Below are 56,064 nucleotides of genomic sequence, written 5' to 3'. Positions count from 1 at the left end.
TAGACCGCCTTACTCCTATCGAATAATCGTAGCGTTAGCGTAGAAACGCATTGCTTCTTTAGCTACTTAAACGCTTCGTCTTCCTTCGTACTCTAGTTCTATTTCTTGTTTTTCTTTATAAGCTCCGTAAGAGGTACCGCTGTCTTAGAGTAGCCCTCGATGAATTTTCTATTATAGTTAGCTAATCCTAGGAATGATTGTACGTCTTTAACGTATATAGGCGTTAGCTATTCCTATATTAACTTGGTTTTTTCTAGATCGATCCTAATTCCTATAGTGCTAATAATAAATCCTAGGAATTTGACTTCCTTCTTATAGAATTCGCATTTCTTAGGTGCAGTCTTAAATCCTACTTAAGTAAATCGTTTAAAGACGTCCTACACTATTCGTATATAGTCCGCGAGAGCTCCCTTAGTATAGACTAAGATATCGTCTATATATACGATAACGTATACGTCTAGAAGGTCTCGGAGGACTTCGTTTATAAGGTCTTAATATAACGCTAGGGCATTTGTAAGTCCTATAGGCATAACTAAGAATTCGTAAAGCCTATATCTTATTCGGAATACTATTATCTATTCGTATCTAGCTGCTATACGTATTGCGTAAAACGTATCGCGTAGGTCAATCTTCGTATACTAGTCTAATCTAGTTAATCGGTCTTGCATTTCTTCGATATTCGGTAGTAGGTACCGATTCTTAATTGTAATGTCGTTAAGTCGTCTAAAATCGACTACTAGCCGTCCTTCGTCTAATCCGGCTTTCGGAACGAATATTACTAGTAAGGCTGCCGAGGATATCGACTTCCGTATCTAGCCTTTTTCTAATTTCTCTTTTAGCTACTTGTCTAGGGTTTTGAGCTCTTTCTTAGATATTACGTATAAGGGTCCCTATAGAGGCTCTTTCCTAGGCTGTAAGTGTATCTTATAATCCTATAGTTAGTGTTTAGGTAAGGCTGCCTTGCCTCTCTCCTCTTTAAAGAGTCGTTTCTACTTACTATACTCTTTAGGAATGTCTAGGTCCGAGATTCTAGTTTTATTCTTCGATAGCGTATAACTTCTATCCTTCCCGTAATTATTATTATAACCCTCCTAACCTAACGGTAGTATCGATCCGGGTTGAATACAGTTCTCCGTAATTCCTATCGACGCAAACGTCTTACGAGTCGCCCTACGTTTGTCAATCTTATCTGCCTACGAACGCTGCCGCTATATAGGTTAAATGCCGATTATATAGTCGCATTCCTTAAATGTAAGTACTCCTTTTCTCTAGTCTACGACTAGGTTATACTTTCTTAACTAAGGTATACCTAATACAATGTTATAACTAGCTATATTAGTAACATCTAAGACAATCTCCTCGTAGTGCTATTAGATAGCTAGTAGTAACGGTATCGTTTCTCGTTCTATACTAGGTAGCGGTAACCTATCTACTACTATAAGTTTATACGCTCCTTCTCTTCTGCTTCGGGTTGCGATCCCTCGGCTTTTAACGAATAATTCGGAGGTAAAGTTCCCGCTCGCTCCGGAATCTATTAATATACTCGTCGGGTACCTATTAACGATAACTTTTGTACGGAAGACTGCTATTAATGCTTAAGCGCTTTCGGTATTAAGGAACTCTCTTAGAACGCTCTAATCTAGAGAGTTGGTCCGTTTCCCGACTAATTAGTAGCCTAACGTTGTTCTAACTAGTTACGGATCCGTAGTCCTACCGTTCGTGCTTCTTCGGTATATAATTTTTCCTCGAGGGTATCGTTATATATATCCCGTCCCTACGCTACTATAGCCTTTCGGTATTGCTAATTTAATCGCTAGACCGTCTAACGTATATCTTAAGTAATAATCGTCCTTTCGTCGGGTAGGACGTATCCGTAGGGCGTAATTATACTTCCTATCGGTACTCGCTCCGTAATAAAGTTATAGTACGTATAGTCTATAGGTATCCGGGGGTGATTCTAGAATTTTACCCGTAAGCTTATCTAGAAATAATCAAATTAGATAGGATCGACCTTCCGTTGTCTATTAACCTTTAGAAACATTTCCTCGTATTTGCGTACTAGATATAAGGCGATTGTTCGCGCTGCTATAGGTGTATCTATTATAAACGTAAGGATCGTATCGTCGTTAATCCCGAATTCGTCTTTACTTTCTTTATTCGTAGTTTCTTCCTCGGTATCTAGACTTCCTTCTAAATCTTCTTACTATTCCTCCTCTTACTAAGGGGACTCCGGTACTTCTAGGATAGCTCCTAACTCCTCCCCGGGAGGGAATAAAGCTTCCGGATCTCGGTTTTCTTTATCGTCGGTATCTAAGCAAGATTTATTAATCGTTTCTTCTTCTAATTAGGATTTCGTATCTTCTCGTACGAGTCGCCTAATCTAAGGGAAGAATCCTACTTCTACTTTAGCAGAATAATGAATTTAGTATTAGTCGTTGTAATAGAATCTCTAGTAAAGGGTTCTATATACGGGTTCTTATCGTCGTGCTATTATATAGATTTGTCGTAGCTCTTTCTTTACGACCTCTACGTAGGTCCTCGGCGCGTTATTAATAGAGTATAGCTCTACTACTATTCGGTAGCCTTCTCTACCCGAGTCCTTTCGTTGTATTATATTAAACTGTTCGCGTCGCACTATATTCTTGCCGCGGCAGTTCCGTACTATATAGCCTTCCTTGCTATACGTATAGCAAGTCAATCTTCCTACTTTCTTAGGCGAACTCTTACCTTTTCTTCCTTTAATTGCTCGACCCTTCTAGGTAGCGTCTAGCTCTATTAGTTACGCACCGTAGTAGTTGTTCCCCTTTAGTTTATCGTAGGTACTATAGTTTCGTCTATTATCGTATCTAGGAGTATAACTAGCTTTTCTAGAAGTCTTAGAATCGTAACGTCGTTCTAAAGCTCGTTCGTAGAGCCTATCGTCGAGATCGATCGTAACCTTAACTAATATTCCTATATTATCTATTTTTCTACCGTCGCGTATAAGCTTATCTTTAACGTTATCCTTAAGACCTCGCCGATATATTGTTATAAGAGCTTCGTCGTCCTAATCCGTAAGTTAGGCGTATTCCTAAAATTTAGTAGCGTAATCGGTATATAACCCCTTCTAAGTTAAGTGTTAGATAACCCTAACTGCGGTAGCAACTTCGTTAGAAGATCTAAAGACCTTCTTTATCGCACGCTTAAGATTTTCGTAGCTTGCGAAGATTCTATCCGAATTGTCGGTCCCGTTGCTATCTAGATAGGTCCTAAGAAATAGTTTAACCTAATGCTAAGCCCTACCTCGTATAAACGTCGTTGCGAAGACTAGCTTTAAGTTATCTTAAACCTAGTTAAATATAAAATATATATCTATCTAGCTAACCTAGGTATCGAACTTGTCTCGGTCGCCGTAATAAAAGTCTAGCTTTCCGATCTTAAGAGAATCGTTTCCGGCATAGGTTCCTAGTACATTGCTAGCACTAGAGGTAGTACGTCGAGTACTGCCTGTCTCGCTAGGGGCGGGAGTTCCCCTTCCGACTTGTAATAAGGCACTTATCCTAAGGGCGTTTAAAGTGTTACGGTTACTCGCGATAGATCGTTAAGTGACTTCTTATTACGTATAAGCCGAGGCTTCTTTAGAGAGGCTAATACAAGCGGGAGGCAGAGACAGAATAATTGGTACAAAGGTAATTCTAATTAGTAAGTAGGTAACATAAGTTGAACGCCTCGAGCTATAAGGGCATTCCGGCGTTCCTAAATACAAAGGAGATATCTTGTCTGTAGTCGTAAGCGACGTAAGCGACGCTATCGCTCTCGACCGCTCCTATCGCTCCTAGTAAGATAGAGCGACAGCTTAGCCTACTAGTCTTAGCGTCGCTCTAAGATTATATAAGGACTCTAACTAATTAGATCCGTAATACGAGTTTATTACTATTAAGTCTATTATACCGGCTTTGTTTAATAGTACGACAAATGAGACTCTACCTATAGAAGCAGCTAGTATAGTCTAGCTGCTCTAGTAGCTTCCGGCTTAATAAGACGTATCCGCGGAAGAGCTAAATACCGATATAGCGGACTAGGTTACTAATCTACTACTAAATAAGGACGACATTCTAGCTGTTTAACCGCCTTCGAGTAATAAGGATAGTTTCTAGTCCGCTAAGGAGCAGCCTAAGGAGCAGCCTATATATAATCCGAATGCTAAGAAAGGTAAACCTAGCTAGTTGCCTGAGTTTAAGCGGCTAACTAAGATAGGCAATCGTTCTATACGCAAGACACGAAGCAATAAGAACGCTCGTAAACTGTTACGTAGCTATCTAGCCGACTGTAGCGTTAAGCGGTCTATACGACGTACAATAGCTAACATGCCTATAGCCTACGTAAAAGGCTTTATAGCTTCCTACTATATTGCTAAGTAGTCTAATAAGCCTAAAGAGACTATTCTAATTCTAAAGAGCTTTAAGGCCGCTAAGGAGTTAGTATATTAGCTATAGTAGAAGGAGGCCTGTAAGGCTAAATACAAGTTACTAATCGACAACTATATATAGGTATACGTTTCTCGACTAGAAGTACCTAGAGGTCGCAAGGTTGTCTGTAGCCGATAGGTCTTTACTATTAAACGAGACGCTAATAGCAATGTAAGCCGCTTTAAGGCTCGTTAGGTCGTTCGTAGCTTTATATAGGTTAAAGGGCAAGATTATAATAAGACCTATACGGCTATCGCTAAGCTATCTATACTACGAGCACTATTTAGCCTAATTGCTTACTACGACCTAGAGGCTAAGCAATACGATATTCTAACGGCTTTCCTTAATACACTTATCGGTAACAAGCATAAGATCTACGTCGAACAACTATACGGCTTTAAGGACCGTAGTAGAAAGGGCATAGTTTGCCTATTGCTAAAGGCACTATATAGTTTAAAGCAGTTACCGATACTATAGTACGAAGAGCTTTAGAAGTACTTAAAGAGCCTAGATTTTATACTAATAATAGCTAATGTGTATGTATTTAAACACGTTGTTAGCGGCTCTATTATTGTTATCTATATCGACGATATAATTATTATCGCCTATAGCCTATTAGCACTAGAAGCCGTTACTTAGTTACTAAAGGACCGCTTTAATATACGAGAACTAGGCGACCTTTACTACTATCTCGGCATGCGGATCATTCGCGACCGCAACTAGCGCACTATTTATATCGTTTAAGATGCCTATTTAAATCGGCTTAGTAAGAAGTATAGCATATAGGGCCGTATAGTACTAGCTACGCTAATAGCGCCTCGGTACGTTAAGATATCGATTTAGCGTATACCTAAGGGCTATACTACTAGCGCTGCCTTTAAGACTTAGTATTAGGAAGGAGTTAGTAAAGCACTATAGCTAGCTATAATTATACGACCTAATGCTTGCTATACTATAGGCCTACTATTACGATATATTTCTAACCCGACTAAGGAGCATTATACCGCACTTCTTTAGCTTATTAAGTACCTAGTTAGCACTCTTAGCCGTAGCTTGTGCTTCCGAGGAATATAGAATAAAAACGAGCTCAACTTTGTTAGATACTATAACGCTTCCTAGGCTAATAATCCGGTTACTCGTCGTTCTATAAGAGGCTTCTACTTTACGCTCGCTAGTAGACTACTACTATATAAGTTAGGCCGCTAGACCTTAGTTACTCTATCGTCTATAAAGGCTAAGTATATTTAGTTAACAACTAGCGCTAAGGAAGCCGTTGCTTTAGCTCGGTTGCTATAAGAAATTAGTTATAAGGGCACTATTAAGCCTATTACTCTATATAAGGATAATTAATTAGCAATCGCTATTACTTAGTCTACAAGTATTAATAGCCGTACTAAGCATATAGACGCTAGAGTCTACTACATCCGCGAGAAGATTACTAATAGTACTATCGTTATTACCTAGATTAGTATATACGATTAAATCGCTAATAGCTTTACTAAGCTACTTAATAAGCTTAAGCATAGTCGCTTTGTTTAGTAGTTAAACTTAGTAGATTATAAGGCTGCTATTGAGAGCGCTGCTTAGCCTACTACTAAGTACTAAATAGATAGAAGATATATATTTATTGTCCGGTTTAACTACTTGTTTGTTTAATTACTTTATTATAAAAGTAGTCTAGTTGTTTCTATACCTAATACCCCTTTGTTTTGCTTTAGTTTGCTTGTTTAGCTATATGTACGCGATAAGGGGGTAACTTAAAGAGTGTGTATATAGGCTATTACGTACATGATGCCTGAGGCTGCAACTGTGCACACTTCATCTTTGGGCTTTCTGTAATTAGCCCTTCTTCTGAATACATCACAGTTTACATCAAGTGAACTGTGACTGGGAGCGATTCAAGGCCGCTGAGCTTCCAAAATATCAACTTATACGTCTTGCTTGGCTTTCTCACGCCTGCGGACTCTTCACACTCAATCAGTTTCGTATCCCGGTACGCATGCTAATCAACGGCGAGCAATGCAAGGACTCCACCTTCCATGACGAGCAGGAGGCTTCATGGCGGGCGCTGAAATGCCTATCACCTGGATACCAAGAAGTCGTGTTTGACGTCGAGGTTAAATGGCCGCGTCGGTGTCTTCGAAAAACAGTACGTTGTCCGGACGGTCTCTGCTACCGTTGTTTGGGCCCGAGAATTCAGAAAGTTGGAATGTGGCGCGTAGACGACACGTACACGTTGGGGCAATTTTACGACGATGTTCAAGCTGTGATATGCTCCTAGAGGTATGTCTCAAGGTACATGGGACGATCTGGAACATCTCAAAAGCTGGGTGCCACTTTCGCGTCAGCAAGGCAGACGAAGTTTCCACCATACAACGCTCACTGCCATAGTAGGAAGGTGGGAAAGCGAGGACTCAGAGGCTCGAGTCTTCAAAGCGAATTCGAGAAATGGATCTAGGCAGGACGATTCGCATGTGGCAGCCGGTTGGTGACTAGCATCGGATCGCCTGGATGTGTCAGGACTCAAGAACTTTCGATTTGAATGCAACTGGCTGCGAGAAAAGCAAGAAGATATTTCCGCTGGAGATCATCTTGGATGGATGCGAAAGGCGCTGGGCGCGAACCCGAACGCCTTATGGCGAAGGATCAAACCCTTTCCAATGAGACATGATACGGCTAGACTGCCCGTGGCACAGACCAGAGGATTGGACATCAGGTATATCTAAAACGTGGGAGTTGTTGTCATAATCGCCTTTTCTGAGCACTGGGCCAATTCAGTCTTCGCCATAGGCTCGCTTCACGTGTGTTGAAGCGTGCCGGTAGTCTGTGAGGGCGCGTCCTTTCCAGCGTTATGTGGCATCCTCAATCCAGAATCCGTGATTTGCGGGACGAGCCTAGCGTGGTGATGGAACAAAGCCACTAACGTACCTGCCATCTGCATGTGACTGCCAAGATCCAATCGCGTCACCCGCACAACACGCTTCTTATTTGATCTCCATTACTCCTACATCATCCGTAGTCAAAGCATAAGAGTGACACGGCTTTACAAGAGCAGGTAAGCCTTTCCTCAACAGTACCACTACACCAGCGCTGACGGCATCTCAGTCATGGCAACAGCTGCGCGCTCCGCAGCGGAGCGAGTCTTCTCCATCGCTGAACTTCTGGAAGACATCGTCCTTCGTGTCATTCAAGATGAGCTCGACCATCCCGTTCTTGAAGAGAAAGTCTTGCACCTTACGACGGCCTTCAAGCTGCAAGGCATCAATCGCGACGCCTACCGCAACATTGCAGGATCTAAGAAAATACGCGAGCTGGCTCTCATCAGACTCGGCACTGAGAAACTTGATACTTGGGATCGCATCCGCTGGCTGAGCTCCACAATCTCGGGATGGGACTTTCGTGCATACAGACGAGCAACTCGCACTCGTCACGGTCATGTTGAACACGGACCTTCCATCCAACTCTCATCCGAGCCGCGGCGGCTGCGTCTCGATGATAACCCAGATGCTTCATGGAGAGCTCTTCCGTGCTTTCCTTCTGGTACACAGTCTACCACGCTGGAGATCTGGCAGTTCATACCAAGTCGCTTTTGGTACGCTGGCACGAACCTGCAGCCGCAAGCCAAGGATCTCGAATCAATGACGGGCGAGTACTGGAGGAAGAGATTGGCTGCCTGGAGACTGGATGATGGATATACGCTTGGTCAGCTATATGATGATGTGGGTAGGGTTGAGGACGAGCAGCGTCTAGGCATTTTCCAGAGGCTCGACATGCAGCAAGTTTGGTCACAGAGGATGATTGCTCTGCCGAAACGATGGTGATTGTTCGCTGGTGGCGTAGCTGGAGCAGAGTTCAGAGCATTCAAGAGGCGGAGAGAGGTTGCAAAGTACCGGAGGCACGGAAGCGATAATGCGTCACCGCATCTCCCAAGATGAGCACTACAGCTTTCAGGCCTAAGGTGGTCGCACATCTCACTCTCCTTGCCGTCCTCGCATGGATAAGGTTCAAGCATACTTGTTAATTAGTGAATAATCACTAATTAGTGCCTATAATTATAATTATAGTTAATAGTAAGTAAATAATTAGTAGTTATAGTTATATAATTACGTAATTAGCGACCGCAGTAACGATTAGGGTTAAGAAGGAGGTATATTTATAAGCTATCGTCGTCGTTAGCGCTAGATACTAAGTACGAGGCTACTAATAGGTCTTGTTCTTCCGGCTCTTCGAGTAAGGCTAATTCTAATAGCACTTTAGTAACCCCTATTCTTATCTAACTCTTCGAGTATTTATTTATTCGAATATAATCGCCGCTTAGTCGTATACGGTCCTATCTAGCAGTGCGGCGGCTCTTACTAAAGGTTCTCTCGGACTCCGCGGATATAGCGAATACGAACAATATATCGATAGTAAGTTACTATAGTACCGGATCGTAGGTCTTCCGTTACTAGACCTACTACTTAATAGGACTTATTTAAACCGGCTTCTTAAAGCTAACTATTAGTAGTACTATTAGACTCGAGTAGATAAAGGCTTCGAAGGGGTCTTTATTAGTAGCAACTAGGTCGGTTTAAGTATTAGGACTAAAGAGGTTATACGTAATTAGTATATAACTAGGCTCGAGTAAAGCTAGGGTCTTAATGCCTTAGGCAGGGCTTGGCGCTTAGTAATAGGCTAACTCTCCTACCTTCCTCCCTTTCCTTCTAGATCCTTATCGAATACTACTTATACCTACTACTACCCTATCTACCTACTAATATACCCTTCTTATATAGTATTCGATCTACCCTTTAAGGGTAGCAGCTAGATAGTCCTTATTTTAAGCTTTTAGCGGTATAGCCTCGAAAACCGTTAATCTAACTATATTACGCCCGAAGAACGGGACCTATATATACTATTCTATTAAAACAACCGTACTAATTATTAAGCAAGGCCTTCTATACGGCCTATTATATCGAGTTAATCGTACTAGACCGATATCTACTAATTCCGCTATATCCGTACTATAGGGGCCTATAATATATTATTAGTATTATCCCTTATTAGAATAGCCGGCTTATTACGAAGCAACAACCGCGGCGCTACTAGCAGCGCTAGCAATAACAACGCTAGTAGTATAGAGCCTATTAATAAAGAACCTATAGTTCTAGGCGATAATCTAGAATTGCCTATTAACGATATTCTTAATAATATTATTAATCGACGATATAGCTAACTAGCCTTTAGGCCCTAACTAGTAGGGAGACTTTAAGAAGCTACTTAAAATAGGCTTAATGCCCTACGTTAAGAGTAGTAGCTAAGGGATAACCTCCTCGAACTTCGCTACCTTTAGGAAGCTTCGACAATTACTACTAGACTAATAGTAGGACCTTCCTTACTAACTGTTTAAAAGAAGGATACTAAACTTAAGGACTGCACTATATTTAATAGCTCTAGTCGAAAGCAATACAACGACTATATTCGTAACTATAAGCTTAACTAGCGTAATATACCTAGGGCCCTTCTAGATAACTACTTATTAGTCGTCTACGCTATGCAATACATTAATAGCGACCTAAAACGTACCTAGGATAACTACTTTAACTCCCTTAATAATCAGACCGCTGTTTAGTAGCAGACCTATAAAACTATTATACTAGATACCCTTAGAGACCCTATACTAAGGCAATAATATACCTAGGACTAGTACCTTCGAGCTAAATAAAAGACTAATCAATCGGCTCGCTCGTTTAAGGCCTATTTAAAGACTCTAGAGGACGACCTTCTAGCTAAGACTAATTCTATATAGATTTCCGAGATACGCCTAAAACTTAGATAGGAGCTTATTCTCGAATTAGACCGCCGCCGTATATTGAAACAGGCTAACCTAACACGCATTTAATTTATAGTCGAAGTAGAAACAGCTAAACGAGCTGTCTAGCTCTAGTAACGACTAGAATCGAGGATCCGACTAGCTAGTACTAACCGCGGCAATTGTAGTGCTTGTAGAGGAAACTAAGGTTCCTACTAAAACAATACTACTAACAATAGGAATAGTAATAATAACTATAGAAGAGGCCGTAGCTAGCGGCTATATAGAGGAGGCCGCGATAGGGGCCGTAGAAGGGGCTCGTATCCCTATAGTACTAACCGCTCTACTAACAATAACAATAGCTATAGTAATCTACTAACCGGATTGAAGTGCTTTAACTATAATAGTACTAGCTATCTACTAGGCTAATGCGACAAACCTAGGGATTAGGCCCGGATTAACCGTACTTCCGCTAAATATAAGAAACACCTTTTAGCCGCTAACGCTACCCCTATTAGCTCTTCTAATTAGTCGAAAAAAGAATAAGCGCCGCACTAACTATTAGCCTTATACGGCGTAAGACTATCGACATTATACTAGCTATTATACGCACCTGCCTCGTATAGGATACGTATAGCACTAACTATAAAACTAAGGTTATACTAGATCTAAGAAATTTAGTTAGTGCCCTTATTAGCTATTACCTAGCTAAGCAATTAGACCTTCGACAATTGAATAGGGCTAACCTACTAACCCTTGCTTAGTTTAATAAAGCCCGGCACTTAACCTATAGGGCTTACTATATTCCTATAGTACTAAGAGACGACCTCGGTAATAAGCGTTTATTAGACTTTACTGCCTACGTAGTAGATATAGACAACCTATATAGAGGAGCTACTATTGTTATTAGTAACCCTATCCTTAAGCAATACGCTATAGCTATAGACCTAGGCAGTTAATAATAGCGATTTAGAATCGCTAGGAAAGAGGATATTAAGTATATCGACGTTAGCGAGTGCCCTAACGATATTAGGGTCCTATTTATTAGCAACCTAATACCTGCCTTAGCGGATCCGATAGCTAACCTTCTTAGTAGAGATAACGATAAACCTATACCCCCTAATAGTATAGATCCTAATTAGCTTGCTCGTATACTACTACCTATTCGAGAGACCTATATTAATGTATTTAAACACTACCTAGTATCGATATTGCCTATATTTAAAGAGACGGATTATAAGATTAACATTATAGAGGGTAAGGAGGTCCCCTTTAGGCTACTCTACAATCTTAGTAAGCGTAAACTCGCTATATTGCGTAAATATCTAGATAAGAACCTAGCTAATAGTCGAATTTAGTATAGTAATAGCCCTACTAGTGCACCTATCCTATTCGTACTAAAAAAGGATAGTAGCCTACGCCTATATATCGACTATTGTAGGCTTAACGCTATTACTATTAAGGACTGCTATCTACTTCCGCTTATTAATAAGACCCTCGACCGCCTTTCTAGCGCCTGTTTCTATACTATATTAGACATTAAGGACGCCTATTATCGCATCCGCATTCGTAAGGGTAATAAATAGAAAACAGCCTTTCGTACTCGCTATAGCTATTTCGAGTACTTAGTTATGCTATTTAGGCTAGCTAATGCCTCTATAATATTCTAGTCCTATATTAATCGGGCCCTATTAGGCCTATTAGACTATCTCTGTATTATATACCTAGATAACATCCTAGTCTATACCTATTTACCTAATATCGCTAAATACTAGGCTATAGTCCGTAAGGTGCTCGATTGCCTAAGGATCTATAGCTTGTATTATAAGCCCTCTAAGTGCACCTTTGCTACTAAGGAGGTAGCCTTCTTTAGCTTTATCGTATTAACTAATAGTATTAAGGCTAATCCTAATCGGATAAAAACTATTACTAAATAGCCTATTCCTACGTTAATTAAGGAGCTATAGTCGTTCCTCGGCTTCGCTAATTTCTGTCGTCGCTTCTCTAAGAGCTATTTACGGCGTATAATGCCCCTAACTAAGCTTACTAAAACTAAGGCAAATCTATCTAGAGAGTTTAAATAGACTAATAAAGTATAAGCCGCTTTTAACGGTTTAAAGCAACGCTTTACTAAAGTCCTCTTACTATACTATTTTGTACTAAGCAAGCAGATCCGTATTAAGACTAACACTTTACAGTTCGCTATATCGGCTATTATATTATAGCAATTAGATAATAATAATTACTAGTACCTAATTGCCTTCTTTTTACGGAAGATAATCGATATAGAACGTCGATACGAGACCTACGAGCAAGAGCTCTTAGCAATCGTAGAAGCCTTTAAGCACTAGCGCTACTATCTCGATAGTGCTTAGCATACAATTTAGGTCTATACGGACTGTAACAACCTGCGTGGTATTACTAAGGTTACAAGGGTTATAGGTCGATAGGCTAGATAGGCCGTCTACCTCGCTAGGTTCGATTTTAATATATTATACCGGCTAGGTATAAGTAACCCTACCGATAGCCTATCGAGGCGACCTAATTACGATAGCGAGACTTAGCAATCTATTAATTTATTGTTTCTAACCCTGTAGTATAAGATTGCTATAGCCTGTATTATTAATAAGTAAGCGTAGGATAAGCGGACTTCTAAACCCCGCGGCGACAACAAATACTATAGTAGAGTTATCGTTCTTCTAGTACGCGTTAGAAAGGACGTAGATTGCTCGAGCTATAATAACTCGGTTAAAGACATTGCTATCTATAGTAATAGCCTATATAGCGATAGTACTATAGAAGAGGTTATAGTAGTTCTAGCTACTAGTACTATTAGATATATATAATACGTACCTCGTTCGATAGTAAGGATGCTATTAAATAACCTTGCGAATAGGGATAGTTAATCGTTTATAGATAAGCTATTACGTACTTAGTAGAGGGACGCCTTTGCTATCGAGCGTATTAATAGGCTTGTAAGTAGACAGGCGACTCGATCTAGTAAGAGTAATAGTTAGTCGATTGACGATAAGGGTTACTTAAGGTTTAAAGGCAGATACTATATCCCCGCTAAACAATCGATTAGATAAGAGCTTTTAAAGAGGCACTATAATAGTAAGCTCGCTAGTTACTATAGTATAGAGAGGTCGCACGAGTTACTATCGCGTATATACTACTAGCTAAATAGTAAGCAGTATATAAAGGAGTATATATAGACCTATATAGTATACTAGCGAGTTAAAGCACCGAAGCACTTGCTATTCGGCGAGCTGTCTTCGCTTCCTATTCTAAAGAAGCTATTTATAGAGCTTATAATAGACTTTATTATAGGCCTTCTACCTACTAAGCGTAGGGGCAGTAAGGACGTATATAATGCTATCTTTATTATAGTAGATCGATTTACTAAAGGCGCTCGATATATCCTAGCGCATAAGGATTAGACTGCTATTAATATAGTAGAGGCGCTATAGACTAATATCTTCTATACCTATTAGGGAACCCCTAAGGGGATAGTATCTAATCGTAGATCGATACTAATATCTTATTATTAGAGCAAGATTTGCTTGTAGCTAAGACTAAAGCATCGGCTATTAATAGCCTTCTATCCGCAGACTAACAGTTAAATAGAGAGGCAGAATGCTATACTATAGTAGTACCTACGCAGTTACATTAACGAGAACCCCGAGGATTAGGTTAACCTCCTCTAACCTACAGAATTCGTATATAATAATAGTATGCACTTATTAACTAAGGTCTTACTCTATATAGCTATAATAGGCTAAAGCGCTGCCTTACTATAAGACCTATTTACCTCGCTCGGGGCCGAGCGTAAGGAAAGGGAAGCGCGTTAAGTACCTAAAATACTAGCGGCTATTAAGAGAGTCTAAAAGATGCGAGAAATTTACGCTAAGATAGCTAATAAACTAGTAAAGGCCTAGACCTATTAGAAGGCCTATTATAACAAACACTATACGCTAATAACCTTTAAGTAAGGCGATATAGTTATGCTTAGTACGAAGAACCTCCGTCTCCGCAAACACCTATCTACTAATAGCAAAACAAGGCCTAAGCTCGTACTAAGATATATTAGCCTATTCCGCATTCGAGAGGCTAAGGGTAAATAGGCCTACTAGTTATAGCTTCCTCCTTATTATACTATCTATAATACCTTCTACGTATCCCTTTTTAAACTATATTACTAGCGCGAAGGCGATAAAGCGCCTACTAAGTTAGAAGAAGTCTTAGCCGATAGGGAAGAGCTATAGTCTATAGAACGCATTCTAAAGCACTAGACTAGGCAAGGTAAGAAGGAATACCTATTAAGATAGCAAGGCTATTCGCCTAAATAGGACTCGTAGGAAGCTAAAGGCTCCTTTAAGGATCTAACTAAGTTACTAGATAAGTATTAGACTAGTATAAAGAACAAGAAGAAGGCTAAGGGCCTATAATATTACTAGAAAGGCCTAGGATTAATGCTACCCCCGGGGTACTATTAGCTAACTAATTAGAGGCAAGCAATTGTTAGTAATAAAGGACAACAAGACTATACTACTATAGAATCTACCTCTTTACTAGCGCACCCTATAAGACCCTTCTCTTAGCGCCCCCTTTTATTCCTTTATTCTATCGAGGCCCTAAGGCCTAAGCGATCAATAAGGGCGATACGCGCGCGCGCGTACGAATAACGGTAATAAAGATAATAGTATTACGCTACGAGCTAGTAGTATGCCGGCGGCCGGCGCGGCTATATTAGTAACGGTATTGCCGAGTTGTTGTTAGTTAAAGAAGGAAATTAGAAGTAAGGTAAAGTTAGCGCTAAGACGGCTAGCGCCGCTATTATTAATATTACCTGCTCGCTACTATTACTAACCTTACCTATACTACAAGCCGGAGCGCACTATACCGGTTAAGCTAAAAGAATAGCTATATTAAAGGTTTAATTAAAACTTTAAGGCTAAGTTAAAACACTAAGAGCCGCCTAAAAGATTAAGCGACTAATAGACTAACTAAGGGCAAAAACTATAGAGCTAAGCTAGCCGGGGTCGATCTTGCGGATAATAGGTTACTCCTCGATCTTTCCGATCCTTTAAGTAAAGCAAACCTTAACTATTATACTTATAATAGCCTTTACTTATAGAAACTAGACGAACTGTGTTTTTTAAAAAGACAAGATAAGATTAATAATTAAAGGCTACTAAACCTAACTAATTAGGGCTAGCGAAACTACGATAGTAAATAATAGCCCTAGTAATAATAAGAACAACCCTCGGGAGCGGACATTGCTAGGTCTTTTAAGAGTAGACGCAAAGAACTCGATACGATATTACTTAGAACAGAGACAGTGCTATAATACCTCGTACGCCTACCTATTATAGTAGGGAAGGCGCGCTCGTATTGTAATTAGTCGATAGTCCTTAATTCTCGTAGTTATATATTACTTTATTATATATAAGGATAGCGCAGTTAGAGTTAGATATTATATTAGAAGGTAAGGTTTAATATAGTTATATAATTAGGTAGTTAAGTGTTTAATTTAGCGCGGCTAAGCAGCTTATTAGATTTGCTAAGTTAGTAGCAATAGAGGTTGAGATTAGAATATAGACTAGCTACGAGGGCGTAGCCTTTAGAAGGGAAGCGTATATTAGGACTAAAGAGGTTATACGTAATTAGTATATAACTAGGCTCGAGTGAAGCTAGGGTCTTAATGCCTTAGGCAGGGCTTAGCGCTTAGTAATAGGCTAACTCTCCTACTTTCCTCCCTCTTCTCCTAGATCCTTATCGAATACTACTTATACCTACTACTACCCTATCTACCTACTAATATACCCTTCTTATATTAAGACTTAATCTACTAGCGTTCTAGGTCCGAGAGCCCTTTAAACGACCGTTACGGCGTAGACTATAGTTAACGGCTCTTTCCGAAGCGTATCTTATACTTAATCTAGAGCGCTCTAGTATATAATAGTAAGGTATCTACGTCTACTATAGAGCGGCCTTTTAGCTAGGCAAGTCGCCGAGTTAGGTATAGTAATACTATAGTAACGTAGAGAGGGTTCTTCTAGTTTAGTATATAGTACTTATCGAATAGCGTTCTTACTAGATCGATCGATCGAATAAGAACTATTCTACGTTCGTTCTTATTAGCTAAGCGAGTAGTGTAGCCTCTTAAGTATTCTATAGACTCTTAATATATATCGAATATAATAGCGTAGCCTTCGAGCCGTAGAGTAACCTCTTTAAAGGGGTTAAGGAACCTCCTAGTATAGACAAGGACCTTCTAATCGTCGTCCGATAAGCTAAACTCGCGTAGGTGCGGTATTCTATCGAAGAAGGTGTTTAAGATAGGCCTCGTTTAAATAGCCTCTTCGATTAGTAGAAGCTAACTATTCTAGCGTATCTTACTAGGGATCTTTGGCACTATATATAGCAATTAAGGCTACGCTTTATAGACTTCTTAGAAGATATTATTGTTATCGTTCTTACGTAGAAGCTTAGCGAGTTCGAATAGCTATTATAGTAGACCTTACTTAATAAAGGACTCTACGTCTATATCGAGCTACCTAGAGATAGTAATATTATCGCTATCGTTGCTAATTACTGTTTAATTAAACTCCTTACTCTTAGTAGCCTCTATATCCTTAGTAAATATAAAGGCTATTATTATACGGTTAAGGATGTATCTAATATAGCGCAGCCGATAGTTCTTCTAGTAAGAGTGCCCTTACGAGTCTATAAAGCGCTTAATAGCAAGAGCGAGAGTGCTATTGTTAGAGCCGCTATTAGTCGTTATCTAGCCTAGTTTGCCTACTATCTCGAAGGGTAAGAAGGCTAGAATAACGCTCTCCGCGAGGAAGTCGCCTATATAAGAACTAGGCGGCAATTATAGCATATCTAGCAGTATTTAAACTATTTGTCCGTATGCGCTAATATACTAGCAATTAATAGCTTAGAAGAACTTATAGCCGTACTATAACTTCTAGGTATTAATATAGAAGTAAAGACAGCTAAGCGCTACCTATAGAGCCTATTTAATACGTTCTCGCTAGCTCTCGAAGTTATATAGAATGCGAGGATATAGCGAAGTATAGCTCTTAAGAAGGGCCTCTTTAGTATAAGGATTAATAGTAAGTATTATCTCTTTAAACTCCTTCGTAACTAGGGCATTGTAAGTAGTACTACTAGTAGTCGTATAGCGAGCGAGCGTGTGTCTGAACTTGTTCTTGTCCGCGGCGTTCTTTAGAATGTTAATAGTCTTATCCGCTTCGATAGTGCCTTATTGCTTCTGTAATAAAGAGAGATTAATCCTCGACTGCTTTTCGTATATGCTGTTGCGCTTCTACTTCTTAATGCTAACGTAGATAAAGTGTTTCTTCGCTAGGTGCTAGGGTGCGTTACTAGAACTAGATCTATATCGATTAGGGTCGTTGTCTTCGTAGTGCCTATAGTAGAATACCCTATACCTACCTCTATCGACTTTTAGAGGTTTACTATCTCTTAGAGGTCTAGAATGCTCCTATAACGCCGGATCTAGCTAGTTTCTATATCGTTTCCGCTTCTTTAACTCGGCGAGAGTAGGCGCTAGTATATTCGATAATAACTGCGAGGTTAATAGCCGTATAGAAGTGCTAGACTCTTAGAGGAATAAGGTATCTAGATCCGGTTTATCTAGTATTAGAGACGGCGGTATATTAGCTTCGGAGGTTAGTAAATCGCTTAGATCGCTCGAATCTTTATAGAATAGTATCCGATCTAGAACCTGCGTTTCCTAATACGATCCTTAGGTATTGGTATAATTTTCTAGTACTTTCTAAGTCGGTTTATACTTCTTACGTAGGTTGTCTCGTATAGCAAAGGTATTGCTATCTTAGTTTAAACAATAAAAGCTTAAGATTTAAGTTTGCTAGTGCGGTACTAAGCTATACGGCCCTCGCTATCCGCTCTAAGCGAAGCCTATATATTCGGCTTTACTAGACCCTAAGGTACTAAAGTAACGTAATCTTCGCGGTTTAGGCAGGTACGATAGCAAGCTCGAATACTAATCTACGACTAGTTTTACACTAAATCTTCTATATTAACCTCGCTACTGCTAGCGACCTTACTACGATTAAGCGGTATAGTACCTTATCGATCCGAGCCTTAAAATATATCTACTACCTCGAATACTACCTTATTAGCCTAAGAAAGCACGCTTCTAAGTAGCAATACGGCTTCCTACCGAATTTAAAGTAACGACGAGAACCTAGCGCTATTCGCTTCCTCTTCCGGTCTGTACCTTTACGTACTCTTCGAAGGCTATCTACTATACGTTCTTAATATTCTCCGGCCCTTCGAACGATCTCCGGCGTATATATAAGGCTCTTTATCGTCTTCCTTATAACCCGGCGGAATAGTAGCTATAGACTCTCCTTCTCGGCCTCGCTAATATATGTCTTAAAGTCGTTCTACGCTACTTCGTCGATAAACGATAGAATACCGGCTTCTTAGAAATAGAGCTAAGTAGGACTAATACAATAGTCGGTTTAGCTAAGAGTTAGATAAGCAGCTATTAGGTCCTTATATATTAGCTGCAAACGATAGTCTTATAATACTAAGAAGGCCTTAGTCGATTAATCGGAAGTCTATAATAGCGGCGATAGTAAGATATCTTTATTAAAAGATACTAACTTAGCAACCTATCCGAATTAGCGATATTCTATACCCGGATTTTACTTACTTACCTCTTAATAAAAGGCGCCTATTGCGAGTATATTATTGTCTATAGAAATAGTATAGAAATAGGTAGAAACAGTATAAATTTAATACCCTATATAGGTATAATATATACCCTAGTATTACCTTAGAAATGCCGACTAATTAGTAATTATAATTACTAGTTACTTAATAATTATAATCATAATTACATATGATTATAGTAACTAGTGATTATTGCCATTTACTAATTAATAACTATAGGTTTAAGATACATTTCTCCGCGAAAAGATTGAAATAAGGCTAGATTAGAAGGACTTAGACTCGGCGTTTAAAGTCCCTTAAACTCTGCGAGAAAGCACTTGTGACTCACTTTTTTTCAGTTTGTAATGCTTCAATTGCGACTTCTGCCCCCGAATCGTGTTGCGCATGTGAACGCCAAGCCAAGCTAATACGTTACCGCTCTTTTCTCAGTTTGGCTTTTGCCATCATTTCCGCTTTACACCCTCCGAGCTTCAACGAAAGTCCGCATACTCGCTTCAAGACACAAGCGCTGTCAACACCGGACTAAGCCAAGGTAAGTCGCATCAGTAAAGCAGTATCGTTGCATCGGCTGGCGCTAACAAAGAAATGAAGTTACAGCACTCAAGTGGTCCACAATGACCACGCCTTCAGCTGCAGCGCGAGTGTTCGCGATTCCCGAGCTTCTCGAGCACATCATTCTTCAAGTCATGCGCAGTCCAGATTATCCATGCGCACGCTATGCGGATCCTTTGCTGGAGCGCGACCGCCAAAACTACATTATGGATTCGTTCGCCCTCAAGAGAGTCAGCCGCGACTTCAACCAAGTCATCATCGGCTCCAGCAAGATCCGAGATGAAATTCTCACACAACGCTTTCCTGGGCTCGTCTCTCCAATCAAAACTCCACTGGATAGAATCTGGTGGCTCGACGTCGTAGGTGGCCTGATCGGCTCAATCAACACGAAGTACAACGAGGTAGAAATTCATGGTTCGGATTGCGACAATAGGAGACGCGATGCAATCTCGGTCCACGGTGAAGCATCATGGCGACAAGTCACATGCCTTCCAAAGGGCGTCGCCTCACATGAGATTTTACTTGTGGAGAGTGAATTCTGCAGTTCCGGGGCTCTAAGATCAAAGCAGGTACAGATCAATGAGCACTACACTCTAGGAGAGCTCTACGAGGAGATGATCGCGATTGGAGGCAAATGAGATCTGGGCTACAAGCTCTGAGGGATGGAATACTATCACGATTGGTTTGGGATGGATGAAGACGCGAGACGAAGGCGATAACCTAAGTGGTTCATACGTCAGCCCATGAGCATGCGCTCTCATCTGCAGCAAATACAGCACCATGAAGGGGCAATGAGAGCACTGTATTCAAAATGACCTTATTTTAGAGCGATGCTTTAGGTCTCAAGAAAATTTTCCAAGTTCGATTTGCGCTGCTCACTCACTGGATACCGTATGGAAATTGCCTGTATGCGGATTCCGGAACATCAAACTAAAGCCAGCTCGCACACAGTGAGAGAGAAAGCAAATTCAGCAGCGAAGCTTGATTCATGTTATAACACCCTTTTCTGCATTCAACTTTGCAACCGCATAAGGTCAGGAGCAGAAATCTTGCATGTGATCGCCAAGACCTTTGGCCAAGCTTTCTCCACTCTTGCCGAACATTCTGTGCACTCCTTTCGCACTTCTCATCGGAATCCACACGACACGTTCGCGGACGCAAAGCCATCACACAAGCCCAAGGTAGGCACAATATCGTACTCAACGCGCTTGGTGCAGAGCTGACCAAATACACTACACCAGATGGCCAATCCCGTCGCCGCCGCCACATCTCCTCCATCTTCCGCAGCTCGAGTCTTCGCTATTCCCGAGCTATTCGAAAAGATTGTGCTCGAATTCATCGCATCAGAGATTAGAAGCCCATTAGCCGCCCCCAACACTCCCCAGCGCAAAATCATGTATCGCAGATATATTGAAGACCCATTCCGTCTCCTACGCATCGACCGTCATACCCACGCGACCATCGTAAACTCTAAGCGAATTCAAGCCCTTTGCTTTGCACCAACGAGCTTGCGAATAGGACCCACAGTTGCCGGCTGCCCCGACCGCCTCATTTGGTTGAGTATTGCTTGCGGAAGGTTCGGTCTCGCGGAGACTCGCGACTTACCCACCATCATGTTAATCTCTAAAAGAGATCTGCAGCTCGATGACAGCCCTTGGGCATCGTGGCGCAAGTATCCTGTCATGCCGGCTGGAAGGAATGCTGTGACTCTCCACGTCATGAGACGAACGGTGGATGGAGTTGTGTTGTTCCGCAAGAAGTTCCGCATTGAAGTAGAGTGGACATTGGGTGAATTGTATGACAAGATCATGGAGATGGGGCGGAAAGACGAGAAATTCAGCTCTTGAAGTTTAGCTTGTGGTGGCTGAAAGTCCATGCTGCCCAAAGAGTATGCACAGTGAGCTAGAAGACAAAGGAGGCAAGGACTACTCATCACTCCCAAAGAGAAGTATCAGTAACGCGAGCGAGCATCCATAATCCACGCACATATACATCAAAAGAAATCCAACACTCCTCCAATCGCCACGTAACTCCCTTCCCCGTATCCAAAACACCACCCCAAAGTTTCGCGCTCTTTCTCAAAAAAAAAATCATCATAACCCCTGAAAAAGCATCAAGAAACGACAGCGGAAATCCATACGCAATCCTGCCGCCTCAAGTTTCCAAATCAAAAGCAATTATACACGGATCCGTCTCATCGGTTTGTCGTTCTTCAACCGTACCGGCAAAGGCTCAAGACTGAATCGCAAGACTGGGACGAGGAAGAAGAGAAAGATCTTCGGGCCAGAGAGCGGGACGTCTTGACTTCCTCGAATTCTTCCTAGGCAAACTGGTGAGCGTCGATGAGCATCCGTGTAGTGAAAAGCATGAGATCAAGTTGCACACGAGAAACATCCATACAATTCACTTTGCACAATGTATAATAATCAGTGGTATCAAACCCCCCAAACTCCGATCAGAAATTACAAAACCATTCATCAACCATCAACATCCATCATCTCCGAGTCACCCATAAGACTTTCATCACCCAACTGGATCCTCGTACCTTCAGCATCAGGAACACCAGCGGTGAAACCAATCGTAGTAGCATCCAATTCTTGTTGCAATTGCGTGACGTCTGAATCCTGATCTTCCTCCTCTTCGTCTGCGCCGGGAGCCTGTGTCACATCGACAAGCTCGGTTTGATCAGCGAGCTCGGTTGACTCCAGAACAGTATCGCCACCTCCGCGCTCTTCAGTGGTGATGTCGTGCATGTGTTTGAGCAGTGTAGCCTGGAGCTTCTTCAGGACGTTCTTGCTCGTCGCATCAGTCGCAGCTTTGACGTCTTCGACTTCGGCGATGAGCTTGAGGATTGCATCGAGTCGATCGCGGTGTGCGCCGCCAGCTGGGAGGTGGAGCTTGTTGAGCATACTGAATAGGACCTTCTTCTCCTTATCTGGCTTGACGACGAGGCGGTCGAGGATGCTCTCAGCTAGGACGTAGTGTGTCTCGCCGGCGCCTCTTGCGACGGCAGCATCGTTGACAGCCTCACTGAAGCCGTGAACCTTCCTTGGGTCGGTCCAGTCAAGGAGCATATTGGCCACAGCTGTCAGAGAGATGAGATTATCAGCTGCCTCTGGGTCGGCATCTTCGTCATCGTCATCACGAAGCGCAGTCTCGATCGTCTGCAGCTTCGAAATGACACTTGTCGCGACTTCAGCCATGCGCATTGCGTTCTCTGTTCGCGAATGACAGTACACCGGCAAAAAGTACGACAAGCTCTGGCGAAGGGAAGCATTGTTCTTTGTGTCTGGATCGAAGTAAGATACCACGAGTTGTCGAAGCAGATCTGTGTCGGTGACCAGGCGCTGTAGCATCACCTTCGACAAAGCCGAAGCGCCAATCGCTTGAACTTCTGGGGCCTCAGATCTGATTGAGGACCTGTATGCCTTCAGCAGAGGCTTGAGATGATCGCTTAATGGACCACATTCATCGCCCTCGGGAGCAGCAAGCAGTGTAGGGTGGACGATCAGGATGTCGGTGATGATCTGTAGCGCCGTCGCTTGCAGTGTTGGCGAGCCCTTGTTGAAGCAGTGCAGGAAGAGCGTCAGATTCTCCTGCGCAACCCTCTGTAGAAATTCGTCAGTATACGTCTCGATCATCGTAATGAACGGCTCCCATCTTACCTTTCCGAGCAAGCAGCACAGTCCAAGACACATGAGGCCACGTTCTCGAATCGGTGCCTCTTGACTTCTCACAGCAGGCACAACCAGGTTGTTGAGCATCGTGACCAAGTGTGGATTCTCCTCCAAGTCGCACTGCACGTTTTGTAACATGCACAAGGCAATGTGGAGGCACTTCATGTTGACCATAATCTCCTTGACAATTTTCTGCTCCGCTGCTTCGGGATCCTGATCAGCCTGCTTTTTCGCCTTCTTCATTGCGACCACGATCGTGTCATCGTCAACATCGATCTCAGAATTAGCAGAATGGAAGCTTTCTTCAGTACTGTCGGGCTCATCGTCAACGTCGCCCATGATGGTATCGTGAACTTCGGCAATGGCTTCCAAGACATGACTGCAGAATTCGCGCTCGCCAGTAGCATTCTGACCGCAGACGAGGCGCAGATTCTCAACCACAAGACGAGTGACCTCCTCCGGAAGGTCTGCTAATGAAAGCGCCTCTCGCATAAGACCAAGTACCTTCCTGCGTCCAACCTCATCGCTGTAGTCGAAGGTGAGGGACATCTGGAGCATGTTCTCTACCACGAACTCGCGTTGTGCAAGTTCTTCTTCCGCATCTTCGTCTTCCGTGGCGGCTGTCGCGATCGTGGCCTGGACCAGTTTCTGTATTTCTCGCTCGAGGAGGAAGCCGAACTTGGTCACCTCAGGAAGCTTCTCATCAGCAAGCGCTGTCAAGTCGCGAGGGCCGGAAGTCGAGTTGCGGCAGTACTCGTTGAAGGTGCGGGCAACGAAGGCCAATTCTGGAGATAGATCTTCCCAGAAAGTATCGGGAAAGGAGACGTAGCTGACATAGTCAGGCCGTGCCTCCCAGAACTCGCGCATGGCGACAAGTGCAATTCCTCCTTCATTGCCGTTATTCATGACATCGATGCGCTCTAGCAGTTCCAGTAGAGCGTCCAAGGAAGGTACAGCGGCTTGATCAGCTGGCTTGATCTCGCCATCTTCCTGCTCAGCAGCTTGTGCAGCAGGAAGAGCGGCGCAGTCCTCAATCCATCTTTCGCAAAAGAGACGCGCAGTCGATTTGCGTACGTTCTCGTCTCGGTCGCGGAGGCCCCAACGAAGCAGCTTGTCTCGATGCGACAAGCTCAGATGCCTGAAGTCGCCGAGAGCAGGTAGCAGCTTTCCGTACAATGCCTTTCGCGTGGTCGCATCTGAATCTCTTGCTCGCTCCAAAAGATATGGTAGCGTCTGCTTTGTTATGGGTAGATTGAGCAGGAGGTTCCGTCGCACTTCTGCTGATGGGTCGTTTTGGAGGACATTGAGGAGCTTTGTCAAGACAGTCTTCGCACCATCGTCCTCGGAATCAGAATCTTCCTCCTCGTCGGCATCTACCTCTTGCGCCAGTCGGCCTAGACCGTACACAGCTTGCAGCCGTACCGGCGCTTCCTTATCATGAATGCGCTTCAACAGCTCCTGCCTCAGCTTGTGGAAGACATTATCGTCCAGCGTATCGAGACTGTTGATGACGTGACTGGTGATTTGGGTCGCACGGAATCTGATCGTCTTATCCTTGGCGCGCATCAAAGGCACAAGCATCTCCAGCAGCTGTGTTGTAAGTCGCGTTGTTGGTGTCTCTAGCAGTACACCTTCCTCCATATCTTCATCTTGCTGAGCAATCTCGATATCCTTGCCACTCGCAGCGTTTAGGAAAGTGCCTAAGAAACGTACCACGCGATCTCCCACCGGCTCTGCCTTCTTGACTGGGAGAATGCGCAACACGCAGCGAAGAACTTCGCGATTGAAATCATCTTCCTCAAAGTCCTCACTCTGCTTTCCTTTCTTCGCGTTCACTGGCTCGTAGCAACATGCTTCCTGCACTTTCCGCAAACTGATCGTCGCCTTTCTGTGTCCCGCGGTAGACTTCTGCGCATCTGCGAACACGATGCATATCGCTTGGCGGAGGGACGAATCTGCGCCTTCGTCTGGTATTTCGGTATCGTGGGATGAGTTCCGCAGGGATTTGGCGCTCGCTTTTGATGAGACGGTTCGACGACCGCTTGCGACTCGTCCGGGCATGTCGGTGGTCTGTTTGTTGTTGGCGTCGCTGGGTGCTTTTTGTCGTCGCAAGTGCCCTTGTGTGGACTGCGAGCAGAATTCCGTCTGCAATAACCCCGATCAAGCGGTGTGAGTGCGCTGGTATATTGCGACTTCGTTCAAGGTATTGCTGGGCGCCGGGCGTTGTGTATGATACGGTCGTTGATGTTGGTTGTCACTGTCGAGGATTTGTTTACTCCACGCGTAAACAGAGAACCCGCGAAAGACCCTGCAACCAATGACGCCACTCCGTCCCGCTTTTGCCGAAACTCAATGTAGCCTGCCTCTGAAGATCGCATTCACCTGCATTTTGGCGCCATCGGAAGCAGCAGGCACAATGTTCGCAAGAACAGCATTGCGGGCAATATCGAAGCCTGCAGTAGTGAGAGGCATAGGCATACGGCAGGCATCAACGATTGACGCTTCCAAGATCGACAGCATGGCTTCCAGGCACATCGAGATCTCCAAGGCGCAGAGAGTCGCAAAGGATGGTCTTGTCTCTGGTAAGCACAGGCCTGCCCATCATGCAGTGTAATCGCTGAGACTGATAAACAGCGCCTCAGCTATCGGCAACACGCCTCTCATTCGCTTGAATAAGATATCTGCCGAGACTGGATGCGAAGTGCTGGGCAAAGCAGAATTTCAGAATCCTGGTGGATCAGTGAAAGACCGAGCGGCTCTATACGTGGTGAAAGATGCCGAAGAGAAGGGACTGCTGCGACCTGGTGGAACTGTGGTGGAAGGAACGGCTGGCAATACTGGCATTGGTTTGGCGCATGTGTGCAGAAGCAAAGGCTACAAGCTGGTCATCTACATGCCGAATACCCAGTCGCAGGGCAAGATAGATCTCCTGAGACTGCTTGGTGCTGAGGTATATCCTGTGCCTGCTGTGGCATTCGACAACCCAGAGAACTACAATCACCAGGCCAAGCGACATGCAGAGAGACTAGAAAATGCAGTCTGGACTAATCAGTTCGACAACACCGCCAACAGACAGGCACACATTGAGACCACCGGACCCGAGATCTGGGCGCAGACGGAAGGCAAAATCGATGCTTTCACTTGCGCATCTGGGACCGCCGGTACTATCGCAGGCATGACGCGCTACCTCAAAACTGTGTCCAATGGCCGCGTCAAGTGCTATCTCGCCGACCCTCCTGGATCAGTCCTCTACACATACATCTCATCTGGCGGCAAGCTCATCGACCGAAGTGGCTCATCCATCACCGAAGGTATCGGTCAAGGTCGCGTAACAGACAATCTCAAGCCGGACATCGACCTGCTTGACGGCGCTCTGCACATTGCCGACGAGAAGAGCATAGAAATGGTCTACCGATGCCTGGATGAAGAAGGTCTCTACCTTGGAGCGTCATCATGCTTGAACGTCGCCGCTGCAAAGGATGTTGCAGAGAAGATGGGACCAGGCCATACCGTCGTGACTATCTTGTGCGATGGTGCTTACAGATATGCGGATCGCCTCTTCAGCAAGAAGTGGTTGGAAAGCAAGAAGCTGCTCGATGCTGTGCCCGAGCATTTGAGAAAGTACATTGTACTGGAGTAGATAAATAGACCCGAATGCAAAGCCATTTGCTCCAAGCCCTCCCTGGCTTCTGGATACCCATAGCGGATGCTGGTTCTGGTGAGATGTGAATGCGACCTCATTATGCTTCATCAGAGCACGGCTCGCCAAACTCGAGTGACTATGCGCGCCTTCCTCAGTCATTCACTCGCCACCACGTGACTTCTGGACCCTGGATATCTTCCGACACCATGCTTGACTTCCTTTTCCAAAGACATACTCTCCCACACCTTGCGATCGAATTTCTATCTTGACTTCTTCGTCGGCATCCGCCACGCAACGCACACCCACTGCTACATCGAAAGCGAGTCAACTTTGGCCGCTGTCAATATCACTGTGTCGAGAGCCCCTCTGTCTATCTGCTCAACATGGATTCCATGATCTACACCTTCGAGTCTCTTCGCATCGAAGTGAGCCACTTCATCAGCGAGGCCGCTCGCGCCAACTTCTCGCCAGAAGTTCTGGTCGTTGCCCCAATGCCGATGAAGTATCCGAATGGAGCCTCCGGAACCGTCGTGCCTGGCACGCGACTCTTTATTCTGCACTCCGAAGCCGTCATACAGCAAAAGGTCTTCTCCACGTTCCCGTGCGACTGGGCCTGGGCTACCAACTGGGATCTACGCAGCTGCACTCGACCAACGGACGACGTTGTCGATCTCGTCAGACCAGAAGGCGAGACGCCAGAACAGACTTCGCTGTGGGAAGATGACGAGGATGAGCTGTACGATGTAACGCCGACGAAGGCTAGGGTCCGCCCGGCAGCCAAGCAGCAGCCCATGCCCAAGTCTTCTGGCGTGAACAAGCGACATGCTGAGGATGCGAACGCGCATGGCGATGGCTTGACGAAGCGCTCACGCGACGATTAAGGCTCTTCAGCTGGCATGCAACACCATCGAGGATCCTATATCGAAACAGTGGGGCGAAGAGCAGAGCTGGAACGCGACTTCGTCTCTAGCGCTCCAATAACCTCGAAGTTCAAATCATCGTTCCGCAGAAACTAGGATTGACATCATCAAAAGCACTAGGGCGGGCCGGGATGGGATACGAAATACACGAGAGACTGGCCGGACCTTTTTGGAGCGACTCGAGCAGGAGAGAGTTTTCTTTTTGGCTGGACTTGCATGACTCGATGGACTTAATATCTCTCTGGCGTTGGGATCTGGATGTCAACGAAACCGACCTATGATGGCGGAATGGTCAAGCTGAGCTCCATAGGATGACGAATCAAAGCCCTGCTGCATTGATTCTGGCGAGGCCACCTTCTCAGTGTTATCGATGAGACTCCTTCGCACCGTGACTTCCAAGGTATCTTTCACATTCTCGCTCCCTCCCTGGTCCTCTCGTTCCTGGCTTTCTTTACCGCAAAAACAAAGAACTCTGCACCATGCATTGTTCTGCAACTTTCATTGTGCCGTCCTTGGCACCTACAACAGGCAGGCTGACCACCATGGCCACACTGGCAGAGAAATTTCAATGCTCACCATACATGCCGATTGGATGGCGAGATGGTCAAGAATATTCATTCGGGGTCGTTGACTTCTTGAGTGCTGGTGCTGCTAAAGGCCACATTTGTGCAAATAAACATTCGCCTTTGAGTCGGCTGGAAGTACCCAGTCTGTCCCTCTTGTCATTCCAAACTACGAAAGGGCTGCGAACGATATCGCTCAGCACTGGCGCAGCTTCAGCGCCTTTGTAGCATTCTTGATCGCGTTATGGCAGGCTCAAGCCAAGCATGGAAGCGTCGAAAGCCCTTCCTGATCAGGAAGAAGCAAATCAGTTCTTCAACTTGCATGCAGAGGTTGAAGCTTCTTCACTACGAAGCAGGACATGGGATGTTGGGGCTTGGAGCGATGATGCCGTTTACATGATCCGTGGACCACGCGTGCCGTTCGTACTTGGATGAAGCAAAGCTGCTGGCTCTCATCGACTGGTGTGATGGAGGGCGAAGTGGTGAAAGCACAGCGAATGAGGTGTGGATACCATATCGATTCACAGCAACGCCCTCGCACAGGCTAGCACATTGTCACCTTCTCCGATCAGCATGTGAAGTCGCGGTCCTTCCAGCAAGCCCGTGAACTCACCTCTCCGCTCCGGTGAATTCTGAAGTCTCAGAAGCAAAACATCACCATGGCAACCAAAAACATCTCGCACCTTCCGATGAAGCAGAAGAAGACCAAAACATCTCCACTCGAAGCCCATCCCCACCAACATCGATGCAACGACTCGACACACAAAAATGCCTTCTCCCTACAAGGACCGGCAGCGCATCCACGCATGCCCTGTCGAAGGCTGCGACTACGGTGCCGTCTACCCCAAAGACCTGAAATTGCATCTGGCTCGAGCTCAAGGCGAGAGAGATAGAATGGGTCAGGAATACAAGTTGGTGGAATGCCAAGATTGTGGAAAGAAGTGGTGTACTCGAGGTTGTAAGACAAGGCATCAGTGTGAGGGAAAGCAGGAGGAGGAGGGCGAGGAAGAGAGGCGGCGTCGCATTGCGGAATATGTCAAGAATTTCAATGCCCAGTATGGCGGACATAACGCTTGGCGGCATCAAGCTCGAATTCTGCACGGCGAGGGCCAGACCAGCGAGAGTAAGGAAAAGGGGAAGGCGAAGCTTTCGGCGGAGGAGCAGGCGGAGTTTGTGAGAGAGTTCAATGCGCGGTATGGGCATCGGAATGCGCATCGACACACACGGGCATCTGTCGAAGCGAAGGATGATGATATTGATGCGATTATTGAGGAGCAGGAGCAGCATGAGATCGCTCTGGGCTTGCGTGGTCCAGGCACGACTGGTGGCCAGGCGGTGCTTTCGGAGGAGCAGCGGCAAGCATTCGCTCCAGAGTTCAATGCCAGATATGGTCAGCAGAATGCGACAGCTGCCAAGCGTCCGACAGCTCCACACGACAAGCCACCCAGCGGAGACGGTGAGGACGACATTGATGCCATCATTGAAGCGCAGCAGCAGCATGAACGCGCTCTGGGCCTGCATGTCAACAACGGTCGCCACGTCGCTACTCGTGGCGGGCCAGTGCAGCAACGAGTAGCAGCTGGAAACAGTCAGCCACTTGATGCGGATGTCTTGGAGGAGATCACCGCCGCCATCACAGCTCAGCAGCATCACCAGTTTGTTCGTGCCTTTTACGCACGTCACGGACAGCAGGCGCGTCCAGCGACCACGACGCCGCCGCAGCAGACGTCATCTCGCGCACGTCAGTCACGCAATGTGACTGGCATCGACGGCAGTGGACTGCTGGAAGATCCTTTCGTCGATCCCGCTCCTTCTTTCTTCCCCCAAACTCCATCTCGACGCAGAAAGAGAGAGGAAGACGACGAGGAAGAGCTCACTCCAGCCAGCAAGCAATCGTATCCAGGCGTCCCTTACGACCAGCGAAGATTCATCTGCCCCAACACGCCCTGCGAATACGCTGCGAACAAGAAGCACACGCTTGACGGTCACCTGGAGGCGGCGGCGCGAGAAACAGCAAAACGTGGAGGGCAGACTCATGTCCCATGCATGCACTGCCGCAAGCAATTCTGTACTCGTGGCGCGGTAGGAAGGCACGACTGTGACGCTCTACAAGATCAGCTTGAGCAGGCAGGTGAGCTGGTCGAAAGTGAAGCCGCACCCGACACATCAAGCAACCACAACCGTCAACGCATCTTCATGTCCGACGCCGAACTGGACGCCGCAATTGCCCACTACGACCGCAAACTTCAACAATCCGCACACCCATCGCCAGCCCCATTCGAACTCCCAATGGAAACCCACCAAGACCCCCTCCTCTCCCTCCTCCGCTCCCCATCACCCTACATCAAACCCGAAGCAACCCCCGAACCCCCCCTCCCAGGCCCCGACCGCATCTTCCCCTCCACCTCCACCCACAAACCGCTCGCCCTCGGCCCCTCCTCCGACACCGGCCACTGGGTCTACGACGCCCTCGAAAAAGACTACCCTTTGCTATCCTCCGAACTCATGGCTCAAATGGTCTACTCCGTAGAAATGGGACCTCTACAGTACGTCTGGCCCAGCGACGTCGTGTACCTCCGCAAACTCCCCCGTTTGGCGGCTTTGGGCGAGAATATCCAGCTCGTCTGGGAAGAGGGAAAGTTTGATGTGAATCGGAGGAGTGAGTGGGACGTTTTGATGAGGGGACGGCTGAGGCATTTGGGCATGGAGAAGGAGCAGATCCGCGTGAAGGGCGCGTTGGTCGAGGGACACGAGATGGGGGAGAAGGAGGCGGAGGAGTTTGTTTGGGGGGAGGAGTTTGTGGCCGGTCTTTATGAGAGGGCAAATCGGGGCGAGTTGGATCCGAGTGTGCAGGAGGCGGAGGGATGGTTTGCGGAAGAGGTGAGGATGCATGAGGAGAGTGGGAAGAAGGTCTGATGGATGTATGGGGAGAGCAGGAAGAAGCGTCTGTCTGATCGATATCGAGAAAAATCCTGAGGATGGTTCATTCAAGCTCAAGCTGTGTATGTAACCCCACCCCACCTGACTGTAAATCCTCAGCAAGCAAGATGGCACATCTGCCCGTGTTTGGGAATCCATTAGGCATTCCGATTCCGAATCATATCCACGCTCTCAGATCTTCCCCCTCGCATCCTGCCATTCTCTCCCTTTATAAACAATCCTACGCTGAAGCTGAACGCAATGCTTCCACACTATCTAACATTTGTATGAGATTCGCCGCTCCCATTCGACGCTAGGTCTAATCAGATCGAAAGCCGAAGATATTCCCGAAACAATATTATAATACTAGAAATCTAGTACTCCTCGCGTAAATTTAGTAGTACGTAAAGAAGAGGGGGAGTCTTATAATATCTTATCTTCTTAGCTTTACGTCTCTTCCTATCTTTACCTTTTTTAGTAATTTTAGAAATCTATTACTATTAGCTTCTATTACTATCTCTAGCTTTACTTTAGACGTAACACAGCTTCAAACCCACACCCACTAGACCAGTATTAAAAGGTACCCTTACTAAGGTAGAGAAGTATAGTAGTACTCTATTACTCGAGAATTAGATCCGTAGTTATAGATTTCTAACCGCCCTATAGTCTCCTTTCTTACTAGGATAAGAAATAAGCTTATCGGTAAGCGCGATATGTTAGTGTGGAAGGCTTACTACTAATTAGCTTTTAGGCCTTCTATAGTACTATCTTAAGGCACTCGTACTATTTAATTAAAGCTTCGATTATCGGCTCCTTTAGTACTAGGTAAAGGTTAAGCGATATAGTAAGTAGGCTAGAGAGATTTTTATATAGGGTAAGGTATCTTTACTAAGGTATATTTACTGCCTTAGTACTAGCTCTAAGAAATTTAGTTTTACTAAGTCTTATCTACTTACGCAACTTATACCTATTAAAGTTCTCTTTAAATTCCTAACTTCCTAGGACTTTAGTACCTTTAAATTACAACTACGAGTAAAACCCCGGCTAATTAATTACTTCTCTATATAATATAGTAACTTAGAAGAAAACGACGGTACGTACGAGGACTATAATTATAATAAGGTTATCCTATACTACCTATATAATATCTAATATCTAGCCCTTCTCTATCCTCTTAACGATAACTATAATACTAATAAAGAGTTTTATACTTAGCGTAAAGTATACGAGTAGTATTACTAGGAGAATAATTAAAATTATCCTTTCGACGACTTCGGTATTTATCTTCCTATAGTTATACCTACTAAAGACCTCTTTAAGAAAGAGTAAGACGATCTAGAAGAAGAGGAAGAATCTAAGGGTAAGTAAGCTTCTCGTATCTACTATATCTAATTATAATAGAGGAGGAAGATCTAAATAACCTTAGTATTAACTATTAGATAGATAGGGACTACGACTAGATACCTTATATTAGACGACATAGCCTTAGATAAATAAAAGATTAGGAGAACGTATATTATAGTATTATAGACTATTAGAAGTTCGGCTAGATCGCGACGCTAACTTATAGTATAAGGTTATAGGTTTGTCGCTAGAGTAGCGAGTTTAGTATAGCCGGATTTATAGTTATACTAATAGGATAATTAATAGAAATACTGTTCTAGTCTTAATACTACTAAAAATTAATAGTAAAACTAGATTTAGTAAGTCTTTTATTGTTAAATTACTATTTTCTACTATTAAAGGTCTCGCGAAGTAATATAATACGAGTAGTCTTATAGAATATAAGCTTAATAACCTAATTATATATATTGCTCCTAGCGGTACTATAAGGGATCTACTATTTACTCCGCCTTCTACTTACTATTAACTATAAAAGCGTACGTTCCTCTTAAGGGAAATATACTCTCTACTTTCTAGGAGTTTATAAGTAAGATCTTAATCTTCTATATTATAATCGGCGAAAAGTCTAGAATTAACTTAGTTTAGTTATATTAGATCGATAGGCGGCTATAATAAGTCGGATAATAATCGGACTCGAGCTATTCGTAGGCTAACTAAGAAGATACTAATATCGATATCTTAATACCGTTCGGTAGTTTTAGTATTTATATATATAGCAACTTTCGTTAGTTAGTTCTAATTAGTAGGCGACCGCTCTTTAGTAGACCTACTTTAATTAACTTCCCTAAAGTCGTTCTTAGTCGCTATATCTAGTATCTCTTCGATAAGACTATCTAAATTAACGTCGCTTAACGTTAGTAAGGTAATAATCTAGTATTACGGGTATTTAAGGAAGTACTCGAGAGCCTATATACTAGACCTAGAAAGCTAACTATTTAGTAATAGTAGATACTTATAACTCGTATCCGAGATACTAGCTACCTATACCTCGTTGCCTTCTAGAAAGCTATTTGTCTTTCTAGGTATAAGAAGCAGGTAGCTACTTTAAACTATATCTCGAAACTCGATAGCTAATATAAGAAGGGTTATATTAGTAGGTAGATAGGGTAGTAGTAGATACAAGTAGTATTCGATAGAGATCTAGGAGGAGAAGGAGGAAGGTAGGCTAGTTAGCCTAACGCTAAGCGCTAAGCCCTGCCTAAGGTACTAAGACCCTAGCTTTACTTAGCCTAGTTATATACTAATTACGTATAGCCTCTTTAGCCCTAATATACGCTTCCCTTCTAAAGGCCGCGCCCTCGTAGCCTATCTATATTCTAATCTCGACCTCTATTACTACTAACTTAGTAAGTCTAATAAGCTGCTTAGCTCGCGCTAAATTAAACACTTAACTACCTAATTATATAACTATATTAAACCTTACCTTCTAACGTAATATAATGCTTAACTCTAACTACGCTATCCTTGTATATAATAAAGTAATATATATTTATAAGAATTAAGGGCTATCGACTAATTATAATACGGGCGCGTCTTCCCTACTATAATAGGTAGACGTACGAGGTATTGTAGCACTGCCTCCGTTCTAAGTAATGTCGTTCTAAGTTCTTTACGTCTACTCTAAAAGACCTAGAAATGTCTGCTTCTAAGGGTTGTTCTTATTATTACAAGGGCTATTATTTACTATCGTAGTTTCGCTAGCCCTAATTAGTTAGGTTTAGCAGCCTTTAATTATTAATCTTATTTTCAAAAACGCAGTTCGTCTAGTTTCTATAAGTAAAGGCTATTATAAGTGTAATAGTTAAGGTTCGCCTCGCTTAAAGGATCGGAAAGATCGAGGAGTAACCTATTATCCGCAAGATCGACCCTAGCTAGCTTAGCTCTATATTTTTGCCCTTAGTTAGTCTATTAGTCGCTTAATCTTTTAACTTAGTTAGCGTAGTATAGGTAAGATTGTTTTTATAGGTATAGTAGCGATAATAAGTAAGGTTAGCAATAGTAGCGAGTAGGTAATATTAATAATAGTATAATAGGGGTTATATTAGTAGGTAGATAGGGTAGTAGTAGGTATAAGTAGTATTCGATAGAGATCTAGGAGGAGAAGGAGGAAGGCAGGCTAGTTAGCCTAACGCTAAGCGCTAAGCCCTACCTAAGGCACTAAGACCCTAGCTTTACTTAGCCTAGTTATATGCTAATTACGTGTAGCCTCTTTAGCCCTAATATACGCTCCCCTTCTAAAGGCCGCGCCCTCGTAGCCTGTCTATATTCTACGACCTCTATTGCTACTAACTTAGCAAGTCTAATAAGCTGCTTAGCCCGCGCTAAATTAAATACTTAACTACCTAATTATATAACTATGTTAAACCTTACCTTCCTATATAATATCTAACTCTAACTGCGCTATCCTTATATATAATAAAGTAATATATAACTACGAGAATTAAGGACTATCGACTAATTATAATACGAGCGCGTCTTCCCTACTATAATAGGTAGACGTACGAGGTATTATAGCACTGCCTCCGCTCTAAGTAATGTCGTTCCGAGTTCTTTACGTCTACTCTAAAAGACCTAGAAATGTCCGCTTCCGAGGGTTGTCCGCTTCCGAGGGTTCGTTCTTATTATTACGAGGACTATTATTTACTATCGTAGTTTTACTAGCCCTAATTAGTTAGGTTTAGCAGCCTTTAACTGTTAATCTTATCTTATCTTTTCAAAAACGCAGTTCGTCTAGTTTCTATAGGTAAAGGCTATTATAAGTATAATAGTTAAGGTTCGCTTCGCTTAAAGGGTCGGAAAGATCGAGGAGTAACCTATTATCTATAAGATCGACCCCGGCTAGCTTAGCTCTATATTTTTGCCCTTAGTTAGCTTACTTAATCTTCTAAGCGTTAATCTTTTAACTTAGTTAAAGTTTTAATTAAACCTTTAATAGGTTTAATCTTTTAACTTAGTTAGTATAGTGCTTTAGGCTCGTAGCGTAGGTAAGGTTGTTTTAGTAGATATAGCGACAATAAGTAAGGTTAGTAATAGTAGCGAGCAGGCAATATTAACAATAGCGGCGCTAGTCGTCTTAGCGCTAACTTTACCTTGCTTCCGATTTCTTTCTTCGACAAATAATACACTCCGCAATACCGTTACTAATATAGCCGCGCCGGCCGTGTCGCCCTTTAGTATAAGCGTAACGCCGTCGTTATTATTATTATTACTAACACTATTCGCCTACGCGTACGCACCGCCTCTACCGACCGCCTAGGCCTTAGAGCCTCGATAGGACGTAGAAATAAAAGGGGCGCTAAGAGGAGGGTCTTATAGGGTACGCTAGTAAAGAGGTAGATTCCTTAAAAGAGCAAGCGATTAGTTAATAGTTATAGCGCGTTTGTTAACGCTCGGTGCGTATCTACTATAGTAGTGTAGTTTTATTATCCTTCGTTACTAACAATTGCTTGCCTCTAATTAGTTAGCTAATAGCACCCTAGGGGTAGTATTAATCCTAGGCCTTCTAGTAACATTATAGGCCCCTAGCCTTCTTCTTGTTCTTTATACTAGTCTAATACTTATCTAACAACTTAGTTATGTCTTTAAAAGAGGCTTTAGCTTCCTACGAGTCCTATTTAGGTAAATAGCCTTGCTACTTTAATAGGTATTCCTTCTTGCCCTACCTAGTTCGGTGCTTTAGGATACGTTCTATAGACTATAGCTCTTTACCGTTAGCTAGTATCTCTTTATGTTTAGTAGGGGTTTCTTTATTAGAGTCTCCGCGGTAGTAGTATAGTTTAAGGAGGGAGATATAGAAGGTATTATAGATAGTATAGTATAGTAGGAGCTATAACTAATAGGCCTAGCTATTGCCCTTCGGTTCTCGGATTCGGAAGGGGCTAATAAACCGTAGTGCTAGTTTAGGGCGTGTTTTGCTATTAGGCGATAGGTGTTTACGGATACGGGGGTTCTTAGTACTTAGTATAACTATATCGCCTTACTTAAAGGTTATTAGCGTATAGTGCTTATCGTAGTAGGTCTTTTAGTATTCTTAAGCCTTTGTTAGCTTATTAGCTATCTTAGCGTGAATTTCTCGCATCTTTTAGACCCTCTCGATAGCCGCTAGTGTTTTAGGGGCTTAACGCGCTTCCCTTTCCTTACGCTCGGCCTCGAGCGATAGGGGGTCTTGTAGCATTATAGCGTTCTAGCCTATTATAGCTATATATAGTAATACCTTAGTTAATAAGTAGATACTGTTATTGTATACGAATTCAGCTAGTTATAGGAGGTTAACCTAGTCGTTAGGGTTCTCGTTAATATAACTGCGGAGGTACTACTATAGGGTAGCATTTTGCCTCTCGGTTTAGCTATCTGTTTATAGATAGAAGGCTATAGATAGCCGATGCTTAAGTCTTAGCTATAGGCATATCTCACTCTAATAGTAAGATATAAATGTCGAGCCCCGGTTAGAAACTATCCCCTTAGGGGTTCTCTAATAGCTATAGAAGATGTTGCTCTATAGGGCTTTAGCTATATTAATAGTAGTCTAATCCTTCCGAGTAGGGATGTAACGAGCGCCTTTAGTAAACCGATCTACTATAACAAGGATAGCATCGTATACGTCCTTACTACCCCTACGCTTAGTAGGTAGAAGGCCTATAATAAAGTCTATTATAAGCTCTACAAATGGTTTCTTTAGAACAGGGAGTAAAGACAACTCGCCGAATAGCAAGTGCTTAGGTGCTTTAATACGCTAGTATACTATATAGGTCTGTATATATTCTTTTATATACCGCTTACTATTTAGCTAGTAGTATGTACGCAATAGCAGCTCGTACGACCTCTCTATACTATAGTAACTAGCGAGCTTACTATTATAATACCTCTTTAAAAGCTCTTATCTAATCGATTGTTTAGCGGGGACATAGTATCTGCCCTTAAACTTTAAGTAACCTTTGTCGTCGATCGACTAATTACTCTTACTAGATCGAGTCGTTCGCCTACTTACAAGCCTATTAATACGTTTAATAGCAAAGGCGTCCCTCTACTAAGCCCGTAATAGCTTATCTATAAACGATTAACTATCCCTATTTGCAAGGTTATTTAATAGCACCCTCGCTATTAAACGAGGTACGTATTATATATATCTAATAGTACTAGTAGCCGGAACTACTATAACCTCTTCTATAGTACTATCGCTATATAGACTATTACTATAGATAGCAATGTCCTTAATCGAGTTATTATAGCTCGAGCGATCTACGCCCTTTCTAACGCGTACTAGAAGAACGATAACTCCGCTATAGTATTTGTTATCGCCGCGGGGTCCGGAAGTCTGCTTATCCTACGCTTGCTTTATAGCAAGGTCTATAGCAATCTTATACTATAGGGTTAGAAACAAAGAATTAATATGTTAGGCCTCGCTATCGTAATTAGGTCGCCTCGATAGGCTATTAGTAGGGTTACTTACGCCTAGCTAATATAATATATTAAAATTAAACCCGGCGAGGTAGACGGCCTATCTAGCCTATCGACCTATAACCCTAGTAACCTTAGTAATGCTACGGAGGTTGTTACAGTCTATATAGACCTATATTGTATATTAAGCCCTATCGAGGTAGTGCCTCTAATACTTAAAGGCCTCGATAATAGCTAGCAACTCTTGCTTATAGGTCTCGTAGCGACGCTCTATATCGATTATCTTTCGTAAGAAGAAGGCAATTAGATGCTAGTAGGTATTACTAGCCTGCTATAACATAATAGCTAATACAGCGAACTAGGAAGCGTTAGTTTTAATACGAATTAGTTTGCTTAGTACGAAGTAGTATAATAGGGGGACTTTAGTAAATCGCTTCTTTAAACCGTTAAAAGCGGCTTGTACTCTATTAGTCTATTTAAACTCTCTAGTTAGGTTAGCCTTGGTTTTAGTAAGCTTAGTAAGGGGCATTATATGCCGTAAATAGCCCTTAATAAAGCGACGATAGAAATTAGCGAAGCCGAGGAATAATTAAAGCTCCTTAATACTAGTAGGTATTAGCTACTCCGTAATAGTCTAAATCCGATTAGGATTAGCCTTAACACCCTCTATTAATACGAGGAAGCTAAGGAAGGCTACCTCCTTAGTAGCGAAGGTGTATTTAGAAGGTTTGTAGTATAGTCTATAGGCTCGTAGGCGGTCGAGCACCTTATATACTATAGCCTAATATTCTGCAATATTAGGTAAATAGGTATAAACTAGGATGTTATCTAGGTAAACTATACAGAGATAGTCTAATAGGCCTAAAAGGGCCCGATTAATATAGGACTAGAATGTTATAGGGGCGTTAGCTAGCCTAAATAGTATAACTAAGTATTCGAAATAGCTATAACGGGTACAGAAGGCTGTTTTCTATTCGTCGCCCTTACGAATGCGGATGCGGTAGTAGGCATCTTTAATATCTAGTATAGTATAAAAGTAGGCGCTAGAAAGGCGGTCGAGGGTCTTATTAATAAGCGGAAGTAGATAGCGGTCTTTAATAGTAACAGCGTTAAGTCTACGGTAATTAACGTATAAACGCAGGCTACTATCCTTCTTTAGTACGAATAGGATAGGTACACTAGTAGGGCTGTTACTATACCGAATACAGCTATTAGCTAGGTTTTCCTCTAGGTACTTACGTAGTATAGCAAGCTCTCGTTTACTAAGGTTGTAGAGGGGACTAAAAGGGACCTCCTTGCCCTCTATAATATTAATCTTATAATCTGTCTCTTTGAATATAGGCAATGTCGATGCTAGGTAGTGTTTAAATACATTAATATAGGTCTCTCGAATAGGCTCTAGTATACGAGCAAGCTAATTAGGGTCTATACCGTTAGGGGGTATAGGTTCTTCGTTATTACTACCGAGTAGGTCGGTAGTCGGATTAGCTAGGGTTAGGTTGCTAATAAATAGGACCCTAATATTATTAGGGCACTCGCTAATATTAATGTATTTAATGTCCTCTTTCCTAGCGATCCTAAATCGCTATTATTAACTGCCTAAGTCTATAGCGATAGTATAGTGCTTAAGAATAGGGTTGCTAATAACAATAGTAGCTCCTCTATATAGGTTGTCTATATCTACTACGTAGGCAGTAAAGTCTAGTAGGCGTTTATTTCCGAGGTCGTCCTTTAAAACTATTAGAACATAGTAGGCCCTATAGGTTAAGTGCCGAGCGTTATTAAACTAAGCAAGGGTTAGTAGGTTAGTCCTAGGCAATTGTCGAAGGTCTAATTGCTTAGCTAGGCGATAGCTAATAAGGGCACTAACTGAATTCCCTAGATCTAGTATAACCTTAGTCTTATAGTTAGTACTATACGAGTCCGATACGAGATAGATACGTATAATAGCTAGCACAATGTTAATAGTCTTACGCCGCATAAGGCTAATAGTTAGTACGGCGCTTATTCTTTTTTCGAAGGTTAGCCTATAGGGGTAGCGTTAGCTACTAAGAGGTGCTTTTAGTACTTAGCGGTAGCACGGTCGATTCGGGCCTAGTCCTTAGGTTTGTCGCATTAGCCTAGCAGGTAGCTAGTACTATTACAGTTAAAGCACTTCAATCCGGTTAGAACATTGCTATAGCTATTGTTGCTAGTCGAGCGGTTAGCGTTATAAGGATACAAGCCCCTTCTACGGCCCCTATTACGGCCTCCTCTATATAGCCGTCGGCTACGGCCTCTTCTACGGTTATTATTACTGTTCCTATTGTTAGCACTATTGTTTTAGTAGGAACCTTAGTTTCCTCCGCGGCTACGGGTGCTACGGTTAGTACTAGCTAGTCGGATCCTCGATTCTAGTCGTTATTAGAGCTAAATAGCCCGTTTAGCTATTTCTACTTCGACTATAAATTAAATACGTATTAGATTAGCCTATTAGAATGTTAGGGCCAAAGAGGCTACACGTGATTGGTATGTAACTAGGCCGAGTGAAGCTAGGGTCTCGATGCCTTAGGCAGGGCTTAGCGCTTAGCGTTAGGCTAACTCTCCTACCTTCCTCCCTCTCCTTCTAGATCCTTATCGAATACTACTCGTACCTACCACCACCCTATCTACCTACTAATATACCCTTCTTATATAGTATTCGATCTACCCTTTAAGGGCAGTAGCTAGATAGTCCTTATTTTAAGCTTTTAGCGGTATAGCTACGAATAAGACTAATCTAACTATATTGCGCCCGAAGAACGGGACCTACACGTACTATTCTATCGAAACAACCGTACTAATCGTTAAGCAAGGCCTTCTATACGGCCTATTACACTAAGTCAATCGTACTAGACTAATATCTACTAATTCCGCTACATCCGCATCTTAGGGGCTAATAATACATTATTAGTGTTACCCCCTATTACAATAATAGCCGGCTTATTACGAAGCAACAACAACCGTGCTGCCGCTAGCAGCGCTAGCAATAACAACGCTAGTAGCACAGTTCCCGCTAAAGTGCTAGCTAAAGTGCCTCCTACTAAAGAGCCTACCGGAGAGCCTGTTAAAGAAGAACCTATAATTCTAGGTAACGACCTAGAATTGCCTATCGACGACATTCTTAATAATATTGTTAACCGTCGATATAGCTAACTAGCCTTTAGGCCCTAACTAGTAGGGAGACTCTAAGAAGCTACCTAAAACAGGCTTACTGCCCTACGTTAAGAACAATAGCTAAAGGATAACCTCCTCGAAATTCGCCGCCTTTAGGAGGCCCTAACAACCAACACTAAGCCGATAGCAGGGCCTTCCTTACTATTAGTCCTAGTCTAGAAGAAGGATGCTAAACTTAAGGACTATACCGTGTTTAATAGCTCTAGTCGAAAGCAATATAACGACTACATTCGTAACTGTAAGCTTAACTAACGAAATGCACTAAGGGCCCTGCTAGACGACTATTCGCTAGTCGTCTATGCTATACAATATATTAATAGTAACCTAAAACGCACCTAGGACGACCACTTTGACTCCCTTACCGATCAGACCGCTATTTAGTAGCAAACCTATAAAACTATTATACTAGACACCCTTAGAAACCCTATACTAAGGCAACAATACGCTTAGGACTAGTACCTTCGAGCTAAACAAAAGACTAATTAATCGGCTCGCTTATTTGAAGCCTATTTAAAGACCCTCGAAGATAACCTTCCGGTTAAAACCGATTCTATATAGATCTCCGAAATACGCCCTAAATTAAGGTAGGAGCTTGTCCTTGAATTAGACCGCCGCCGTGTATTCGAACAGGCTAATCTTATACGAATTCAATTTATAATTGAAGTGGAAACTGCAGAGCGTGTAGTATAGCTGTAGCAACGGTTAGAATCTAAGATACGACTATCTACCTATCGTAGCCGAGGAGGCAATAATTAAGGTTTGCATTAGAACAACACTAGTACTAACAATAGAGGTAGCAACAACAACGACCGTAGGAGAAGCCGTAGCCGACGGCTATATAGAGGAGGCCGTAATAGGGGCCGTAGAAGGGGCTCGTATCCCTATAGTACTAATCGCTCGGCTAACAATAGCGGCAATAGCTATAGCAATCCCCTAACCGGACTAAAGTGCTTTAATTGTGATAGCACTAGCTATCTACTAGGCTAATGCGACAAACCTAAAAACTAGGCCCGAATCGACCGTACTGCCGCTAAGCACCGAAAGCACCTTTTAGTAGCTAACGCTATCCCTATAGGCCAACCTTCGAAAAAAGAATAAGCGCCGCACTAACTGTTAGCCTTGTACGGCGTAAGACTATCGACATTGTGCTAGCTATTATACGCACCTGTCTCGTATCGGATACGCATAGAACTAACTATAAGACTAAGGTTATACTAGATCTAGGAAATTCAGTTAGTGCCCTTATTAGCTATCGCCTAGCTAAGCAATTAGACCTTCGACAACTGCCTAGGACTAACCTACTAACCCTTGCTTGGTTTAATAACGCTCGGCACTTGACCTACGGAGCCTACTATGTCTATATAGCCCTAAGAGACGACCTCGGCAATAAACGCCTACTAAACTTTACTGCCTACGTAGTAGACATAGATAGCCTCCTATCTAACATTATTATTAGCAACCCTGTTCTTAAGTACTGTACTATAGTTATAGACTTGGGCAGTTAACAATAGCGATTTAGAATCGCTAGGAAAGAGGACATTAAACACATCGACATTAGCGAGTGTCCTAATAATATTAGGGTCCTATTTATTGGCAACCTAACTCCCGCCTCCGCTAATCTAACTGCCGACCTGCTCGGTAGTAATAACGATGAACTAGTGCCCCCTAATAGTATAGATCCTAAACAGCTTAAGCGTATACTAGAACCTATTCGAGAGACCTATATTAATGTGTTTAAACACTACTTAGTATCGACATTGCCTATGTTTAAAGAGACGGATTATAAGATTAATATTATAGAGGGCAAAGAGGTCCCTTTTAGACCCCTCTACAACCTTAGTAAACGAGAGCTTGCTGTGTTACGTAAGTACCTAGAGGAAAACCTAGCTAATAGCCGGATACGGTATAGTAACAGCCCTACTAGTGCCCCTATCCTGTTCGTACTAAAGAAGGATAGTAGCCTACGCCTCTATATCGATTATCGTAGGCTTAATGCTGTTACTATCAAAGATCGCTGTCTACTTCCTCTTATTAACAAGACCCTCGATCGCCTTTCTAGTACCTACTTCTATACTACACTAGATATTAAGGATGCGTACTATCGTATCCGTATTCGTAAGGGTAACGAATAGAAAACAGCCTTCCGTACTCGCTATAGCCATTTCGAGTACTTAGTTATACTATTCGGCCTAGCTAACGCCCCCGCAACATTCTAGTCCTATATTAATCGGGCCCTTTCGGGCCTATTAGACTATCTCTGTATAGTTTACCTAGATAACATCCTAGTTTACATACACTTACCTAACATTACGGAGTACTAGGCTACAGTCCGCAAGGTGCTCGATCGCCTACGAGCCTATAGACTGTATTACAAGCCTTCTAAATGCACCTTTGCTACTAAGGAGGTGTCCTTCCTTAGCTTCCTCGTATTAACTAAGGGTGTCAAGGCTAATCCTAACCGGATTAAGACTATTACTAAGTAGCTAACGCCTACTAGTATTAAGGAGCTTTAATTATTCCTAGGTTTTGCTAACTTCTATCGTCGCTTTATTAAGGGCTATTTACGATACGTAATGCCCCTAACTGAGCTTACTAAAACCAAGGCTAACCCGACTAGAGAGTTTAAATAGACTAACAGAGCACAAGCCGCTTTTGACGGTCTAAAGTAGCGCTTTACTAAAGTCCCCTTGTTATACTATTTCGTACTAAACAAGCAGATCCGAATTGAGACTAACGCTTCACAGTTCGCTATATCGGCTATTATGTCTTAGCAATCAGATAATGACTATTACTAGCACCCGATTACCTTCTTCTCGAGGAAGATAATCGATACTAAGCGTCGCTACGAGACCTACGAGCAAGAGCTCTTAGCTATTATCGAGGCCTTTAAGTATTAGAGGCATTACCTCGATAGGGCTTAATATACGATATAGGTCTATACAGACTATAACAACCTCCGTAGCATTACTAAGGTTACTAGAGTTATAGGTCGACAGGCTAGATAGGCTATCTACCTCGCTAGGTTTGATTTTAATATATTATATCGGCTAGGCGTAAGCAACCCTACTAATAGCCTATCGAGGCGACCTAATTACGATAGCGGGACTTAGCAATCTATCAATTCATTGTTTCTAACCCTGTAGTATAAGATTGCTATAGCCCGTGTTGTTAATAAGCAAGCGTAGGATAAGCGGCTTACCGGACTCCGCGACGGCTTAAAGCATATTAATGCTCTTACTATATTAACAGTACGTATTAAGGACACAGATAGGAGAAGTTATAATAACTCCCTAGTCGACATCGCTATATATAGTAACAGCGATAGCACTACTGCAGTTGATCCGGCTACTAGTGCTATTAGATATATATAATACGTACCTCGTTTAATAGCGAGGGTGCTATTAAATAACCTTGCAAATAGGGATAGTTAATCGTTTATAGATAAGCTGTTACGGGCTTAGCAGAGGGACGCCTTTGCTACTAAACGTATAGACAAGCTTATAAGTAGGCGAAAGACTCGATCTAGTAAGAGTAACAATTAGTCGATCGATAACAAAGGTTATTTAAAGTTTAAGGGTAGATATTATGTCCCCGCTAAACATTCGATCCGACAAGAACTTCTTAAGCGACACTATAATAGTGAGCTTGCCGGTTACTATAGCATAGAGAGGTCGTACGAGCTACTATCGCGCACATACTACTAGCTAAATAGTAAGCGGGATATAAAGGACTACGTAAACACGTATGCCGTATATTAACGAGTCAAAGCACTAAAGCACTTACTATTTAGCGAGTTGTCTTCACTCCCTGTTCTAAAGAAGCTATTTGCTAAGCTTATAATAGATTTTATTATAGGCCTTCCGCCTACTAAGTATAGGGGAAGCAAGGATATATATAATACTATCCTAGTTGTCGTAGACCGGTTTACTAAGGGCGCTCGTTACATTCCTGCCCGAAAGGATTAGACGGCTATTAACCTAGCTAAGGCGCTGTAGACTAACATCTTCTATACCTATTAGGGAACCCCTAAGGGGATAGTCTCCGATAGGGGCTCGATATTTATATCGTACTATTAGAGCGAAATATGCCTACAGCTGAGACTGAAGCATCGGCTATTAACAGCCTTCTATCTATAGACTAACGGTTAAATAGAGAGATAGAATGCTACCCTATAGCAGTACCTGCGTAGCTATATTAACGAGAACCCTAAGGATTGGGTCAATCTCCTACAACTAGCCGAATTTGTATACAACAATAGTGTCTACTTATCTACTAAGGTGTTACCTTATTTCGCTATAATAGGAAGCAACCCTGCGCTGCTATAAGACCCCCTATCGCTCGAGGCCGAGCGTAAGGAAAGGGAAGCGGGTCAACCTAAGACACTAGCGGCTATTAAGAGGGTTTAGAAGATACGAGAAATCTATACTAAGATAGCCGAGAAGTTAACAAAGGCTTAAGAGTACTAAAAGACCTACTATAACAAACACTACCTTCTAATAACCTTTAAGCAAGGCGATATAGTTATGCTTAGTATAAAGAACCTCCGCATCCGCAAACACCTATTACCCGATAGCAAAACAAGGCCCAAACTCGCACTAAGATACATTAGCCTATTCCGCATTCGAGAACCGAAGGGTATATAGGCCTACTAGTTATAGCTTCTACCCTATTACACTATCTATAACACCTTCTATGTATCCCTCCTTAAGCTATACTATTAACGCGAAGGCGATAAAGCGCCTGCTAAGTTAGAAGAAGTCTTAGCTAATAGTAAAGAACTGTAGTCTATAGAACGTATCCTATAGTACCGGACTAGGAAAGGCAAGAGGGAATACCTCCTAAGGTAGTAAGGCTATTTACCTAAATAGGACTCGTAGGAAGCTAAAGGATCCTTTAAGGACATAACCGAGTTGTTAGATGAGTATTAGACTAGCGTAAAGAACAAGAAGAAGGCCAAAAGCTTATAATGTTACTACTAAGGCCTAGGATTAATGCTACCCCTAGGGTGCTATTAGCTAACTAATTAGAAGCAAGCAATTGTTAGTAACAAAGGACAATAAGACTACACTACTATAGTAAACGCGCACTAAGTGTTAACAAGCGCGCTACGACGCGTTAACTAATTGCCTACTCTTTTAAGGATTCTACCTCTTTACTAACGCGCCCTATAGGTCCCCCTCTTATTCCCTCATTCCGTCGAGGCCTCGAGGCCTAGGCAATCGGCGTAGCCGGCGCGGCTATATTAGTAACAGTATTACGGGGTGTGTTGCTGTTTAAGAAAGGAAGGATACCGCTATATTAGTAACGGTATTGCCGAGTTGTTATTAGTTAAAGAAGGTAAAGTTAGCGCTAAGACGACTAGCGCTACTATTATTAACATTACTTGCTATTGTCGCTACGCCTACAGACACAACCTTACCTATACTACGAGCCTAAGGCACCTTAATCAAACTTTAATCAAAACTTTAATTAAAACTTTAAGCCGCTTAAAGGATTAAGCGACTAATAGACTAGCTAACTAAGGGCAAAACTATAGAGCTAAGCTAGCCGGGGTCGATCTTGCGGACAATAGGTTACTCCTCGATCTATCTAACCCTTTAAGCGAGGCGAACCTCTACTACTGCACTTATAATAGCCTTTACCTATAGAAACTAGACGAGCTGTGTTTTTTAAAAAGATAAGATAAGATTGACACTTAAAGGCTGCTAAACCTAGCTAATTAGGGCTAGCGAAACTACGAACAATAGGAATAATAACCCTCAGAAGCGAACAAACCCTCGGAAGCGGACATTGCTAGGTCTTTTAAGAGTAGACGCAAAGAACTCGGTACGACATTACTTAGAGCGGAGGTAGGGCTATAATACCTCGTACGTCTACCTATTGCAGTAGGGAAGACGCGCTCGTATTGTAATTAGTCGATAGCCCTTAATTCTTATAGCTTTATATCCCTTTACTTTATTATATATAAGAATAGCGCAGTTGGAGTTGTATATTATGTTGTTTAGAGGTAAGGTTTGATATAGTTATATAATTAGGTAGTTAAGTGTTCAATTTAGCGCGGCTAAGCAGCTTATTAGACTTGCTAAGTCAGCGGCAATAGAGGTCGGGATTGGAATATAGGAAGGCTACGAGGGCGCGGCCTTTAGAAGGGAAGCGTATATTAGGGCCAAAGAGGCTATACGTAATTAGCATGTAACTAGGCCGAGTGAAGCTAGGGTCTCGATGCCTTAGGCAGGGCTTGGCGCTTGGCGTTAGGCTAACTCTCCTGCCTTCCTCCCTCTCCTTCTAGATCCTTATCGAATACTACTCGTACCTACTACTACCCTATCTACCTACTAATATACCCTTCTTATATAGAACATACGGCGGCGGTCTAATTCGAGGATAAGCTCCTACCTAAGTTTTAGGCGTATCTTAGAGATCTATATAGAATTAGTTTTAGCCGGAAGGTTATCTTCGAGGGTCTTTAAATAGGCCTTAAATAAGCGAGCTAATTAATTAGTCTTTTGCTTAGCTCGGAGGTACTAGTCCTAAGCGTGTTATTGCCTTAGTATAGGGTTTCTAAGGGTGTCTAGTATAATAGTTTTATAGGTTTGCTACTAAATAGCGGTCTAATTAGTAAGGGAGTTAAAGTAGTTATCCTAGGTGCGCTTTAGGTCTCTATTAATATATTGTATAGCATAGACGACTAAGGAATAGTCGTCTAGTAGCGCCCTTAGTATATTGCGCTAGTTAAGCTTATAGTTACGAATATAGTCGTTATATTGCTTCCGACTAGAGCTATTAAATACAGTGCAGTCCTTGAGTTTAGCATCCTTCTTTTAAATAGTTAGTAAGGAAGGCCCTGCTATCGGCTTAGTATTAGTTGCTAGGGCTTCCTATAGGCGGTAAATTTCGAGGAGGTTATCCTTTAGCTATTACTCTTAGCGTAGAGCAGTAAGCCTATTCTAGGTAGCTTCTTAAAGTCTCGCTACTAGCTAGGGGCTAAAAGCTAGTCGGTCGTACCGACGATTAATAATATTGCTAAGAATATCGTTAACGGGTAACGATAGGTTATCCCCTTCGATTATAGGTCCTTTAGTAGGCCCTTTAGCGGGTACTTTAGCAGGTGCTTTAGTAGGCACTTTAGTAGGCACTGTACTAATAACGTTGTCGTTGCTAGCGCTACTAGCGGCGCCGCGATTGTTGTTGCTTCGTAATAAGCCGGCTATTATAATAGGGGGTAGGACTAATAATATATTATAGCCCCTTATAGTGCGGATATAGCGGAATTAGTAGGTATCGGCTTAGTGCGATTAACTTAGTATAATAGGCCGTATAGAAGGCCTTGCTTAATAATTAGTACGGTTGTTTTAGTAGACTAGTACGTATAGGTCCCGTTCTTCGGGCGTAATATAGTTAAATCGATAGTTTTCGTAGCTATACCGCTAAAAGCTTAAAATAAGGACTATCTAGCTGCTGCCCTTAAAGGGTAGATCGAATACTATATAATAGGGGTTATGTTAGCAGGTAGATAGGGTAGTAGTAGGTACAAGTAGTATTCGATAGAGATCTAGGAGGAGAAGGAGGAAGGCAGGCTAGTTAGCCTAACGCTAAGCGCTAAGCCCTACCTAAGGCACTAAGACCCTAGCTTTACTTAGCCTAGTTATATACTAATTACGTATAGCCTCTTTGGCCCTAACAAATAGCGGCGCTAGTCGTCTTAGCGCTAACTTTACCTTGCTTTTAATTTCCTTCTTCGACTAGTAACGCTTTAACTAGTAATACACTCCGTAATACCGTTACTAATATAGCCGCGCCGGCCGCGCCGTTCTTTAGTATAATCGTAACGCCGTCGTTATTATTATTATTACTATTTATACGTACGCGCGCCGCCCTCGCCGATCGCCTAGGCCTCGAGGCCTTAGTAGAATAAAGGAATAAGAAGGGGACCTAAATACTAAGAGGAGGGCCTTATAGGGCGTATTAGTAAAGAGATAGAATCCTTAAAAGAGCAGCGACTAATTAACGCGCCGTAGCGCGCCTAGTGTAATCTTATTGTCCTAGCTTGCCGGCCTCTAATTAGTTAGCTAATAGTACCCCGGGGGTAGTATTATTCCTAGGCGACATTATAGGCCCTTAGCCTTCTTCTTATTCTTTATACTAGTCTAATACTTATCTAATAACTTAGTTATATCTTTAAAAGAGTCTTTAGCCTTCTACGAGTCCTATTTAGGTAAATAGCCTTGCTATCTTAGGAGGTACTCCTTCTTGCCTTACTTAGTCCGATACTTTAGGATACATTCTATAGACTATAGCTCTTTACTATCGGCTAAGACTTCTTCTAACTTAGTAGGCGCTTTATCGCCTTCGCGTTAATAGTATAGTTTAAAAAGGGATATATAGAAGGTATTGTGGGTGGTATGGTGGGGTAGAAGCTATAACTAGTAGGCCTAGGTGCCTCTAGGTTCTTAGATACGAAAGGGGCTAATATACCTTAGTACGAGCTTAGGCCTTATTTTACTATCGGGCGAGGGGTATTTATAGATACGTAGGTTCCTCGTACTAAGTATAACTATATCGCCCTTCCGGAAGGTTGTTAGAAGGTAGTGTTTGTTATAGTAGGTCTTCTGATAGGCCTAGGCCTTTGCTAGTTTGTTAGCTATCTTAGTATAGATTTCTCGCATCTTTTAGACCCTCTTAATAGCCGCTAGTGTTTTAGGGGCTTAACGCGCTTCCCTTTCCTTACGCTCGGCCTCGAGCGAGGTAAATAGACCTTATAGTAAAGTAGCATTTTAGCCTATTATAGCTATATATAGTAAGACCTTAGTTAACGAGTACATACTATTATTATATACGAATTCCGTAGGTTATAGGAGGTTGACCTAATCCTCGGGGTTCTTATTAATATAACTGCGTAGGTACTGCTATAGGGTAGTATTCTGTCTCTCGGTCTAGCTATCTGTCTATAGATAGAAGGCTATAGATAGCCGATACTTAAGTCTTAGCTATAGGCATATCTTACTCTAATAGTAAGATATAAATATCGAGCCCCGGTCGGAAACTATCCCCTTAGGGGTTCCCTAATAGCTATAGAAGATGTTGTTCTATAGTGCTTTAGCTATATTAATAGTAGTCTAATCCTTCCGAGCGGGGATATAGCGAGCGCCCTTAGTAAACTAGTCTATAACAACTAGGATAGCGTTAAAGATATCTTTGCTTCCTCTTCGCTTAGTAGAGGGAAGACCTATAATAAAGTCTATTATAAGCTCTATAAATAGCTTATAAGGGATTAGTAATAAGGATAACTCGCTAAAAGGCTAATGCTTTAGTGCCTTAATACGTTAATATACGGTATACGTGTTTACGTAGTCCTTTATATCCCGCTTACTATTTAGCTAGTAGTATATACGCGATAGTAGCTCGTACGACCTCTCTATACTATAGTAACCGGCAAGCTTACTATTATAGTGTCGCTTAAGAAGCTCTTATCGTATCGAATACTCGGTAGGGATATGCAATCTACCCTTATAGCGTAAATAGCTATCGGTATCAATCGACTAATTCTTGCTAGATCTAGTCTTACGGTTACCTCTAAGCTAATCTATACGAGCCGTAGCAAAGGCGTCCCTTTGCTAAGTACGTAATAGCTTATCTATAAGTGCTCGGCTATTACCGTCTGTAAGTTCGCTTAATAGCACTCTCGCTATCTTACGTAGTACGCACTATATATATCTAGTAGTACTAGTAGCCGCATTAAGTTTTAACTATAGTAGTGCTTTAATCGCTATTACTATATATAGCGATATCGACTAGGGAGTTATCCTAACCCTTCTTATTAGTGTTATTAAGCTTAATACGCACTATTAATATAGTAAGAGTATTAATATGCTTTAAGCCGTCGCGGAGTCCGGTAAGCCGCTTATCCTACGCTTGCCTTACTACGAGGTCTATAGCAATCTTATACTATAGGGTTAGAAATAATAAATTAATAGATTAGGTTTCGCTATCGTAATTAGGTCGCCTCGATAGGCTATCAGTAGGGTTGCTTACGCCTAGCCGATATAATATATTAAAATTAAACCTAGCGAGGTAGACGGCCTATCTAGCCTATCGACCTATAACCCTAGTAACCCTAGTAATACTACGGAGGTTGTTATAGTCTATATAGACCTATATCGTATATTAAGCCCTATCGAGGTAGTGCCTCTAATACTTAAAGGCTTTAACGATTGCTAAGAGCTCTTACTCGTAGGTCTCGTAGCGACGCTCTATATCGATTATCTTTCGTAAAAAGAAGGCAATTAAGTACTAGTAGTAGTCCCTGTCTAACTACTAAGACATTATAGCTAATATAGCGAACTATAAAGCGTTAGTCTTAATACGGATTAGTTTGCTTAGTACAAAGTAGTATAATAAGGGGACTTTAGTAAATCGCTTCTTTGAACCGTTAAAAGCGGCTTACGCTTTGTTAGTCTAATTAAATTCTCTAGATAGGTTAGCCTTAGTTTTAGTAAGCTTAGTTAGGGGCATTACGTATTGTAAGTAACTCTCGATAAATCGACGGTAGAAGTTAGTAAAACCTAGGAATATATAAGAAGGGTTATATTAGCAGGTAGATAGGGTAGTAGCAGGTACAGGTAGTATTCGATAGAGAGCTAGGAGGAGAGGGAGGAAGGTAGGCTAGTTAGCCTAACGCTAAGCGCTAAGCCCTACGTAAGGCACTAAGACCCTAGCTTTACTCGGCCTAGTTATATACTAATTACGTATAGCCTCTTTAGCCCTAATACACGCTTCCCTTCTAAAGGCCGCGCCCTTATAGCCTGTCTATATTCTAATCTCGACCTCTATTACTACTAACTTAGCAAGTCTAATAAGCTACTTAGTCCGCGCTAAATTAAACACTTAACTATATAATTATATAACTATATCAAACCTTACCTTCTAATACAATATCTAACTCTAACTACGCTATCCTTGTATATAATAAAGTAATATATATCTATAAGAATTAAGGGCTATCGACTAATTATAATACGACCGCGTCTTCCCTACTATAATAGGTAGGCGTACGAGGTATTATAGCACTGCCTCTGTTCTAAGTAATATCGTACCGAGTTCTTTACGTCTACTCTTAAAAGACCTAGAAATGTCCGCTTCCGAGGGTTTGTCTGTTTCCGAGGGATTGTTCTTATTATTACGAGGACTATTATTATTCGTAGTTTCGCTAGCTCTAATTAGTTAGGTTTAGTAGCCTTTAATTGTCAATTAATTAATCTTATCTTTTTAAAAACGCAGTTCGTCTAGTTTCTATAGGTAAAGGCTATTATAAGTGTAATAGTTAAGGTTCGCTTCGCTTAAAGGGTCGGAAAGATCGAGAAGTAACCTATTATCCGTAAGATCGACCCCGGCTAGCTTAGCTCTATATTTTTGCCCTTAGTTAGTCTATTAATCGTTTAACCTTTTTAGCCCCTAAGCCCTTCGAACGGCTTAGCCCTTTTTAACCTAGTGTCTTAGCCTTAGGCTATAGTATAGGTAAGGTTGTTCTTATAGGCGTAGCGATAATAGCAGGTAATATTAATAATAGCGGCGCTAGCCGTCTTAGCGCTAACTTTACCTTACTTCCGATTTCCTTCTTCGACTAATAATATACTCCGTAATACCGTTACTAATATAGCCGCGCCGGCTGTGCCGCCCTTTAGTATACCGCTACTCGTACTACGGCGCTATTATTATTATTGCTAGCACTATTCGTTTATACGTACGCCGCCTTCGCCGACCGTAGAGGCCCTAGGGCCTCGATTTAGTACTAAGAGAAGGGTCTTATAGGTTACGCTAGTAAAGAGGTAGGTTCCTTAAAAGAGTAGGCGATTAGTTAATAGTTATAGCGCGCTCGTTAATACTCGGTGCGCGTTTACTATAGTAGTGTGTCTTGTTATCCCTTGCTAACAATTGTCTTGCCTCTAGTTAGTTAGCTAATAGCACCCTAGGGATAGTATTAATCCTAGGCCTTTCTAGTAACATTATAGGCCCTTAGCCTTCTTCTTATTCTTTATACTAGTCTAATACTCGTCTAATAACTTAGCTATATCCTTAAAGGAGTCTTTAGCCTCCTACGAGTCTTATTTAGATAAGTAGCCTTGCTATCTTAGGAGGTACTCCTTCTTGCCTTGCCTAGTCCGATGCTTTAGGATACGTTCTATAGACTATAGCTCTTTACTATTAGCTAAGACTTCTTCTAATTTAGTAGGCGCTTTATCGCCTTCGCGCTAGTAATATAGTTTAAGGAGGGATACGTAGAAGGTATTATAGATAGTATAATAAGGAGGAAGCTACAACTAGTAGGCCTATATACCCCTAGCCTCTCGAATGCGGAATAGGCTAATGTATCTTAGTGCGAGCTTAGGCCTTGTTTTGCTATTATGTAATAGGTGTTTACGGATATAGAGGTTCTTCGTACTAAGTATAACTATATCGCCTTGTTTAAAGGTTATTAGTATATAGCGCTTATCGTAGTAGGTCTTTTAATACTCTTAAGCCTTTGTTAGCTTCTTAGCTATCTTAGTATAGATCTCTCGTATCTTCTAGATACGTTCTATTACCGCTAGTATCTCTAGTACTTAACGCGCTTCCCTTTTATTACGCTCGGCCTCGAGCGTTAGTAGGTCTTATAGTAAAGCAGCGTTTTAGCCTATTATAGCTATATATAGTAAAACCTTAGTTAACGAGTGTATACTATTATTGTATACGAATTCTATAGGTTATAGGAGGTTAACCCAATCCTCGGGATTCTTATTAATATAACTACGTAGGTACTACTATAGGGTAGCATTCTGCCTCTCTATTTAACCGTTAGTCTATAGATAGAAGGCTATTAATAGCCGATGCTTTAGTCTTAGCTATAGGCATATTTCGCTCTAATAGTGCGATATTAGTATCGATCTACGATTAGACACTATCCCCTTAGGGGTTCCCTAATAGATATAGAAGATATTGTTCTATAGCGCTTCTACTATATTAATAGTAGTCTAATCCTTCCGCGCCGGGATATATCGAGCGCCTTTAGTAAATCGATCTACTATAATAAGGATAGCATTATATACGTCCTTACTATACCTACGCTTAGTAGGAGGAAGGCCTATAATAGAGTCTATTATAAGCTCTACGAATAGCTTACTAGAAACAGGAAGTAAAGACAACTCGCTAAATAGCAGGTGCTTTAGTGCTTTAATACGCTAGTATACTATATAGGTCTATATATATTCCTTTATATACCGCTTACTATTTAGCTAGTAGTATATACGCGATAGCAGCTTGTACGACCTCTCTATACTATAGTAACTAGCGAGCTTACTATTATAGTGTCTCTTTAAAAGCTCTTATTTAATCGATTATTTAGCGGGGACATAGTATCTGCCCTTAAACTTTAAGTAACCTTTATCGTCGATCGACTAATTACTCTTACTAGATCGAGTCGTTCGTCTACTTATAAGCCTATTAATACGTTTAATAGCAAAGGCGTCCCTCTACTAAGTACGTAATAGCTTATCTATAAACGATTAACTATCCCTATTTATAAGGTTATTTAATAGCACCCTCGCTATTAAAGGAGGTACGCATTATATATATCTAATAGTACTAGTAGCCGGAACTACTACAACCTCTTCTATAGTACTGTCGCTATATAGGCTATTACTATAGATAGCAATGTCTTTAATCGAGTTATTATAGCTCGAGCGATCTACGTCCCTTCTAACGTATACTAGAAGAATAACAACTCCGCTATAGTATTTATTACCGCCGCGGGGTCCGGAGGTCCGCTTATCCTACGCTTGCTTATTAACAATACGGGCTATAGCAATCTTATACTATAGGGTTAGAAACAATAAATTAATGTATTAAGTCTCGCTATTGTAATTAGGTCGCCTCGATAGGCTATTAGTAGGGTTGCTTACGCCTAGCTAATATAATATATTAAAATCGAACCTAGCGAGGTAGACGGCCTATCTAGCCTATCGACCTATAACCCTTGTAACCTTAGTAATACTACGTAGGTTGTTATAGTCCGTATAGACCTAAATTGTGTGCTAAGCACTATCGAGATAGTAGCGCTAATACTTAAAGGCTTCTACGATTGCTAAGAGCTCTTACTCGTAGGTCTCGTATCGACGCTCTATATCGATTATCTTTCGTAAAAGGAAGGCAATCGGGTGCTAATAGGTATTATTAGCCTATTGTAACATAATAGCTAATATAGCGAACTGTAAAGCGTTAGTCTTAATACGGATCTGCTTGCTTAGTATAAAATAGTATAATAGAGGGATTTTAGTAAAGCGTTGCTTTAGACTATTAAAAGCGGCTTGTGTTTTATTAAATTATTAGTCTATTTGAACTCTCTAGAAGGGTTTGCCTTAGTCTTAGTAAGCTTAGTTAGTAGCATTATATGCCTCGAATAGGCCTTAATAAAGCGGCGGTAAAAGTTAGTAAAACCTAGGAATAATTAAAGCTCCTTAATACTAGTAGGGGTTAGCTATTTAGTAATTGTTTTAATCCGGTTAGGATTAGCCTTAATACTATTAGTTAATACGAGGAAGCCGAGGAATAATACCTCTTTAGTAGTAAAGGTACATTTAGAAGGCTTGTAATATAAGCTATAGGTTCTTAGGCGATCGAGTACCTTACAGACTATAGCCTAGTACTCCGTAATATTAGGTAAGTATATATAAACTAGGATGTTATCTAGGTAAACTATATAGAGGTAGTCTAATAGGCCTAATAGGGCCCGATTAATATAGGACTAGAAGGTTATAGGGGCATTAGCTAGCCTAAATAGTATAACTAAG

At 42.3% G+C, this 56,064-nt stretch overlaps 8 protein-coding genes across 8 annotated transcripts; 6 read left to right on the top strand and 2 right to left on the bottom strand.

Moving 5' to 3' along the window:
* Positions 1-6,239: 6,239 nt before the first annotated feature.
* On the top strand, positions 6,240-8,449 carry MYCFIDRAFT_176060 (uncharacterized protein; the record flags this gene model as incomplete). The annotated part of the gene is made up of 14 exons (XM_007929667.1): positions 6,240-6,283; positions 6,315-6,581; positions 6,642-6,705; positions 6,730-6,846; positions 6,876-6,936; positions 6,969-7,135; positions 7,165-7,177; positions 7,211-7,261; positions 7,296-7,324; positions 7,365-7,372; positions 7,402-7,480; positions 7,523-8,265; positions 8,289-8,326; positions 8,385-8,449. The coding sequence occupies 14 exons, from the start codon at positions 6,240-6,242 to the stop codon at positions 8,447-8,449; spliced, it is 1,746 nt and encodes a 581-aa protein (XP_007927858.1).
* An 11,137-nt stretch (positions 8,450-19,586) lies between these two features.
* On the top strand, positions 19,587-20,162 carry MYCFIDRAFT_82417 (uncharacterized protein; the record flags this gene model as incomplete). The annotated part of the gene is made up of 1 exon (XM_007929597.1): positions 19,587-20,162. One exon carries the CDS (start codon positions 19,587-19,589, stop codon positions 20,160-20,162), a length of 576 nt encoding a protein of 191 aa, XP_007927788.1.
* A 603-nt stretch (positions 20,163-20,765) lies between these two features.
* On the top strand, positions 20,766-21,371 carry MYCFIDRAFT_197612 (uncharacterized protein; the record flags this gene model as incomplete). Its single annotated transcript, XM_007929666.1, has 1 exon — positions 20,766-21,371. The coding sequence occupies one exon, from the start codon at positions 20,766-20,768 to the stop codon at positions 21,369-21,371; it is 606 nt and encodes a 201-aa protein (XP_007927857.1).
* Positions 21,372-22,001: 630 nt separating this feature from the next.
* MYCFIDRAFT_40278 (uncharacterized protein) lies at positions 22,002-25,262 on the bottom strand (the record flags this gene model as incomplete). Its single annotated transcript, XM_007928795.1, has 2 exons — positions 22,002-23,132; positions 23,190-25,262. The coding sequence occupies 2 exons, from the start codon at positions 25,260-25,262 to the stop codon at positions 22,002-22,004; spliced, it is 3,204 nt and encodes a 1,067-aa protein (XP_007926986.1).
* Positions 25,263-25,616: 354 nt separating this feature from the next.
* MYCFIDRAFT_88416 (uncharacterized protein) lies at positions 25,617-26,874 on the top strand (the record flags this gene model as incomplete). The annotated part of the gene is made up of 2 exons (XM_007929665.1): positions 25,617-25,783; positions 25,844-26,874. Coding segments are annotated over 2 exons (1,165 nt in total), but the record flags the coding sequence as incomplete, so codon positions are not given.
* A 353-nt stretch (positions 26,875-27,227) lies between these two features.
* Positions 27,228-27,725, top strand: MYCFIDRAFT_82412 (uncharacterized protein; the record flags this gene model as incomplete). The annotated part of the gene is made up of 1 exon (XM_007929592.1): positions 27,228-27,725. The coding sequence occupies one exon, from the start codon at positions 27,228-27,230 to the stop codon at positions 27,723-27,725; it is 498 nt and encodes a 165-aa protein (XP_007927783.1).
* A 35-nt stretch (positions 27,726-27,760) lies between these two features.
* MYCFIDRAFT_176056 (uncharacterized protein) lies at positions 27,761-29,070 on the bottom strand (the record flags this gene model as incomplete). The annotated part of the gene is made up of 12 exons (XM_007929664.1): positions 27,761-27,856; positions 27,882-28,005; positions 28,036-28,213; positions 28,243-28,253; positions 28,284-28,315; positions 28,341-28,395; positions 28,427-28,474; positions 28,531-28,579; positions 28,646-28,861; positions 28,887-28,959; positions 28,986-29,010; positions 29,048-29,070. The coding sequence occupies 12 exons, from the start codon at positions 29,068-29,070 to the stop codon at positions 27,761-27,763; spliced, it is 930 nt and encodes a 309-aa protein (XP_007927855.1).
* A 25-nt stretch (positions 29,071-29,095) lies between these two features.
* Positions 29,096-31,563, top strand: MYCFIDRAFT_176055 (uncharacterized protein; the record flags this gene model as incomplete). The annotated part of the gene is made up of 3 exons (XM_007929663.1): positions 29,096-31,226; positions 31,259-31,271; positions 31,305-31,563. The coding sequence occupies 3 exons, from the start codon at positions 29,096-29,098 to the stop codon at positions 31,561-31,563; spliced, it is 2,403 nt and encodes an 800-aa protein (XP_007927854.1).
* Between the last annotated feature and the right edge of the window lie 24,501 nt (positions 31,564-56,064).

The sequence above is a fragment of the Pseudocercospora fijiensis genome, assembly GCF_000340215.1.
Source record: "Pseudocercospora fijiensis CIRAD86 unplaced genomic scaffold MYCFIscaffold_5, whole genome shotgun sequence".
NCBI lineage: Eukaryota > Fungi > Ascomycota > Dothideomycetes > Mycosphaerellales > Mycosphaerellaceae > Pseudocercospora > Pseudocercospora fijiensis.
This window is presented reverse-complemented; position numbering and strand designations above follow the sequence as displayed.